The sequence below is a fragment of the Gracilinanus agilis genome, chromosome 3 (genome assembly GCF_016433145.1).
Source record: "Gracilinanus agilis isolate LMUSP501 chromosome 3, AgileGrace, whole genome shotgun sequence".
In the NCBI taxonomy this organism is placed as follows: Eukaryota; Metazoa; Chordata; class Mammalia; order Didelphimorphia; family Didelphidae; genus Gracilinanus; species Gracilinanus agilis.
In genome coordinates, this window is record NC_058132.1 from 325,114,721 (window position 1) to 325,184,070 (window position 69,350).

Sequence of the window (69,350 nt, forward strand, 5' to 3'; positions counted from 1 at the left end):
AGCCTTAGCTGGAGGTCATGGACATTCTGAATGGAATGCAGGGGAAGGAGGAAGTGGCTTGGGCCTGAGAAAGACTCCATGGGGGTTGGGACAAAAACTGTTGCTGACCCTGGGAGATTTCAGAGCTAGGGGAGTTGTATCCAGAATCCCTGGGATCTTGGAGAGTGGTGAAGGCTTACACAGCAGAGGACATCATTCTTGCAGAGCAGCACCAAGTAGGGAGTGCTTTGTGATCTGGTGGACAGCATTGCAAACTTTCCCTCCCTACCTGGATACCTTGGATCACCTGTTCTGGTGGAATTGACTCCTGGCATCCTGAAACCATCCCTGGATTAGCCATGAGATCCCAAGTAAAGCCATCCTCAGGTCCTTAGCTAAGCTGACCAAACCTGGCTGGAAGCAGGTTGGGAGGAACTTTCCCCTTGTGACTCCAGTACTGCTTTCTTTTGGCCCTGTCTTGCTTAGATCTTAGAAGAATGTAGTTAAGTCCCTTTCCCTTGACCCTGTGGTTTGCCCTTAGTCTGTTAGTGTAGAAAAACCCAATTCCCATCCTTTACCTTAGTTTGTCCCTGATTAAAATGTGTTATTAAACTCTTGCCTTTACTTATCAGCTTCCATAGGCTCTTTCTTGTTGATGCTGGGTGGCAGTTGGAGGCCAACAGCCATTTCTGTTACAGACATCCAAACAGCCATTATAACCCAGTCCCCCTACTTTTTGGGCCCCTTCCTGTCATTCCTTTCTCCCACATACCCACCTGGACCCATATTTACTGTTTAAGGCACCTTTCCCTGGTTTCTCCCTTAACAAGCATCTGATTTGACTCAACCATTCCACCCAGACCTCAAGTGTTTTAATGTTCTTTATAACTGATAGAAACCTGTCCTAGAAAATGACCTGACAAACTTACTTTGAGGCAGATGTGACTGATAAATTCAGCCTCTGCCTTTTACCTAATACAAGGCCATCCCTTTCCCCATCTGCCCTTTTGTCCCACCCTGCTATCTCCAGATAGAGCACACATAAGGATTCATTCTCTATTACATTCATACCACTAGTTTAACATTGTATCCCCACTCTGCCATCTTACCCCCTTAACTAATAAACAATATTTTTATTTATTTGCATTTGGACAGCCTAATTGCTCTGATTGACTTAAGAAACAAAACTCTACACATACATTAAACCATAAGCCAGTTGAGTGTAGGAATATTTTTGTTTTTTATTTTGTAAGTTGAACTTCCTAGCATCCTAGAATTCTTCTTAGGTAGAGGTCCATTTAGATTGCTTATTCAAAAGTCTTCAACTGGAAGTGAGGATGGCTAACAGATGTATTATGAAGGAACAATGGTTTTTACTCCTTTCTGCAAACATGAAACGGTCAAACATAATAACTTGGGTAAGGGAAATGTTCCAGATTTTAATTTTGAGATAGGTGAAAACACAAGGTTTCTGAAAAAAAAAGCCCTTCTTTAGGCTTTTTCACAAATTACTTTGTCCATGGCACAAAATGAATCTTGAAATGTATTAATGGAACCTACATCTGAAGAGTATGAAGATATGGATTACACTTGGAATGAAGAGGGAAATGAGGGAAACTTGTAGCAAAATAGAGGGGTTGCTGGATGCAGTGTAAAAGGAATTAATGATGTGTGTTCAGATAAAAGGTGTGAGGAGGATGAGAGAGTATGTTGTAATCAATTAAAAAACATTTTCCCCACTCTTACAAGGTGCCAAACATTATGCTCAACCCTAAGTATACAGTACAAACAGGAAACAAAAAATGGTCCCTACCCTCAAAGAGCTTACATTCTAATATTCTTGATATCAGAAGGTGAATTAGAGAAAGAATGATATCAGAGGGGAGAAGTCCTCGATTCAACACTTTTTGCTTATGTAGAAGTGGAAACAATTCTGGAGCACGAGAAACAAAACAGAACTTAATTATGGTGATGAAATTATTAGGATGTATCTCATTTTTTATTTTTATATAATAGAAAATGCATGTTTTGTCCCTTCACTTTTTCTGTCTTAGCCCATAGAAACTGAATAATGACAAATAATTAATTTTTTCTGTGTTGCCTTATAATGGGAAGAAGGTAGAATGAGATGAGTGAGAGGCAAGCTATGTGAGACTAATCAATAAAAATGTTGCAGACCAAGGAGCATATAGGAAAATGGCAGAAGATATGTGTCAGACACTCTGTGAGAGGAAACAGTGGTATTTTGTGTGAGTGACACATGGTATGAGAGAAATTTATGGGAAGTATGTGTGTTCCTATCTGTGAGGTATAGACATTTGGTCAGGGGAATCTATGGGAGGTATGTCTGATAGGATATGAGAGGAAAGGTTAGTGGAATGTGTCAGATATAGCACGTACAGGGAGATGGTATAGGGCTTAGGTCAAAATCGTATTGGGGGAATGTGTGATGTACATATGACACATGATATGAGGGAAATGAATGAATTTATGAGCTATGTTTGTTTATATCAGACAAAGGGAGTAAATGACAGTATGCAAAGAGACTCTTGGAGTGATGGTGATGCAGTGTGAAGGAACATAGCAGTATGGATGTGAGAGACTGGTATTTTGTGTGTACTCTATTTCTTTGTGTGTGTATGTATGGAGTGAGAATCCAAATGGGGAAAGGGATAGGCCTGCAATGGGTAGGGGTAGAGGCTGAATTATGTTATGAGGGAACTGGGCTTGTGCATCTGGCTTGGAATGAGGTAATTTCAAAATCATCTTCTACCTGTCACTTACACAATGGCTGTCCCATAGGTAACAATAAAGGTTGACTTGGATTCTGAACAAGTATTTGTTAAATGAATGACCTCTCCTGTTTGTTGCTCTCTACCAAATTTTCAGTAGTACCCAAAATTTCTCATCAATTTATATGCATATTGTGAGAACTACCAGGGTTCCATGGGCCACGCTTTGGAAAATGTGACTCCAAGTCATTCTCTTCTAGTATATTTCCAATTCAGCTTGAATATTTAAATAATTAAATTTAGATCCAGAGGAAAACCTTAGAGATAATTTAGTTCAATACCTTCAGCCTTTTTGGCTGTTTGAAGTATTTTCTACATGGCTTGGTGGCTCTTGAATTTGGATATTACATTCCTGGAAGTTGTTAATTGAGGATTTCTTTCTGGAGGGAACCTGTGAATTTTTTCAATTTCAATTTTATTTACTTGTTCAAGGATCTCTGGGCAGTTTTCTTTGATAATTTCTTATAATGTGATATACAAAAGTTTTTCTTCATCATGGCTTTCAGGTATTCCAGTAATTCTCAGATTGTCTCTCCTAGGCCTGTTTTCTAGGTCATTTGTTTTTTCAATAAGATATTTGATGTTTAAATCTGTTTCTGCTGTATTGTTTCTTGATTTCTCATGAAATCATTATAGTTTCTAGATGGTCAATTCTGATTTTTAAGGCCTGGTTTTCCTCTGTCAGGTTTTGGTTCTCTCCTTTTTCAATTGGCCCATTTCTTCTTGCATCCCTTTCATTTCTCTTCCCCACTTTTCCTCTACCTCCAATAATTGGTTTTTGAAGTCTTTTTTGAGCTCTTTCAGAATCCATATGTCCAATCCATATTTTTCTTTTGGACTTTGGATGTGTTTCCTTTGCTTTTGTTGTTCCCTTCTGTGTCTGCACCTTGCTCTTTGTCTCCATAAAAAGTCTTTAGAATTAGGAACTTTTTTGATTTTTTGCTCATTTTCCCTATCTAATTATAGGTAGGTTTTGTTTTCCATGGAGTTGGTGTACCCTCTTAAAATTCAGTCCTTCCTTGATGCTATTTTTGGCTTATTTTCAGGGTTGTTGCTAGTTTACCAGATGGTCTGAGGGCTGAGAGCTCTGAGAGTCCCTTCCCAGTGCAGATTCAATTGATTCTTGAGATGCTGATAGCTTAAAGACTTTCCTTAGGCTTGGGTGTAAGCTTTTGATCTCAGTCTGAACTTGGTCAGGTCAGGTGCTGATCATCTAGCCCCAGGCTTAGGCTCAATTTATTTTTATCTCCAGGTGTTCTTGATTCAATAAAACACACCCTTGATTGTTCCGTCTTGTAACTCCACCCTTAGTTTTGGGCAAAAAGATCGCAGGGAGGCTTCCCCTGAGAACTGTATCCTCACTCCAAGCCCCAACTGGGAACCCTGGCTTCACTTTGGGCCCACATGGATTGGCCCCCTTCAGCCCAGATTGCCTTTTGCTGGGACTCCAGACTTCTTCACAGGATTGAAATTTCAAGGGGTGTTACGTCAGCTTGGACCTCTATTTGTCTGGCAGGATCTCAGGGTCTGACTTAGCTTGAACTTAAGTTTGGAGCCTGTGAGAGCAGATGTGTGGGGCAGTGGGGGGTGTGGTTTGCTCTTGGCTTGCTCTTCACTCACTGCTATGCCTCCTGCTAGTAGTTCTGCTCTCTTCTCAACTCAGTTCCCCAGATAATCTCTGCCTACCTTTTGGGTTTTTCTTTTCTTTTTTTTTGAAGGATGTTTCCCTCTGTCTCTATTGGTTCTTTCACTCTTGTATTCATCTTGTGGCAATACTTTACTCTTGGTTGGAGAGGATTTTTGTGGTGAAATGGTATGCTGCTGCCCTAGTTACTTCTCCATCTTGGTTCCCTCAATACCCTCCCCTCCTCAGCCTTAAAGATATACCAGATTGGTTAAGTGACCTATTTAAACATCACATAACTAGCTGGTGGTGGAGGTGAGACCAAAATCCTGGTCTCTTGGCTTCTAAATATGCTTTCCATTGCATTTACTAAATATATACTCAGTGTGAATACAAATATATATTGGCACAAACTCTTAAAGAGCTTTAATGTTTGTTAATTGATTGCTTTTTATGATAATTAATAGACAAATTACTCTCAGCATATATATTTTTTTTATTAGTGAATTAGAAGACTTGTATTAGAAGAACTTAGAGTTAGCCTTCAAGGAACTCCAACATGAATAAGAAATGTTGTAAGGAATGTATATATATATATATGTATATAATGTGCATATTTTTAAACTTTGCTGTTGGGGGCTCAAGAACGTTTCAGGAGGACAGACTGAATATTCTTCAGCAGCCCCCATTTTGCCCTGGGCTTCCCACGACCATCCGGAGTTACTACCTATAATCAAAAACAGAAAAAACCATGACACAAGAAAGAGGAATCAAGTGTTAGAATTCTCAGAGAAAGGGCTATGTTTGGGGGAAACCAGGAAGCTCACAGAAATAGAGAAAACAGTTAAATGAATTTTGGATATTATCACCAACTTGCCCCCTAATTTTGCAGATTAGGAACCTGAGGTCTGGGAAAGTTAAATGCCCAAGAACCCACAGTTTGTGAGAATGCAGACAGGACTTGAATCCAACTCTTCAAAATACAAGTCCAGCACTATTTGATTATATCTTGTCATCCAAAAACATAAAGGAAGTCCATGGTAAGTAAATATTTTAGTTTGCTTTCCATTGTGTTCAAAGCACTTCTCTCCAGGAAGTTCTAGGTATTTGTTTTAGCTAATAGCCCATTAAGAAAAAATGATCATCAAATTTATGAACTAATTATTCAGTTTGTTCTTCTTTTGTTAAGACTAATTATTTGATTCTCTTTAAAAAAAGGCATTTTACTTTAGAGATGTTTAAAAACTATACCTGAGGGTGCAGTTTAGTAGATTGAGAACCAGGCCTAGAGCCAAGAGCCAGAAGCTTGGGTTTAAATGTGGCCTTGGAAACACCCTGGCTGTGGGACTCTGGGAAAGTCACTTAAACCTCCATTGTCTAGACCTTATTGCTCTTTTGCCTTGGAACCAATACATAGTATTGATTTTAAGATGAAAAGTAAGGGGTAAAAAAAAAAATAAAAACTATCCCTGAATTTAAATTCTAGTATAGTTTCATTGAAATTTGAATTTAAATATAAATCTGATATTCCTAAACTCATATTTCATTTTAAGAATCAAGCTTAGCCAACATAGGCATGAGTGTTTATGCAGTGGTGGGGATATAGGGATAAGAGTAGGGACTGGACCTACAATTGATGGGGAAATTTCTGGTGACAAAACTTGCTCTCTACTAATACAAATGAACACTTTCTCTGCTACTAATGGTCAAAGAGTTGTTTATAGCAATGAGGTCAGACTCGAATGGAGAAGGAGTGGGCATTAAACTTTATTGACTCTACTAGCCTCACTAGGGAGTGTTGTAGATGATCCAAGTGTTTAATACCTTTGGTACAGAGCACAGACAGTTTAAGCAACTTGTCCAGGGCCACATATCTAGTGTAGGTAATAAGTGGGACTTGAACCAGGCTTTCCAGATTTTGAGGCTGGCTCTAAACTATTGCACCATATTGCCTCCTCTCAGAAATATGAGCTTACCTGACCTATCCTAATAGGGACTGATTGAGGCAGTAAATCAACCTGGTAAAATTGCAGGGCATGGACCTCTTTCTGACTGAGACTCGGGGGAATGGACTTTTATCAGAGGGAAATTATCTTTCTAAGGTGAGCTAACATCTCTCCTCTCTTCTCCTCTCCTCCTCCACCTTTTCTCCCTGCCTCCTTTCTCCCTCTTTCTTTTCCTGTTGCTCTCTATCTTCTACCCCCTCCCCCTAATACTTAGTCAAGTATCTAGGCTAAAACTCAATCTGCATTAAACCAGTGCTTTTGGGGGGAAAGAGGTATGGCTGGGCCATGAGTAATACCAACAGTTTATTGCTTTTAATAACAATTGCAAACAGAATGAAAATTTGTAAAATTCCCAACTTATTTTCTAAGATGGTTATTGGCTATTTTGGTGTCTTTAATAGTTATAGAAGTTTGTTTCATATACCATGAAAAGGTATTAATATATTCATTATTTTTAATTGTTTGCTGCAGTGAAATTTTGCTACATCAACTTAGGAAACATATTTATCAGAGATCCAACAGGGTAAAGTTTTTCTTGGACTCTGATTTGGCATTTGCTATTGTGTTAACAGTTAACAGAATGTTGTATACACTTTAAAAAAGCCCTTTATAAATGGGTAGGTAAAGAAGAATTGAAAGATGGTCAAATGAAGAAAAAAAAGAGAGAGAGATGGTCAGGATAAGTTTGATAATTAGGAATGGTCACCAAGAAATGATAGGTAAAGTTGAGGTCTACCATCATATAGAGAGGTATGGTAGGCAAATGGCATTGTGGAAACTTTTTCATGAGTGAAACGTGGCCTGACATAATCCGTGTTGCTTATTTGGTCCACTTGAGCCCCACAATAATATGATTAGAAGCACAATGAATGAGTTTGATCTGAGAGAACAGAGAATGGGCATGAAGTGAGTTTAATTTAAGGACTAATGCACCTTGCCACAATCAGGGAGTTTAGAAAGTTGGGTTCAGGGAGTAGGAAGGCTGCAGAGGCATATATCTCTTTCTTCAGTTCTGAGGTTATCTGTACATGACCAAGGAGGAAAAAAGATGAAATTGAATTTGACCACAAGATTTACCCAGCAAAGATTATATTTTATTTTGTCTTCAAGTGTCAGGTTTGTGACACAACATCTGGGCCATTCTAGATGTTTCTTCCTGAGAAAACTCAACCACAGATTATATTTCACACATTTAGAAAGCCTAGTTAAGGAATGATAACATCTATGTAGGTATTATCTATACCTATGCAAGTTCTACTTTTCAAAGTACTGGTACATCCATTGTCTCATCTTATTTTCTGTAAGGTCAGCAGGGCAGAGAAAATTAATTATTCCCATATGATAGATAAGACAACTGAGGCAAAAAAAGTGACTTAAAAAAAAAACACCTAACAATTAACCTGTAACTGAGCTGGGACTAGAATTCAACTAGACCAGTGCTCTTTCTACCACCTAACATATTGTACTTAGCAAATAGATATAAATCAAGATCAGATGATACAATGAAGGAGGGGAGTAGCATTCACTTTACAAGAAGAATCTTAGGCTCACAAAGGTATCTATCCATTGCATTTAAACTTCAAGATCCCCTCTTACATCTAAACTAGGATTTGATCTTTAGGCCCATAACTTTTTAGGAACAAATCTATTGCCTCACATAATGCTCTAGCAACCTAGAGGGAAGGAACATGTCGAAACAATTAGGGCTGGACTCCTCAGCATCTTCAGGATGGGAGATTCATTTATTCTTTGTTAAATATTTCAGTCTCATGCTTCCAGGACTTGGCTGCACTTTTTGATTTGGCTGCATATATTTGCTATATTGCCTTGCCTATATTCCTTCTTGCAGAGGCATACTTAGTCATTTTTGCCAACCCAGGACAGTTCAGGGTAGTTGTTATGATTGTTTTTGGCGGTTAAATGGATGGGGAGATGGAGGGCTAAAATGAAGCCACTGCTGGGGAAGCCACCATTGGAAGGGTGGTGGGACTAGTGGCATGAGGTAAGGCAAGTTTTGGAGGAATCCACATGAACTAGTACAGCTGAACTACTTAGTCTTTGGAATAAAAATTCTTTCTATGTCCATCCTCTAAATTTAGTACCTTAGTGTTGTTTCTCTTGCCTAAAGTAAGGGAACTTCTGTTCCAAATAGAATTCCTTAAAAAACAGCCACAGTGATTGTTAATATTTTTAAAAGACAGGATTCATTCTCATTTCTTTTACATAAATCAAAGTGTTAGAACTATAGCAATTTTTAGTGAGAAACAATTCTGCCCTCTCATTGCAGCATTTTTCAAAAAGGCTTTCAGAAATGTCTGCACAGTATTGGTACCAAGGTAGAATATCCTGACTGTAAGGGAAAGAAGCGAAGTTGTTATTTGTAAGAAGTTTTTATAAATGTCACTCAAACATCCTGTTTTATTTTCATTTGCTATTGGATTCTTTACTGAGGCAAATCACGACAAATGCTTTGGAAATTCCTGTTTCCCTGAAATGCTAATAAAATCACAAAGACTACAGAAGGAATTAGTTCTGAAAGAAAAATATTTATTGCATTTTGTTGTGTCAGATAAAAATGAAGCTATAGGAAAACCTCATTAATTTGGACTCTACTCACTGATAATTTGTGATAATGGGAAACAGAGCTGGGTGGGCTGGACTGACTTCTTTCAAAGAGAGTACAAGTTATTATGTAAATGCATTTGCAGGAAGATTATTATTTATTGGTTAATCAGATGTTTTTAATACTTAAGAGGACAAGCTGTCTACAAGCACCCTCTGGTCTTTTATAAACACTCTTTTCCTCTCGTTGTCCTCTATGTTGTTAATTGCACAATGGAAAAAAAAAAACCCAAACATCTGACTTGGAAGATATGAGTTTTATTCCTGTCTCTGCTAATTACTACCAAACTGCAGATGATTTCTTAAAGTCTTCTGAAAGACATACTTCTGTTATTTGTCATAGCATGGGGTTGAATTTGGATTCATGAAGATTATACCTGTAGAACCCAAGTTCTGGTAGGGTCTAGCCCTAGTAAACAACTGAGTCTGCTTTCCAAGGATCTGCCTAGCTAAATGTAAAACGTTTCATCTCCAGTAGCCACTTGGTGATGAATTCTTTGGTCATAGAGATCTTTGAAAGAAAAAATACAAAATGATTTGCAGTCCTGTGTGGTCCTCCTTGGCTTCTGTAGAAATTGGGGGCAGCTGGGTGACTCAGTGAGTTGAGAACCAGGTCTAGAGACAGTAGGTCCTGGGTTCAAATCTGACCTCAGACACTTCCTAGCTGTGTGACCCTGGGCAAGTCACATTATCCCCATTGCCTAGCCCTTGCTGTTTTTCTGCCTTAGAACCAATACATCGTATTTATTCTAAGATGGAAAGGGTTAAAAAAAAAAGAAATAGGGATAGGGTGGTAGAAATGGCAGTAGTAAGAACCATCTTAATAACTTTAACTTAGCTGTTGACAGTCTGTGTGAGATCTCTGTGTCTTCCAAATGGACATACTACTAGAAAAAACAAATAATTGTCAATCTTGACACTCTCAAAAAGGAAGTTATATAGCTAAGTGGAAAGATATCTCATAAGTTCTCCTTCATATGTTCTATCCAGATTGAATTGTTTGTCAGCTCCAGAAAGGGGAGGGGAGGGAAGGGAAGGAGGGAGGCAATTTGGAACATAAAACTATGGAAAACTTATATGGAAATTTGTTATTACATGTAATCAGTAAAAAAAAAATCTTTATAAAAATATGTTCTTGAGAGATAGCTAAGTGGTTAGTTTTACTATGTGTCCAAAGGCAACAAGAAACATTTCTTCAATTGCTAAGTATTTGCAAAAAGATAACCAGGAAGACGATCGTAGTTTATAAAGAGATAAGGAAAATTCTATGGAGAACTCCACAAAACTCTCCACTTAAAATCAACATAAAAGTTGGAAATAAATGATGATGGCAAGACATCTATTTAGAAAAAATAGATCAAGAATAAGAAAGGAGAGAGGCTTGTGGACTATGCAGAAGCCTTATACCAATATGTCATGAAAAATTGTTTTGGAAAATAAATCAGAAGGTGTTATTGGAAATAATCAGAAGTTATAGTAATCACTAAATAACATCACAAAAATGAAACTGATATTATATTATCAGACAGGAAATAACTTGTTGCTCATGTGGGAGTCATTTGTGAACTAAATGCTTGTATAAGTCAGACCACAAAATTGTTAGAGATAAAGACTTAAAATGAGAAAATAATAAGGTATACTAATGGAACAACAGGGTATTAATAGAAGAAAACACATAGACACACACAGACTACAGTACTTTATATTAGATTTTAATAAATATATATTCATTATAACAAGGAAATAAGCAAAAGCCTAAAATGAAAGTAAAAAAGTCAGTAATTATTTAACTTACTTGCCAAACAGAGGTATTATACATGGCGACCAAAGGACATTATTTCTAATGTACACTCATTTATAAAATCTTATAGAGAAGGTATTTACCCCAAGGAGGACAATGACTAAAAAAGAAAAGCCTCATATACACTAAAATATTTACTCTTTACTTACAATTTCTGTAGTAGCAAAGAACAAGAAACAAAGCAGCTGTCCATTAAATGGGGAATAGCTAAATAAGCTGTGGTGTATGAATGTAATAGAATGTCACTGAGCTATTAGAAACCATGAAAAGATGACTATGGAAGAGAATGTTATATATATATATATATATATAAAACTGATGCAAAATGAAATGAGCAGAACCAGGAAAACCACATATACAATGTCTACAACAATATAATTAGGAAGAACAATGACAATGAAATAATTGAAACTGAACTTATAATTAGCAAGAATAGTTCAAAAGAAGATATACAAGAAGGCATTCCCTCTCATGTTTTTATAGAGTTGTGAAAAACTGTATATTATTAGCCTTCTATAATGTGTTGGTTATTTTTGCTGAAGAATTTTTTTGCAAAAAAGTTATAGTTCTCTAGGATAGGGGGAAGGATAAAAGTACAAACAGAATTTATCTACACATTTTAAAGTCTTAAGAATATAAGTGATGGAAGATTATGACAAGTATTGCTTCATAAAAAAATAGGAGATGGGAAAACCAGATTAAGAAGAGCTGGGTAAAATACCTAGCTAAGCAAAGTCACTCTGAGAGCACTTAAGAATAAAAATGAAAGGCAACATACAGAAAAGAACAATTTTTTTTCTTTGTAAGGTCCAGTGTCACTAGGTCAGAACATAGTTGGGTAACTTTAGGGGCATAGTTCCAAATGAAAATATTTGATTTGATCGAGCTAAACAGAACCTTAAATACTCTTTATTAATAAGCTATCTCCTATCCAAGGTATACTGTTAAATATTTAACAACCCACACTCTAAAAAATATGTATGTGACCTTCTTTTAAGTTTAATCTGCATTATTAACATTTTTATTTATCACTTTATTTGGCCTAGGTAATTGACAAAACAAGGTGTAAATTCCTACAATGAAATTTTAAAATTTGATCATCTGAAGCCAGGTTGAGTGGGCTCTAGCACATACCTGACTTCATCCCTATTTTAAAATTGTCAAAGATTTCTTAAAACAGATAACACAGATAACCTTATTTTATTAACCTTTCGTCATAAATATGAGGCAATGCAACACTTATCTAAAGTATTAGTCATTGTCATGGAAGAAATCCAAAACAGAATTCGAATACAAGAAGCATTCCATATAAATAATGAGATCCTTCAAATGTTCCTGTTTGCAAATGACATATGGTTGCATCATGTTTTGCAAAAGCATAGATGGAGCCCTCTGGAAGAGATCTCTAATTACTCAAAAGAATTTCACCTAAATGGGAAAAGCTGAATGGATAAAGAATATCTATTGCCAAGGTAATGACATACAAGGAAATGGAAATGGACAGCCCATAGAGCTCATATGTCAACTTATGTATGCCTGTCAATTGACAATACAAATGGACAACAAATTAGATCCATAATTAAACAGTAGAAAGAAAGTGGGTTAGTTAGATTTCCTTTAGGAGTCTGTAAAGCTCCTTTATTGACCCTGTACTTCCCCCAGAAATAGAGGCCCATTTTTTGAACATTAACATTAAAATGATTTGTAAGGTTCAAGAGTCACGGGCAGTGGTATACTAGTTAACATTTAACAACTGGGTCTCTGAAAAAAAATTAAACTCAGTATACTTTACAACCTGATCTATATTATTATCATTTTTCTATGATTTTCTTTGGGCTAGATAATGCACTAATTATAAATCCTCATTTGTAGCATTTACCAGTTCCTGAGGTATAAGAGTTAACAATTAAAATTTAACATTTGGCTCTTGAACTGGAACAGTCCATGGAAGGCACAACCTATATGATACTGTTACCTTGAACAAGTAACTTAAATTCCCCTGGTCCTCAGTTAACTCATTTGTAATGTGAGAGGGATATATCCCTCTCACATTGCAAATATATGTATATATATATACATATATAATGAACTCTGAACAAATTCTCTAATTAACCCTGCCCAAAAGTGCACATGTCATTATAGATCTTGAGTCTATTACCTCCCTGTCAAGAGGGAGATTGTATCATCACTCCTCTTTCTTTTGAAGTCATTTATCTAGCTCTCCATCTATGTCCTCCTGACTATGATCCTACAAATAATGTATAATCAGCTTGGAAAGAGAGATTGCAGTAGGATTCTAAAGGGTTTTAAGGATGAAACATGGGAATTTGTATTTTATCTTGGAGAAAATTGGAGCAACTGATTCTTCTTCAATAGTTTAGATATGCTACCGACATACATTCAAAGTCAGGAAAAAGTGGAGAAAATCCCAACACATTGAGTGGCTTCTCCCCCACCCCCGTCCCACCAAACCCCTAAAATGAATTTATACAGTAACATGGAAAAGAGTCATGGAGGAGGGGTAGGCATGGATGAACTGGGATCTTTTTTGCTGTAGCGAATATCCACATCTTGAATCACAAAGCCATTTGAGTAAGTCTCAGTTGTCTCATGATAATAGAACATGTCATTAATTGCACCACAGAGTTGTTTTATAACACAAAACAATATGGGTTGTTTTTCATCTTTAGGGGCAAGATAGCACAGGTGATAGAGTGAATACTAGACTTCTAGTCAAGAAGAAATGGTTCAAATGTGACCTTTGGCATTACTAGCCATGTGACACTGACTAGGCTCTGTACCCCGAGGTCAATCCAGAGAACTTATCTAAGTCATAGAAGCTTTTGACAAGATTGGTTTAGGGAGTTCCTTCCTCCCATTGACAAAAGCACAGATCTTTTGATGAATTTTACTCTATCATCAAAATTCTGAGTTCTAACAAGTAGTATTCAAGTTTCATATATGCTATAGTGAGGAAACCCCAGGCAGGAATAGGTCAGAAATCATAGCTGACTCTTTCCCCCTTTTCTTGAGTTTCTCTCTCCCTTGCAGTTCAATATCTATCAGCTTCCACTTGGGAACAGCTACCTTTTCATTCCTATTCTCCAGGGAGGCTATGACTTAAGCCTAAGTGTAGACACATTCTTTTCCTCCTCCTGTTTTTCAAAAGTGTGAAAGGTAGCAAAGGATAGAATGACGAAAGCATATAATGGAATGAATTTAGAGAGCACAAAACCTTTATCAACTCTTGCCTTAAAAGTCAATACTTTTAAATAAATAAAGTTTAGTCAGACTTTGTTTTTTGTTGGTCCAACTTATTGGAACCCTGTTCTAAAATCCTACTTTGTCAGCCTTCCTGGGACATATTTCCAAGGCAAGTCAGTGAGTTTCGTAAGGGCTGTCAAACTTGATAGCCACCTCCTATTTCTGGTACTTCATGCTGGGATAAATGATGCCAATAGAAAGAACATTGAAAGCATCATTAAGGATTATGACATTCTGGATAAAAACACCTGAAGACTTTGGGGAAAACAGATGGTATTTGTAAACCTATTAGTGACCGAAAACTGGAGATTCAGAAGAGAGAGGCAGATCTGGGAAGTGAACAACAGGATAAAAAGATGTTTGAGTAAGGGATTTTGATTTTTGGAGCATTGCTTAAATTATAGAAATGAAGAATTCTTTGGAAGAGATAGAGGATACCTGGAAAGAGGTAATAAAACATATCTCCTAAGTATCTCATGAATTAAATCAAGGGGTCATTAAAATGAATATGGAAGAGGAATGTGAAAACTGCCTATATCTACCTGCCCAATCAGATATCATATAAAATCACATGAATGGAATGAATAAAAAGATGACTATGAGTAGAGAGGGCAAGTAATTCAACTAAGACACTATTTAGGAAGGCAGTCAGAATTTAAAAAACACTTATTGCCTCTGATGTGTATGTGCAAATGCATTAAGTATGGTTAATATAGTGAAATAAGAGATCCTGACCAACTCAAATTTTAAAATACATGCATGGAAAGCTGAAGCAAGAATAGACATGGAGGACAAACACAAAAAGGTAGTTTTTATAGAATTCTATTAGAAAAGTGTTGGAAGCTCTTAAAAGCAAAATAAGTTGAGGCTAGTAGCAAAAGAGAACAAAAGAGAGTTTTAAGATTCAGTAAATCTTTACCTACCTTTAAAGAAGGTAAAGCAATAATGGATGTAGAGAACAGGATGATGACTATAGATAACAGAGGACAGAACTAACTCAGTCCTTCATTTGCTTCTGTTTTCTCTGCCAGGAAGAATAATCTCTGGATTGGGAAGGATAAAACAAAAATAGCTAACAAGGAGTTGGATGGATGTTGTGAGGAGATGGTCAGAGCATAATAAGCTGTTTTCAAGTCAAGCCCAGCTGAACTACTTCCCAAGGTACTGAATGAAGTGGATGATTTTATTGCTGAGCTACAGCCACTGATCTTTGTAAGACCTTGCAGAGTGAGAGAAGGGATATAGGACTGGAAAAGGTAAATATCTTCTTTTTGCTAGTAAATTTTATGTGACTTAAGTTTATTGGTGATGTTTCCTCTCTTTTCTTTGAAAACATTTTTTATTACTCTTTTGTTTTTACATGATGTTTCAAATATATCCATCTTCCATTCCTTACCCAGTAAGATATACTTATAAGAAAGTTTTAAAAAATAAAGAGAAAAAAGGTAAAACTCTGAGTAAGCAACAACTTCAGTGTGTCTCAGTTTTTTCACCTGTAAAATTAGAATAATAGTACTTAACTCTGAGGGTTATTGTGAGGATTGCAAACCCTAAAGCATTATATAAATTTCTAATCATTGTTACTATTATTATTATTAACAAACCTAACCATCATATTAGCCTTATCTGATGGTATATGCAATATAAAATACACATAACACCCTACCTTTGCAACAAAAGGATGCATTTTTTCAGTTTTTTTCTAGGGTCAAATTTGGTCATTATAATTATGTAACATTTCGTTTCATTTTATTGTTCTTTCCATTTATATTCTTGTAGTTTTTGTCCTTTTTTTACTGATTCTGTTCATTTCACTCTTTATTAGTTTATAAGATCACAGTTTTAGACCTGGAAGAGATCTCAGAGACCATTTAGTGCAATTTTCTCATTTTTTAAAATTATTTATTTTTCAATAAAAATCTGCCTTCTCTTCCTCCTATCCCATCCCTTTAAAAAAGCAAGCAGTATGGGAAAAAATGCTGGGAACATTGAAAACAGTATGGGAAAAATTTAAATCAACATCTTACACTATATACCAAGATAAATTTAAAATGAGTAAATGATTTAAATATAGAGAATGAGATCTGTGGGAAAGGAAGACATTTAAGACCAAGCAAGAGATAGGGAATATTACAAAATATAAAATAAATGATTTTGTTTATTTCAAATTAAAAAGGTTTTGTACAAACAAAACCAATGCAACCAAAATTAGAAGGAAAGCAACAAACCAGGAAAACCTTTTTTATAACAAAACTCTCTGACAGAGGTTTGATTTCCAAAATATATAAGGAATTAAGTCAAATCTACAAAAAAATCAAGCCATTCCCCAATTGAAAAATGGTCAAGGGACATGAATAGGCAGTTTTTGCATGAAGAAATCAAAACTATAAATAAGCACATGAAAAAGTATTCTAAATCCCTCCTGATTAGTGTTATGATTAAAAATGATGAGGGCCGAGATCAAAAGGGAGAATAGTATTTTAATAAAAGCCATGCTGATAGAGATAAACTGACCACGCGCCTGTAAGAAAAACCTATTCTAACCTCACCTCAGCCATTTTCCTTCCTCTCTCCTCGAGCTCAAGGTAACTAAAAAGGAAGCTCCAAGTCACTTCCCCCTAATTTCAAACAGTCCCTCACCCTTGAATACGTCATCCAAAACCGGAAACCCATTAGGGATCATGGGAAATGTAGTTCCAAGTATCCCAAGTGATTTTAAATGACACATTAGAGAAATGCAAATAAAAACAACTCTGAGGTATCGCAGAAGACCTAGGAGACTGGCCAATATGGCGGCAAAAGAAAGTGATTAATGTTGGAGGCGATATGGCAAAATTGGGAAACTGCTGGTGGAGTTGTGAATTGATTCAACCATTCTATAGGGCAATTTGGAATTAAGCCCAAAAGGCTTTAAAAGAATACTTTCCCTTTGATCCAGTCACATCACTGCTGGGTTGGTATCCCAAAAAGATAATAGGGAAAATACTTGTACAAAAATATTTGTAGTCATGAAAATTTGGAAAATGAAGGGGTGTCCATTGATTGGGGAATGACTGAATAAATTGTGGTATTTGTTGGTGATGAGATATTATTGTGCTGAAAGGAATGATGAACTGGAGAATTTGTATGTGAACTGGAAAGACCTCCAAAAACTGATGCAGAGCAAAAGGAGCAGAACCAGGAGAACATTGTACACAGAGATCAATGCATTGTGGCATAATAGAATGTAATGAACTTTGCTACTAGTAGCAATGCAATGACCCAGGACAATCCAGAGGAACTTATGAGAAGGAATGCTATCCACATCCAGAGAAAGAACTATGGGAGCAGAAACACAGAAAAAAAATATATGATCAATTATGTAGTTTTATGGCAATATGATTAGGGTTTTGGTGTTAAAAGATCACTCTAATGCAAATATGAATAATATGGAAATAGGTTTTGAACAATGATGCATATATAACCCAGTGGAACTACTCATCAGCTATGAGATGAGGGAGGGAAGAGGGGTGGGGAAAATCACGAATCATGTAACCATGGAAAAAATATTCTAAATTAAAAATATAAGGAAAAAAAAGAAAAAGCAAGGAAACCCTCCCCTCCTCCCAATTATAAACATTTATCACCTTTCCTCAAGGAAAAATTTATCACCTTTCCAGTGAAGAAAAGAGTGCCATGAAAAGTAGAATAGACCAAATGGAAAAATTATGATCAAAAGATCATGGAAGTAATTCAGTCTTTAAAAATTAGAATCTGGGAAATAGAAGCTAATATGACTTAATGAGACATCAAGAAAGAATAAAATAATCAAAATAATGAAAAAAAATATCTCATTGAAAAAATAATTGACCTGGAAAACAGATCTAGGAGAGACAACTTAAGAATTACTGGACTACCCAAAAGTCACGATAAATAAAAAATCCTCGACATCTTATTATAAGAAATTATAAAATAGAACTACCTTGATATTCTTGAACAAGAGGGTAATTTGGGAATTGAAAGAATCCAGACATCACCTCCTGTAATAAATCCCCAAATGACAAATTCCAGGAATGTTATAGCCAAGTTGAGGAGCTCCCAGGTCAAGAAGAAAATACTGCAAATAGCCAGAAAGAAACAATTTAAGTATCATAGAGCCCTAGTCAGGAATATGATATTCCAGAAGGCAAAGGAACTGGGTTTACAACCAAGAATCACCTATTCATCAAAAGTGACTATATTATTTCATGGAAAACCATGATTATTTAATAAAATAGAATATTTCCAAGCATTCATGAGGGAAAGATCAGACTTAAACAGAAAAAAACTGATGTCCAAATACAAAATTCAAGAGAAGCATAAAAAGGTAAATGAGAGAAAAAATTTAAGAGCCTCTATAAGGCCCAAATTGTTTATATTCCCATATGAAAGATGATATTTGTAACTCTTAAATTTTTTTATCATTATCACAGTAGGTAGAAGTATATACAGTCAGAGGGTATGATACTAAGCAGTTTAGGATGATATTCAAAAAATCATCAAAATGTGAAAAAAAGGTTTGCACTAAGATAAATAGGAAGAGAGAAGTATAATGGGGTAAAGAGGCATGGGTGGAAACTATTGCAGTGGAGGAGGGTGGTGATGGATAATACTTAAACATTATTCTCATTGGAATTGGCTCAGAGAGGGAAGAACAGTCAGATTCATTGGAATATAGAATCCTATCTTACCCAGTAGAGAAGTATAGGGAGAATAAGAAAGGGGTTGTGGGGACAGAAGTATTATAAGGGAGGGAGAAGTTAGAGGGGGTGATTAAAAGATCCTATTGAGAAGTAGGGAAGGGAATAAGAAGGGAGGTGGTGGGAAGGGGAGTAAGATAAGAGGGAATGGGGGGTGGCTAAAAGCAGAACACTTGTGTGGAGGGAAAGAGTGAAAGGAGAAAGGACAAGATTAAAGGAGGAAAATAAGATAGAGGGGAATACACAGATGGTAATCATAACTGTGAATGTAAAATGGAATAAACTCACCCATAAAATGGAAGCAGATAGCAGAGTGGATTTAAAACCAGAATCCTACCATATGTTTATAAGAAACACATTTGAGGCAGACACACACACACACAGAGTAAAGGTAATAGACTGGTGCAGAATCTACTGGGCTTCAACTGAGAAAAAACCCAGGAGGAGCAATCATGACTTTGGACAAAGCTAAAGCAAAAATAGATCTGATTAAAAGAGATAATTATATATTGATAAGAAGTAGTATAGACAATGGAGAAATATCAGTACTTAAAATACATGCACCAAATGATATAGCATCCAGATTTTTAAAGGAGAAACTAAAAGAGTTTAAGGAAGAAATAGACAACAAAACTACTATTCTAGTTGGGGACACCAACCTTCCCCTATCACAACTAGATAAATCTAACCAAAAAATAAATAAGAAAGAAATAAAGGAAGTAAATGAAATTTTAGAAAAGTTAGATTTAATAGATATCTGGAAAAAAATTGCATAGTCATAAAAAAAGGAATATATCTTCTTTTCAGCAGCACATGGGATATATAAAAAAAGCAAACATGTACCAGGGCATAAAGACTTCACAACAAAATGCAGAAAAGCAGAAAAAATAAATGCAACTTTTCCCAGATCGTAATGCAATAAAAATTAAAATCAATAAGGGTTCATGGAAAAGAAAATTTAAAAATTAATTTGAAACTAAATAATCTAATTCTTCAAAATGAATGGGTAAAAGAGAAAATCATAGAAATAATCAGATTTCATGGAAGAGAATGATAATGAGGAGACAATATATCAAAATTTATAGGATACAGCCAAAGTAGTCCTAAGAGGAAAATTTATATCCCTGAATGTTTATACCAATAAAATAGAGAAAAATGATCAATGACCAATGAATTGTGCATGCAACTAAAAAAACTAGAAAAAGAACAAATTAAAAATACCCAATTAAAGGCTAAATTGGAAATCCTAAAAAACAAAGAAGTTAAAATTCTATTGAATTGAAAAAACTATTGAATTAATAAGTAAGACTAGGAGTTGGTTCTATGAAATAACAACTATAATATATATAACACTGGTTAATTTGATTTAAAAAAGGAAAGAAGGGAATCAAATTACCAGTATTAAAGATGAAAAGGGTAATTTCACCTCTAATGAAGAGGAAATTAAAGTAATCATTAGGAACTATTTTGCCCAGTTATATGACAATAAATTTGATAATCTAGGTGAAATGGATGAATATTTACAAAAATATAAATTGCCTACATTAGCAAAAGAGGAAATAGAATACTTAAATAATCCCATCTCAGAAAAAGAAATTGAACAAGCCATCAATGAACTCCCTAAAAAGAAATCCCCAGGGCCAGATGGATTCATGAGTGAATTCTATCAAACATTTAGAGATCAATTAATCCCCAAACTATACAAACTATTTGGCAAAATAAACCAAGGAGGAGTCCTATCAAATTCTTTTTATGACACAAATATGGTGCTTATACCTAAGTCAGAAATACCAAAAACAGAGAAAGAAAATTTCAGACCAATTTCCTTAATGAACATTGATTCAAAAATCTTAAATAAAATAATAGCATAGAGGCTACAGCAAATATATCACAAGGATCATTCACTATGACCAGGTGGAATTTACATCAGGAATACAAAGCTGATTGAAGTTTAAGGCTGGAAAACTATCAGCATAATTGACCATATCAATAATCAAAGTAACAGAAATCATATGATTTTCTCAGTAGATGCAGGAAAAGCCATTAATAAAATATAACACCCTCCTATTAAAAACACTAGAAAGCGGGGGCAGTTGGGTGGCTCAGTGAATTGAGAGCCAGGCCCAGAGATAGGAGTTCCTGGGTTCAGATCTAGCCTCAGCCACTTCCTAGCTATGTACCCTGGGTAAGTTACTTGACCCCCATTGCCTAGCCCTTACCAACTCTTCTGCCTTGGAACCAATACACAGTATTGATTCTAAGATGGAAGGGAAGGATTTAAAAAACACACACTAGAAAGCATAGGAATCAGAGGACCTTTTCTTAAAATAATAAGTGGTGTTTATTTAAAACCACCAGCAAGTATTATTTGCAATGGGGTAAATTAGATACCTTCCAGATCAGATCAGGAGTGAAGCAAGGATGCTCATTATCACCACTATTATTTAATATTGTACTAGAAATATTATCTTTTGTAATTAGAGAAGAAAAAGAAATTGAAGGAATTAAAATAGGCAATGAGGAAACTAAACTATAATTCTTTACAGATGATATGATGGAATACTTAGAGAAGTCTAGAACATTAAAAAACTAATTAAAATAATAACTTCAGCAAAGTTGCAAGATAACAAAATAAACCTTCACAAATCACTAAAATTCAGTTCAACAAAGCTCAGCAGTAAGAGTCAGAAAGAGAAACTCCATTTAAAATCATTCTATACAATATAAAATACCTGGTTATCTATTTGCCAAGACAAATGCAGGAATTATATGAACATAATTATAAAACACTTTTCACACAAATAAAATTAGATCTAAACAACTGGAAAAACATTAATTGCTCATGGGTAGATCAAGCTAATATAATAAAAATGATGTGACCTGAATTAATTGATTTATTCAGTGCTATGCCAATCAAACTACCAAAAATATTTTGTAGAACTAGAAAAAATAATAACAAAATTCAATCTAGAAGAACAAAAGGTGAAGCATTGCAACAGAACTAATGAAAAAAATGTGAATACTGCTGGCGGTCTAGAGGTACCAGATCTTAAACTGTACTATAAAGCAGTAATCATCAAAACAATCTAGTACTGGCTAAGAAATAGAAAGGTGGCTCAACAGAACAGATTAGGAATAAATGACCTCAGCAACCTAGTGTTTGATAAACCCAAAGATCTCAGATTTGAGGATAAGAATTCACTATTTGACAAAAACTGCTAGGAAAATTGGAAAACAGTATGGCATACATTAGGGTTTTGATCAATATCTGAAACCCTTCTCCAAGATAAGGTCAAAATGGGTATATGATTTAAACATAAAGAGTGATATTTAGGGGAACATAGAATAGTTTACCTGTCAGATCTATGGAGAAGGGAAGAATTTATGACCAAACAAGAGAAAAGATGTAAAATGAGTAATTTTGATTATATTAAATTTAAAAAGTTTTGTACAAACAAAACCATTGTGATTAAGATTAGAAGGGAAGCAACAAACTGGGAAAATTTTTTCATAATAAATTTCCCTGACAAAGCTTTCATTTCTCAAATATAACCCAGATTGAATTGTTTGCCAGCTCTGAGGGGGGGGGGAGATAATTTGGATCATATAACTTTGGAAAACTCATGTGGAAATTTGTTATTAAAATAAAAAAATAAAAATATAGATGAAATATTCCAACAGAGGAGAAGGAGGAGGAGGAGGAGAAGGAGGAGGAAGAGGAAGAGGAGGAGGAGGAGCCATATAGTGCTCAGGTTGAGGAAGGGATAACCTTGCTCCACTTATCACTAATCAGGAGAATGATTTTCAGTTCTGGGGCTATGCTTTAGGAGGGACTGGTACTATCTTTTGCTTCTTTTTGTATTACTAGTGCTTATCACTCTGGCACACAGTAAGTGCTTAACCTTTAATTATTGGTTTATTAATTGACAAGTCAGAGTGTATCAAGAGGTGGTTGATTAGGATGGAGATGATTCTGGGAAGTATCAATTGGAATCTGGGGATTTTCACCCTGGAACAGAAAAAGACTTAAGAGGTGTCTTCAAGTACTTAAAGGACTGTCATCCTGAAAGGGAATAGACTTAGTCTGTTGGGTGCTAGAAGACCCAGAAGAATTGGATAGAAGCTGAAGAGGGGCAGATGAAAGTGTGATGTCGGGGCCAATTTCATAACAATTAGAATATAGTCATCAAGGGTAGCTAGCTGGTGCAATGGATGGGGTACCAGGCCTATAGTCAGGAAGACCTAAGTTCATGTTCAGCCTCAGACACTTACTAGTTATATGATTCTGGGCAAGTCAATTAACTATTTGCCTCAGTTTTCTCATCTGTAAAATGAGCTTAAGAAGGAAATGGCAAATCACTCATGTATCTTTACCAAGAATATCCCAAATGGGGTCCCAAAGAGTTGTACAATGACAGAGGATTCAACAGTGACAACCAGTAGCCTCCTTAGTCCCTTTCGAATTAGAGTGATTTTGTTATTTTGTAAATTCTGTTATAACTCAAAAGACCAATTAATTCTGAATCTCTTGCCTTAGAATATTATGATTTATTTTCATGTTAATTTCTTTAGATCTTATTTTCTTCATGTGTAAAATGAGGTAGAATATCAGATAATCCTTAAAGTTGTTTTTCACTCTAACATTCTATGATTTTATTTTTATTCAGCATGTGTTGCCTAAGGTTGAATAAGGAGGACTATACATAAAATCACTTAGAAGTCAGATGAGAACAATAATCCAGTAATTTTGGGACAATTATTAGGTTCCCTGTTCAGTCTGGTGAAGCCACAGACCTCTTTCTTTCCCAGGACCATTGCAAGTGTATCATCCAAAGGTATATTTAGGAAAAGGAACTGGATAAGGAAAACCAACAGAGAGAGAATGCTCACCATACCTTACACATATCGCTCCATTCTCCTGGTCCATTGTCATTGACTGCACGGACTTTAAATAGATACTCTGTGCCTGGAGTTAGATTATGTAGCTCCAGGTTCTGTTGCATTATGTCCTGTATGTGTCCACAAAGTTCTGTCCGGACGTTATTAGAACAAATAGTAAGTTCATAGAATTCCATCTCGAAAGAATCCACATCTTCTGTGGGACAAGTCCAGTAAATCTATGAAGAAAAAGACTCTGCATGGTTCTAGTATGCAAAACTATAGTTTCTTCCTTCTTACTCCACTCCCTCCCAAAAGTTCATAGAGTTTTTATTCATCAAGATCTCTGTGGTTTAATTTGAGTGTCTATGGCACCGAGCTTATTGCTTAACAAAGACCGACGTAATGTGGACTTCATATATGACCTTTGGATCAAACACTTAATAGTTATGAAACCTTGGACAAAGTATGTTAACCTTCCTTTTCCTCAGTTCATTCATAAAATGGAGATAATGACACTTTGCGCTATCTGGCTCTCAAGGCTTCTGTGAAGAGATCACTTTGTAAATTTTGAAAGGGCTATTCAGATGTTAGCCTAATAATAAACTATGGGGTTGCACATTAATGGGGGAATGGGAGAACAAGTTATGGCTTGGGAATGTGATGGAATACTGTCTTGTGTAAGAAATTATGAAGAAGATGGATTCAGAAAAACATGGAAAGACTTCTTATATGCAATGATGTAAAGTGAAGTGAAGATCCTATTTTTTTTTTTTTTTGCAAAGATACTAGGAGTGGTTTGCCATTTCCTTTTCTGTCTCTTTTATAGATGAGGAAACTAAAGCAAAAAGAGTTGTGACTTGCTCAGGGCCACAAAGGTAGTGTCTGAGGCTGGATTTGAACTTGGGTCTTCTGTCCACTGTGCTACCTAGCTGCCCCTGGCCAGATGTAAAGAGACTGGCACAAAAGGGTAGAGAGAGGATGTTGATCTGATACCTTATTCTTAAGTAGAGGATAAATCTAAAGCATGAAGGGACCTCAGAATCCATCAATCCAATCCCTTCATATTACAGATGAGGTCCAGATTGGCTAAGTACTTTCCCTAATATTACACAAGTAGTAAGTATCAGAGCCAGGAGAATGTGAACCTAGGTCCTCTAATTAGATTCTGCCCTTGGAACCACTCTGGGGCTCAGGAGTGTGCTAGTAAATGTTTAACAACAATCCCTCTGGAGAATAAAAATTTAAGCATGACAGACTTTTAAATTTAATCTACATTATTAGCATTCTTTCCATCACTTTAAGTCTATACAATTAACAGAACAATAAACCAAGCCCTGATTTTATAGCCTTTGCTGATTTCCATGATAGAAATGCTCTCCCGAAAATTTAATAGGACCTCTCAGAACTGGTTGATCCCTGTCTCAAAGGGATCCACATACCCGAAATGGGGCCAAAGTACTAGGGTTTTTAAAAAAAGTATTTTAAGAATGTAAGAAATGTTTCGTTGACTCATCCCTTGTGGGCCATCCAGCCCATTATTTTCTCTCTGATAGGAGCAGCAAAGGTTGTTTTCCAATATTCTTTTTGACATCAACATTAATTGGTTAGGTTTATTCTGCACTGCCCCCCAAAGCAATCTAATTTCATAATCAAGAACTCATAATTGTAATTGATATGTAAAATGTATATACGTATATATATTTATATGTGAGTTATTTTGTATGTAAATGAAATCCTACCCTTTTAAAGCTATTTTTATTTTTAATGGCTATATGCCTTCATTGGCAATACCCCTTCTTGGCAATTAGATTTCTGTGGTTAAAGAATATACCACATGGGGGCAGCTAATTGTCTCAGGTGATTCAATGCCAGGTCTAGAGACAGGAGGTTTTGAGTTCAAATTTGACCTCAGATGTTTCGACGCTATATAACCTTGGGTAAGTTTCTTAACCCCAATTGCCTAGTTCTTATTGCTCTTCTGCCTTGGAAATACTTGAATCCATTTTAACATAGAAGAGGAGAGTTCGAAAAAAAAAAGAAAGAAAAGAAAAACACCTAATGGTCAACTTACACGTAATGAGCTCATTGCTTAGCTAGCTGATCTTCAAACCTCAGGTATAGTTTCATGTTCAGACTCTCTACTCAAAGCCTTTTAGAGTTGGTTGAACTTGCTAAAACTTAGATTCTGCTGGGATTCTGCTTAGATTCTTTGAGAACCTGGGGTTGGCTCCACACTACAATGGAGAGTTAAGAATTGGAACTGAACCTATGATTTCATAGGTCTATTGAACTCCCAGGCAAGAAAACTCTCTTCCAATGTAGGTTGGCATCTACTCTGCAGTTATAGCCTTAGAGTTGCCTATAACATTAAGAATTTAAATGACTTGCCTAGTATAATCCCGCCAATATATGTTAGAAGTGGGGGCTTGATCCAAAGTCTTCCAGGCTTTAAGGCTAGTCCTTCCTGAGACTAAGTTTTAAGTTCCATTAAAGTCCTTCTTGATGGATAGTGACTAGGCAGCAGCAGGGTACATTATTGATGGGGTGCACTATGATCTTGCATCTCCATCATTTCTCCCCTCCCCCATTTTCTCCTTCCTTCCTTTCTTCCTTTCTTTCTTCCTTCCTTCCTTCCTTCCTACATCCCTTCTCCCCTCCCTTCCTCCCTCTCTTTCTCTTTCTCTCCTCTCTCTGTGTCTTTCTCTTTTTCTCTCTGTCTTTGCCTCTCTCTCTCTCTCTCTTGCCCTCTTTGTTCTCCCTAGTACAATGTCTGGAATATAAATATAAATATAAATATAAATATTTGATTGATTGACCTGTACTTCTCCTGAAATTGGTCAGGAAATTCCCTCTACCAGTGTAGACAGCCAACTGTTCTGCAACTTAGTTTCAGAGATTTGCTGAGGGCATGGAGAAATTAAATGACTTGCCTAGTCTTGCAGAACCAGAATGAGCCAGAAGCTTACTTGAACATGAGTCTTCCAGATTCCAAGACCAAATGCCTCTATTTCATGCTGTTTCTTGTATTCCCTAAATGAGACTCTTTAAAATCTGCCCATATTAAGACTTAGTTGTCACTCACTCCTGCATTCTTCTTATATTGATGAACCCCTATTAGTTTGGTTTTTCATTCCCAGCAGAGTTAAGCATCATTTTCTAACTTGAGGATATCATGGCATATTTCACCTTCCAAAGGACTTTTGCAAATATTATAGGAGATTGGAAAAGGATGGTATAATTAATAGAGGTTTTGAAGTCAGAGAACCTGAGATTGAGATCCAGGTTTTGCTACTTTCTACTTAGGGGACCCTGGGCAAGTCATTTCAATACTTTGGATCTATAATTTCTTTTCATGTGAAAAATGAAGGGTTTGGAACTAGATAATCTCTAAGATCCCTTCTATAGTTTTAAATCCTATGGGTTCAAGAATCTATTTTACTGTTTGCCCTTTTCTAGCCAGAAAAATTCCTATTTATGCCCATCTTTTATTTTCTGATTTCAAGACAACTTCCTATCCATGATATAAACTTAAAAATTATATATAATTTATTTAAAATATTCTATGATTGCTAAACAGGCAATCTACAATTCCTACTTCAATGGTAATGAGATTACATCAGAAAAATATTGTACAAGTTCAATTCTCCTTCTTTTTCACATATTTTCCATATGGCAAGTCAACTTTTTAAGGCAAATCATTCTGCCCTGGATAAAGTGAACCTTTGTATAGAACAGATGAAAGCCAGGCAAAACACTGCCCCAGACAAATTTATTTCATGAAACCAGTTTTCATAGGCTACTCGTGAGGACCTTAGACCATTGGAATCATTTATTTTGGCATAAGAATAGTGGAAAGATATGAATTCTATTTTACTTGGAGTTAGACGGAAGCAAAATGGAAGAATTATGTAATTTCCCTAAGTTCAAATAGTAGCCTTGAGGTAGATTTGGTGGACTACACGTTCTCTGTTGTGTGGAGCTCAGAATTTTGAAATGATTGCTTCTTGCAATGAGAGAAGAGTGTCTTTACAGAAACAAATAAAATAGCTAAACTGTGCTAACAATTGGCAAATTGTATGGGAATTCATGATTTTTTGATGAGCAAATTTTTCTTCATTTAAACAGTAGTTTTTTGGTAAGAGCTGTCTGTAACAGAAAGAGCCAGGGATCTGGCAGTAAATAAGACCTAGATTCAAATGACACCTTTGAGACTTTCTAGGTTATGTGGCCATGAATGAGTGGCAACTTTGCTGAGACATAGTTTTCTCATTTGTAAAATGGGAGTATACAAGACCTGTAGTATTTATCTTACTTGGATGTTCTGTCACACAAGATGATGAATATGGAAGCTTTGGAACCTTAAAGGATTATAGAAATATCTGCTATTGCTATTATTAGACACAGAAAATTATGATTTCTTTTGAGTAGGGAACTCTCAGCGCAGGAAAGTTCCTTTGCCAAAGCCAACTAGCTGCTCCTATATATCCAGTTTGGTGCTCTCTCTTCCTATTTGAGTTTGACATCACCGACCTAGAGAACTGTGAGGTTATGTCAGTATGTGCCAGAGATTGGATTTGTATCCAGTTTTCCTACCACTCTGTTTACAATTCCACACTGTGTGGCACCAATGTTAGAGTGCTAGACTAAGAGCTGTGGAGATCTGAATTCAAATCCAGCCTCAGATACTTACTAACTAGTTGTGTGACCCTGGACAAATCACTTAACATCTGTTGCCTCAATTTCCTCATCTGAAAAATAATAATAATAATAGCGCATCCTTCCCAGGATTGCTATGGGAATAAAATAAGGTATTTGTAACTTACTTTGTACAACTTTAAGGTGTTATAGAAATTCTAGCTATTATTATTATCATCTCCAAATTGGATTTATTAACCCAGGCTCAGAATTGAGTCTCTGTGATGGAAATCTTATCTCTAAATTTAGTTTTTAAAAATACCCTTTTGATATGTTAAGTATTTCTTAAAGAGGATGGCAAAATAAATCACTGTTATCTAATCACAGGCCCAGGTAGACCTAATTCCAGCATTTGGGATGGTTCATGGATTTTCTCTAAGACATCTACTGACTCATTCATATTTTCTGTTTAGGGATATTCAATAGATGTCTTAAACATAACATATCCAAAACAAAACTCATTATCTTTTCTCCTAATCCCTCTCTGACAGCCCCTACTCCTCACCTCCTCCATTTAACTATTACTCTAGAGGGCAAGAGCATCATATTCCAGTCCCTCAGGCTTGAAACCTAGGAGTCATCCTGGACTCCTCACTATTTCTCATCCTTCAGAGTCAAGCTATTTCCAAGGCCCATCTTTTTTAAAATTTATTTCATTTTTTAAACCTTTACCTTCTCTATTGGTTCCAAGGCAGAAGAGTGGTAAGGGCAAGGCAATGGGGATTAAGTGACTTGCCCAGGATCACTCAGCTAGGAAGTGTCTAAAACCAAATTTGAACCCAGGACCTCCCATCTCCAGGCCTGGTTCTCAATTCACTGAGCCACCCACCCAGCTGCCCGCTCCCCCCTCCCCCCCAGGCCCATCTTTGAAACATCTTTTAGATTTGTCTTCATCTCTTTCCTTTGGCATTGCCAGTATTCTTGTGCATGCCCTTAACACCTCACGTCTGGACCCCCCTCCAGTGGGTCACCGAAGTGATTTTCTTAAAGTGCAGGTCCAATAACCTCATATTCCCCTCCTCAGTAAACTCCAGTGGCTCCCTATGATCTCCAAGATCAAATGGAAAATGCTCTGACATTCAAAGTTATCCCCTAGCCCCCTTCTATCTTTCCAGTCTTCTTGTACACCTCACTACCCCCAACCCCACATGCACTCATTGATCCTGTGACACTGACCTCCTAGCATTTCCAAGAAGATGATGCTATCTCTCTGCTTTGGGTAGTTTCTCTGGCTATCCTCCCATGCCTAGAACACTCTGCCTTTTCAGCTGCAACTTACTGGCTTCCCTGGCTTTCTTAAAGTCCCAACTAAAATCCCATCTTTAATAGGAAGCCTTTGCTAACCTCTCTTAATTTTAGTGCCTTTTCTTTATGAATTATTTCCTACTTATTCTAAGTTTAGCTTACTTTGTATACATTGGTTTGCTTTTTGTCTTCCTTATTAGATTGCAAATTCTTTGAGGGAAAAAATGTCTTCTGTCTCTTTTTGTATCCCAAGGGCTTTGCATTGTGCCTGGCATATGGTAGGTGTTTAATAAATATTTATTAATTTGATTAATTATGATTCACTAACTAAAATAGGCACCCATATTATTCCTGCTTACAATTCCACATCCTTGGGATGGGCAGGGGGAATGGTTTCCTCTCTGACAGAACACAACCAGATGTTAAAAGAGAAAGTCAGTCAAGGGAGAGCTAGGTGGCTCGTTGGGTAAAGAGTCTGGCCTAGAGATGGGAAGCCCTGGGTTCAAATTTGGCCTCAGATACTTCATCTGCGCTGTGACCCTGGGCAAGTCATTTACCCCCAATTGCCCAATCCTTATGCTTTTCTGCTTTTGAACCTATTGATTCTAAGACAGAAGGCAAAGGTTTTTGTTTTTTTTTGTTTTTAAAGAGAAATTCACATCTTGTTCCTTGAATCAACTACTCTTCTACTACCTTTTGCTGTAAACCTGAATGTTTATTAAGAAAGTACTTTGTTAGCTGTAAATCAAATCATCTATATTCATGATCAAATCCAATCATTCAATCAAATGTCAATATTCATTAGCATGAAAGCTACTTGTCTGGTAGGGATTTTGTCATTCTTGGTATATTTGTATTTAGATACAATGTATATCTCTCTCTATATGTACTTGGCATATAGTTACTGTACTTAGCATAGTATCTCACACAGTAAGGATTTAGTAAATGTTTGTTGATTGAAAATTTGTGTTTTCAAAAAAAATGATAACTTTATCCTGCAATCCTAATCATGGAAAAGACACTTTGGAATCCTGCAGAAGGGGAGCTTGGTCAGTGGGACTCCAGTAACAAATGACAAAGAGAACCAATTTCTAAGCTCTCATTGGCACACATTAAGAATTGCATTGGCTCCGTAGGGTCATTCCAACAGTCTCCTTCCTTGCTCTGACTCAATGGATGGAAAAATTAGACAATTCAGTTCATCAAGCCTTTATTGAGCTTTCTGTACCAGGTACTTGGGGCAGAGAGGGAGGTGAAAAACAACATAAGTACTAGGACTAGGGCATGTGCAAATAAACAAGGAAGTATAATGCGAGGTAGAATACAAATGGCAAGATTCTTGTGTCTGTTTCCTCCTTATTAGAAATGATACTTGTTACTTCTTTCTACTGTGTCCTTTGCCTTTAGTGATATCCTTCCCCCCCCCCCCCCTCTCTCTCTCTTCCTAAGATTTAGTTTTTGCTATGAGCCTTGGGGTGGGAAACATGAACTTTGTTTTAAATGTGTCTAACCTACCCCACCCAAAAAAAACCCAAACAAAAAACTGAGCAATGAATGCTGCAATGAATGAGCAGTAGGTCCTGGGACAGTTTGAAAACTGACTCTGCCACTATATAAACGCATGACCCTGGGCAAGTCACCCAACATTTTTTGGGTATCAATTTCTACACTTTATAAGTGTATATTTTTAAATTTTATTTATTTTATAAATGAGAGGGGTTGGGCAAGTTCCCTTCCTTTCTAAGGTTCCTTCCAACAACGGCTCTAGAGTATTTTCACTTTTATATTGTGAGATATATTTTAGCTGCTCACAAGTTTTTTTTTTTTTTTTTTTTTTTTTTTTTTTTTTGTCCTTGCCTTTTTAGTTCTCAGCTATCTTCTGAATAGGTGATTCCTCCCTAAAAGGATTTAAACAGCTTGCTGACCTTGATTTGGTCTTCCAAGCAGGATTATCTACTTGAAGAGAAAATGGTGACTACTTATATGTCGGCAGTATTTCTCATTGTTAAGTGAATAGAAACTTTTAGTTACAAATTAATTATTCAGGGAAACTAAATTATTCTACCAGATTCTCCAAAGTCTGATGGATACTCCCTAGGTAAACTGCTCGGGGAACTTCCTGTCTGGAAGAACTCTAGACAGAAGACTCTGTAGGCAATATAGAAAAGTACCAGACACTTTCCTGCCAACCTATGCATGCATATCCAAGATCACTTTTTGGTCCTTCCCCAGCATGAACCTCTTGTGAAATGTAACACAGAAAAGGCTTACTTTGGCAGCTCTTGGATACACTAGGGTCTGGTAGATGGCAATAAGTCCTGGAACTTTCAGACTCCCTTCGTGGGTGATGTACCAGTTGTGGAAGCTGCTGTAGGGCTGGATTTTTGAGGCTTCAGAAAGAGCACCCCATGCGTTCTCAGGAGGTGTAGCCCAGTAGGTATTGTACCCTTCAATGCCCCTGGAAGTGGGGATGGACTGTGTCCTCCCATATGCTTCAAGGAATGTCTTGCCCTGATTAAAGTGAGAGCTTGGGTGGATAGACTGTGAAGAGCAGCTGCGTTGAAATATTGGACGACCAGCAAAGTTTTGGGTACTGAAGGTGACTTTTCGAGCAATCATCATTTCTGGATGCATGGGATAGGGACTGGGTGGATAATCGCCTGCCTCTTTCTGCCGGTGGTTAGGGAAAAGGTTGTTTAAGGCGTTTCCTAGCTCTAGAAAATTCAACTGAAGGGCCTCTGTGCAGTCTAACTTAAGCATTGGGTCAGGCCGATAGATATTTCTGAGCCCGTTGTCTATTTGATCTACTAAAGACTTGGCTGACTGTAGAAATGCCACCTGACTTGTCTCTTTTAAAGCTTCTTTACAAAAGTCAATAAGTCCATCCATCATCTTTATTTTAAGAGTTGTGGTACACACATATTTATTAATTTCCTTTTGCCTGTTTCCTTCCAGTTTCTCCATTTGCTCCATGGAGGCTTTCTCTTTTTCTTGAAGAATATGCCGTAGTCTTATGAATCCGCTTCGTATCTCTTTCCTTTTTTGGTCTTTATGGCTTTTTACAGAATTCTTTAAAATGCTGAATTCCATCAGGTCGTTATCCATCTCGTGTCGGGCTGAAAAACAGCATTTCAACTTTAGATGAAAGACCTTCCCTGATTTAGGAGGCATCCCTACACTATAGCCAGTCAGAACAACTTATCTTGCCATTAACATCTAAAACATCATTTAGTACACATCAGTGAATAAAATATAATTTGGAATTTGCTCTATAATACACTTCCCCTTCTCCCCTTTAGCCCCTACCCGCCTCCTTTAAATTCCTTCAGGATGCTAATTGCTTCATTGTGATCCTTTCTCCTTGCAGTGGTCATATGGAAAATTAAATGGAAGAAGTATAGTTAGGAGCCTTGAGTTAAAATTCTGACTCACATTAGTGAGCATGTGTGACCATTTATTCCTTCTGAGCCTCAATTTTCTCATCTACAAAATGAAATTAATAACAAATTCCACCACCTCACAGGGCAAATCATTTAACCTCCCTAGGTTTGTTTCATTACTTTGTAAAATGAGGAAAATAATAAGTTGGGGACCTTAGAGTATACTGTCTCCAGTGGCCAAGGCTTCCCTTGATAATCATTTTAACCATAATTCTTGTTGTTCAATAGCTTTTCAATTGTGTTAGTGTCTTTGTGATCCCAGTTGGGATTTTCTTGGCAAAGATACCATATAGTGGTTTGCCATTTCCTTTTCCAGCTCATTTTCCAGATGAAGAAACTGAGGCAAAGATTAAGTGGTCTGTCTAAGGATACACAACTGGTGTAACAACCTGAAGGCTCGATTTAAATTTAGGAAGATGAAGACCAGTGCTTTATTCACTATGCCTTCCAGTTGTCCCCTAAGCATATTTCACTTGTGGGGACTTTTAGAATAACCCCTTAGAATATTCCTGTTTATTTTTAGAGCATCTAATTATTCTGAGATAAGCATTTGCAGGGGAAAGGAAAGAATCATAAGCTAAGAAATTAATCACCATAAAACCTATTTTCTTGACAGATTTGGTTGACCCTTAGCAAAATTTTGAATTTGCTGATTTCTCTTTTGTGCCTTTAGATTCTCTGCATTCTTTTTTTTTTTCCCCATTTATTTTGTTCTTCCTAGTTTTGATGCTTTTAAGAAATCCTGTTAGTTTAGAACCATAGCTTTAGAGTTAGAAGATGAGCTTGAAGGCCATCAAATCCAATTCTCTCAATTTAAAGGTGGAAAAACTCTGGCCTTTAAAGGCTAAGTGACCTGCCAAAGGTGACATAGGTTAGTTAAGTGCCAGAGCCCAGATTCAAACCTAGATCCTCTGACTCAAAATCCAGCACTTTTTTCACTGTACTGAGAGCTGACTAAGTCATTAACGGTTTAGTTTGGATGTCAGTCACAATGTTCTCTTGGCTGGGGCTGGGGTGGGGAGGTATTACATTTTCAGAATGATTTTTCTCATTGTGGAATGACCAATTTTGTCCTCATGTGAGAGGGAATGGAAGCCATTTCTCACAGGTTAGGGAGGACCTAATTCAGGCTAGGGTGCATGTGTGTGTGTGTGTGTGTGTGTGTGTGTGTGTGTGTGTGTGTGTGTGTGTGTGTGAAATAAGGCAGTTTTTTTGGCAAGTCTTTACCACTCACTAAGAAAGGAAAATCAAGAAAAAGTATTTCTGTATCCTATATTTTTTTTTCTGGTCTTATAAGCATGTAATTGAAAGAACTCTATAACTGAACTAGGAAAACCTAGGTTCAAATGCCAACTCTGCTTCTTACTGGGCGACTGAACAAGTCATGTCTGTCATCTTATCTCTCCAGGCCTCAGTTTTCTTAACTACGAAATGAAGAGTTTAGATGAGATGATTTCTAAGATACCTTTGAGGGCTAAAATCTAGTGCTATAATCTCTAAATGAACAACATGCTTAGTGAGTATTTGAGCAAAAAGAAATGACAGTTCTTTTTATAAATAAACAAGATACCTTTTTTAAGGTAAAAAAAGGTTACTAAAAAAAGCACTGATTGCATAAGGTTTGTTTTCTCTTAGATTTTAATTTCTCATCTCCACCTAAGATGCTGGTGTGAATATATACATACATACATATATATGTATACAAAATATAGATGTATTAACTTATGGTTTATTTTTTATAGAAATTTTAAATCTTTTGGGAGAGGAGGAGAAACTTCTCTTGTACCTCTGAAATTATATGATGTGAGTGACTGCCTATGTCATCTACATATGCTAAAGTTGGCCCTATTAATTAGTAAATGTTCTCTCAAAAAAATTATGATGAGCTTGTCGACTAAAACGTCAGGACAAAAATCATTTTTCTAATTCTGTTCTAGCTCTCATACAAAATAAAAATCCCATTTGCAAATAGAGTAGTCATTTTTCAGATTGTCAGACAAGTCACACCATCATAGAGACAGAATTGGTTTAGACTTAATAGCGAAAGAAGTTATTCTGAGAGCCCAAACCACTTTTTGGGGAGTTAAAAGAAATCCATTGGGAAAACAAGATAGCAAAATAAGTAAATGAACAAAATCTGCTAATTTTGATTGACTTGCTAGGAAGCTGAAAAAGCAGAAAATGAATTTTAAAAATCTCATACTTGGTAAATAAGACAGACTACTGTAATTGATTTGATTTCTACCTCACTGTTTTCAGACTCTATAAAAGTCTGTTCTTTGCTAAAACAACAACAAAAAAGGAACACCTAACAGTTCCTTTCCATGCGCTTACTTAAATGTTTATTTAATTGAATTGGGCAGAGAATTGAACTCTCCTCTACACTAACCTTCTATGTCAATCTGAGAATTGATTTTTTTTTTCCCACTGCGATGCTGCCTCTCCTAGAGAAAACTTCCCCAAGTGATTAAGCCATTATAGGGGCAGGAAGGTCATCTTCTAAAACTTATCACTTGCAGTAAAGTAAAGCCAATTAAAAAATAATTACTGATTGATCTTTAGACCTTAATTTACAAAGGCCTTTGACCTACCCTAACTCTTTTAACACTGAGAGAGTTCAAAATATTAAAGTTCCCCCTTATACAGAAGAGGAAACATTCAGAATTTAGAGAGATCAGGTGATTCACAAAACCAGGTTGTGGTTGTTTGTTTTTTTACAAATTATTCCTTGTGGTTTCCTTTAAACAACAACTTCCCTGTTGTATTTAAAACAGTCCATTAGAGGGATGTTCTTTGGCATACATCTTTTCCCGAATATAGCCACTAGGCCAAGTGGAGTATGCCTACAGCAGGCACTGAGTGCTCATAAAAGGTGGCACCGAGTCAGGTTTTGGTACCTTCTTAGCTACCTCTTTATTCTCTCCTGAGGCCTCTTCCTATTTTGCACCCTGATAATGCTCAGAGATTCTCATTGCAGTGCCCCCAACAACCTTCACTTTAGGGTCCAGGACTTTCTTTCTTTCATCTCCAATCAAAACTCCCATTCCTTCAATTCTTACGATCCCCAGTATTTGGAGAAAAAAGAAATATACATTAAATTCACACTGACAGGTGATTGGCTAATAGGACTAACTCTTGGGGGTTGGTTTTGAGGTGTGTGTGTGTGTGTGTGGCATTTTAAAAGAGGAGAATAGCTTTTTATTTTAATTATTTATGTTTAATGATATGATGCACTTATATATATCCTAGGCAGCTGGGTAGCACAGTGGGTCTGGAATCAGGAAGACCCAACTTCAAATCTGGTGTCAGATATGACCTTAAGCAAGTCACTTAATTCTGTTTGCTTCTGTTTGCCCTCAGTTTCTGCATCTGCAAAATGCAAACTGGAGAAAGAAATGGCAAACCATTCCAGTGCCTTTGCCAAGAAAACTCCAAATGTGGTCAAACAGAAGTCAGACACAATTAAAGTGACTGGACAACAACAACAGTTATGTATCTTAATTAATAATTATATTAATAGAAAACCTATATTATACATACCAGCAATATATATAATATATGACAACAAGAAAAATAATCCCCCCATTTATATAGCCCTTTAAAGTTTATTAAGTACTTTCCCTCCAACAGCCCAAATGACCTGGTAGAATATCAGGGGGAAGGTGTTTGGGAGCAAAGAGACCTTCCAGGGATCCCTCAAGTTTCTGTTTTTGGACAAGCCAGGCCCTGGCCCTGTGCATGAAGATAATACTAGCTGAAATTTATGAAATGCTTTGCATACATCATCTCATTTTACTCTTATTCCCATTCTTATTCCAAACCTCTGAAGTGGTTTTATCTATATAGTCAAGGACACTGAGGCTCAGAATTTAAGTGACTTGTCTATGATCTCATAACTGTGAAGGCTTGGAGGCAGAATTAGAACCCAGGCTCTCTCTGACTTCTACCCTAGTCTAAAATTTCTTTCCATTACACTGTGCCCCCCAAAAAAGAAGTTGGGCCTTGGTGGATCTGGAAAGGAAAATGTGACAACAATTATGAGAGCTAACTTTATAAAGAACTCTAAGGTTTGCAAAACCCTTTACAAATATTATCATCTTTATACTTCCCCAAAACCCGAGAGGGTAGGTACTGTTACTATCCCATTTTGTAGATGGGGAAAGTGAGGCGAAGGTAAAGTGACTTGAGCAGTCACAGAACTTTTAAGTTATCTGAGGCAGGATTTGAATTCTAGTCACCTTAACTTCACATTCAGAGCTTCATCCACTAAATCATCAAGCTGATAAGGATGATCAAATAAAAATTGAATCTTTCATGACTATTCTTCCTCCTAAGCCAATTAATTTTATGCTTTCTTAGAACTAAATCATGGGCTCATGAGCTCAGAGCTAAAAGGGACTCTAGAGGCCATCTAGTCCAACCTTCTCATTTTACAGGTGGGGAAACTGAAGTCCAGGCAAGGCTTGGCAATTTACCCAAGGTCACACAGATGTTATATACAAGCAGGATTCAAATGGAGGTCCCCCCTGACTCCTAATCCAGCTCCCTTTTTTCAACATACTCTGCTGCCTCCCTCATGATAGTGCAAATTGCTTCAGCAACTCCCCCTTACTTTTGGGATCTAATATATATATATATATAAAATATCTAATATATATCTATTAAATGTATTATAATAAATTTATATATTATTTATATATATATTTGTATAATATATATAATAAATAAATATATTAAATATCTAATATATATGTATATATATATATATATATATATATATATATATATATATATATATATATATATATTAAACCCTTACCTTCTCTGGATTGATTCTAAGGCAGAAGAGTGGTAAGGGCTAGGCAGTGGGGGTTAAGTGATTTGCCCAGGGTCATACAGCTAGGAAGTGTCTGAGGCCACATTTGAACCCAGGGCTTCCCATCTCTAGGCCTGGCTTAGATGAGGAAATTAATCCGAAAAGTTAAATGACTTGCCCAGAGTCCCAAGGCTAGCAAACGTCTGCAGTGGGATTTGAATTTGGCTCTTTCTAGACTCCAAGTCCAGAGAAGCCCTATTTTTTCCCTCGGCCAGACTGCCTCTGAGTTTTCTTAATTCGGAGGCCCCAGGCCCCATTTGGAAAGGGGAGATATAGGCGGGCAAACAAAACTTCCAACCTGTTTTGAACCTGGCCATGGCACTGAAGAGAGCTGCGGAGAGCTGGGAGGAGGCCTCCACCAGGGGAATAATGTCATGCCCCTCGTGGTAGATGCTCTTACAGAGGTTACAGAGCAGCTCGTTGTCGTTCTTACAGTACTCGTGGAGCTTGTTGTTTGGGTGGTAAATGCAATGCTTCTCTATCCTTTCCTGGCTGTTGACATCCACGAAGAAGTGGTCCTGCATGGTCACCCCCATGTGCTGGCGCCTGAGACACTTGGAGCAGAAATTCATGTTGCACGTGGTGCAGAATTTGACAGCCAACCTATTTTTATTGCACACCTGGCAGAACACGGGCTTCGAGGCCGGGTCATAGCGCCACGTGGGGATGTTATTTTCCTGCATGAAGCGCTTGGCCAGCCGGTTCCGCAAGTAGTGCTCGGGCAGCAGCACCTTCTCCGTTTTGGGCAGGCAGTGGGTAGAGTGGCATACGGGACACGCAATGATGGTGAAGATCTCGGTGATTTCGGCCTCTTCCTGGACCTTCTTGAGGCAGACCTGACAGATACAGTGCTGACAGGGCAATATGTAAGAATGCATCCGCAGCTTTTTGCACAAGGGGCACACAAGATGGTTCACCAAATCACCCGTTGGTAATTTGATTAAGTAGTCACCACTGCTGGTCGTAGCATCCGTCTGAAAAAGTCTTGAATTGGTATCACTGGCAAGGACACTGGGTCTGAAAGCAGAAACATGGCACCACACCACGTCATAAATGGAGGGGACCTTAGTCTTGTAGGCCATCTAATCCAACCCCCTCGTTTAGAGATGAGGCCCAGAGACATTAAGGGACATGCCCAAGGTAACACAGTATTCAAACCCGGGTCCCTGGACACCAAATGCAGTATTCTTCCCATTATACCTGGTGCCAACTCCTTTATTTTAGGGATGAAAAAATTAAAACCCAGAGAGGGAAATGATTTGATTCATGGTCACAAAGCTGGCTAGTAGCTGTTCTGGGACAAGAATCCAGGACTCAATGTCCTCTAGAGCTTTCCACCACCCCTCTCCCCCCAGCAAATTGTGTCACTCTAGTTAGGTCATAATCAATTAATCAGGAAGTGCTTATTATTAAAAAAAAAATAAGTCTAAGAATACAGCCACCCTGTGAGGGCCGAGGGGCAGAGTCTGTTTCGGCCTTTTTTTGGAACTCCAGTGGTAAGCACAATGCCTGGCTGGTGTTATTTCCTTAGTGAAGTAGATGCTGAGGAATACTTAGTTGTAATAGGGTCCAATATCTGAAACTAATTCGCAATAGAGCTGGGACTCCAAGCTAGGTCTTGTGATGCCAAATCCAATGCACTTTTTACTTCTCCATATTGCTTTTTCATTTTGCTAGTTATAATGGGGGTTTATGGAAGGAGAATGTACTATCTTTGCCTTTGAGGATTTAACTCCTCACTATTCTAGAGATTGAACATGAAACAAGGGGGAAAAAAATGGTACTGCCCTGAAGGAATTTACATTCTACAAAGTGGAGCACAAAACATGCAGATAAGTGAAGAGATAATCAGATAGGAGAACTAAGCCTCACTCTTTGAGAAATCTTGGCTATGTATTCTATAACAACTCAAAGGGCTTCTTCCAGGGCAGGCAGGCCAGTGTAGCTGAAAGAAGCCAAGCACCCTGAGGGACAGAGGAGGTCCCTGTGTCAGGCAATTCAAACCACCACTAAAGTCTTGGCCACTGTTTTCCCTCAGACCCTGATAGAGATAGTCTAGAAGTCCCTGAACACAAGAGTTTTGGGAATAGCAGGGCTTCCAGCCCAGTCCTCTCAGCTATTGTCCTAGGAAGATGAAGCCTGGCCACTGCTCCTGCCAGTGCTATGACTATAGCTACAGAAGAACCAAAGCAGAAAGTTCTTGCCACCAAAGTCTTTGGTGTCAGAAATGGAAATGATTTTATTTTCTTCTTAAAAACCCTTACCTTCTGTCTTGGAATCAAGCTAAGTGTCAGTTCTAAGGCAGAAGAGCAGTAAGGGCTAGGCAATGGGGGTCGTGACTTGCCCAGAAGTTACACAGCTAGGAAGTATCTGAGGACAAATTTGAACCCAGGACTTCCCATCTCTAGACCTGGCTCTCAAACCAGTGAGCCATCTAGCCGCCCCCTCAGATTGATTTTCTAACTGTTTCCTCCCCACTCTCAATAGTATGTGTTCATTCCAAGCTCTGCATCTTTGCTTATGATATTTTCTTATATTATTATCTACTCTTGGATTTTCTTTCCTCAATTCTCATCCAAATACTTTACATCTTTGAAGCGCCAGCTTAAATCTCATTCTCATGTCCACTAATGATTCTTTCCCAACTACTCTAATAATTAGAGTATGGGATTCAGAGTAAGGTTCCTGGCTCTCATACTGACTATGAACCTGGGGAAATCATTTAACTTAGCTCAGACTCAATTTCCTCATTTGTAAAATTAGAAAAAAATTTAAGCACACCTCATTTTATTGTGCTTTGCAGACATTGTGTTTTTTACAAGTTGAAGGTTTGTAGCAACCCTTTGTGGAACAAGTCTATTGACTCCACTTTTCCAACAGCATGGGCTCACATCAAGACTGTCACAGTTTGGTAATTCTCACAACATCTTGAATTTTATCATTATTATATCTGTTATAGTGATCTGTGATCAGTGATCTTAGATGTTACTATTGTAATTATTTTGTGGAGTCCTGAACCAAGCCTATATAAGAAACAGTGAACTTAATTGATAAATAATCTCTATGTTCTGATTGTTCTTCCAATGGAATGTTCCTCCATCTCTCTCCCTTTTCTCCTCCAGCCTCCCCCTATTCCCTAAGACACAACAATATTGAAATTAGGCCAGTCAATAACCTTATGATGATTTCTAAGAGTATGAGTGAAAGGAAGAGCCAATTGATCTGGCAAACTTCACTGTTGTCTTAATTTAAGAAATTGTCATTGCTACCCAAATCTTCAGCAACCACTACCCTGATCAGTAAATAGCTACATGGAGGCAAGACTCTCCACTAGCAAAAAGATTATGACTTGCTGAGGGCTCAGATGATTTTTAGCAATTATATTTTAAGTCATGCACTTTGCTTTTTTCAACATAAATATATTGTACACTTTTTAGAGTACAACTCTTATATACACTGAGAAACCAAAAACAAAAATACATGTGACTCATTGCAATCTTCACTTTATTTCAGTGGTCTGCAACCAAACCCACACTTTCTCTAAAGGTATGCTTGCACTTGGTACAGCAGTCAGAGCTCTGGTTCAAGTCAGAGACCTGGGTTTGACCTGTTATCACCTTGAAAAAAAATCAATCAATCTTTCCAGAACTCAGTTTTCTTATCTGTAAAATGAGGGATTAGAAGGCTTTTCAGGTCCCTTGGAACTCAGAACTTTGATTGTATAATCCAATGACTTCTCTAACTACTTCCGGCTCTAATCTTATGATCTAAATAGAACTGGCTCTTCATCCTTCGATGAGTACTATAAAAATGTGAGATATTATTTTACTATTTCTGATCACACTGTTGTCAGAATTCTTAAGATCCTTACTGTATATACCACAAAATTTATTTTTAATTCCTCTCTCTTTAACTAATAGAATTGAATTTTAGATTTGGAAAAGAGCACAGACTTTTTTTAAACCCTTAACTTCTATGTATTGGCTCTTAGGTGGAAGAGTGGTAAGGGTGGGCAATGGGGGTCAAGTGACTTGCCCAGGGTCACACAGCTGGGAAGTGTCTGAGACCAGATTTGATGAGCACAGACTTCTTAAAGACTCCACAATCTTTTTAAAAAAATGTTTAAAAGAAAAACAATGTGAATTTGGAAGAAGCACTGACTGGCCAATCTCAACAAGGGAGGGTAGGATTGTTAAGAGCCAGAACCTAGGAAAGAAATAAACTACAGAAAGACCTTGTAGAGGCAAGTTATGAAGCTTTTCTTTATAGGGTCTCTGCTCTAGTTGGTAAGATTTGACTGTATTGGTTTTTGTCCACTTGTCTAGGAGAAGTGACCTGGACATAGCCATAAGGCTGGAGTCCCAGTATCTGAGGCAAAAGGGAGCCTCATTTGAATCTCTATTTGGAGACAGGTTTAAAAAAAAAGGGGCCCAGGAATTCTGGATGAAAGATGGAAAATGGACATGTAGCATAGGCCATCTTCCCTTATTACTATGGCTTTTGAATCTCTTACCACTTTTCTTAGGTTCACTATGACTAATATGAGTTAATTAGAGCCAAAGTTCATGTACTAAGCTGCCAACCATCAATTTCCTATCGCTAGATAATGTAAATGACACAATTCAAAAAACGCCATATTAAAACATGAAAAAAAACCCCACCATAAAAAAGAAGAGAAATCAAATAGCAACCCATACTTAGCACCTATATGTGAACAGGCACAAGTTCTAGCATATCTAGAAGATTTATAATCTACTTCCCTTTCAACAGTTTGAATTCCTCAGAATAATGGAGAGGGACACAATGACTTCTGGACTCCTGGCCCCAGAGGCAAATGCTTAGGTTGTGATGCTGTTTGCTTCCTGAAGTTCTTTGCAGGAGCTTCTTGGGACAGTCTAGAAAAGGGATGAAATATCTCCCCCTTCAACTATGGAATCACCAGGGTCTACCTTGATTCTTGGTTTTGGAAACACCACAGCCATACCATTGCCAAATTTCATTTAAGTTGTCCCTCTTCCAGATCTCTTTTCTTCTTTTTCCTTTTTCATGCCACCCACGAGACTCCAACAACTGTGTTTTTTTTTAAAGCATCCTCTTTGAATAGCCTTCTCCACTAGAATCCTCACCCTGAAATAGTAGCAGGCTTGCTAGTTCAAGCAGTAAAAGAAATGAAAACCTCTGGTCATCCACACTACAGGAGGCCTCAGGATACAAAGAGCAGTGCTGCTCCCATTTCATTATGGATAGCAATGGGGAGTCCTTGACTGCATTTGAACAAGAGAGGGACAATGATGAGAGCAGCATTTTAGAAAGATTATTTTGGAATTATTGTGTAGGAGAGATTGAGGGGACAGGATGTAGGGAGTCCAGTTAGAACACTGCTGTGGTAGTCAGGGTATGAAATGATAAGGGCCCGACTTGGAGAAGTAGTTGTTAGAATGGAAAATGACAGATGAACGAGATCGTGAAAGAAGGTTGCAAAAGACTTGTTGATTCACCAGGTATGAAGAAAAAGGAAGAGTCAAAGATGACTGAAATTTTGAACCGTGCTCAAAACTAGGAGAATGATGGTACCTTGGAGAAGGACAGAAAAACTAGGAGGAACTTTTTGAATTTGAAATTTGAAAATTTGAAAAAAAAAAAAAAGATGTGTAGGTTTAGAATTATTTTCATTTCATAATTTCCCTAATTTACTGCCTCTTTTTCACTTCACTTTGACCTGTATGGATTTCTTGCTCTGCCTGTCTAATTCTCTTCCCTTACTGTCATTTTCTATATTAAATCTACTGTGTCTTTTTTGTATCACTCTAATTCTCATGGCTATCTCATTCATTCTGTCTTTGTAGTATAGGGGAAAGAATGCTGAGTTTAGGGTCAGGACACTTGGGTTTAATTCTGGGATATCTCACTTCGTAGCTGTGTGATCATATAATGAGCCACTCCAAATCTCTGTACCTCAGTTTCCCCCTCTGTAAATTGAAGCTAATGCTTGCACTCTAAGGATCCTGAAAAAATGCTTCCTAAACTTTTAAGTTCCATTTAAATGTGGGCAATTATTATCTATCATTTCAGACTCATTCCAATCTTCCTTCTTCACTTATGCCTCATATCTATTTCACTTGTGACTCATATTATGCATTGTACACAAATATTTTCTCCATTGGTATAACATAAGCTCCTTGAAGGTAGAAATCATATTGTTCTTTGTATTTATAGCTTTGATATTGGCTTATTAAAATTATTTATATGCTGATTAATAAATTATTCAAGCTTGTTATGCCTTTAAGTTTTTGTTAGTAAATTATGATTGATTTATTCATTTTTTACTCTATATAGCACCACTGTCTCTCTGTATGAATTCTCTGTGACTCTGCACTGTTTCTCAGTCTCACTTCCTCTTTCTTTCCCTTTCTTTTCTCCATTTCTCCCCCTTTTTAGGACAGACTGGAAAGCAGACAGAAGGCTACATCTCTGGCTCTTTCTATTGAAACGGATATGGAGATCTAGGCTGCAGTATTGAATACTCTGCAGTAATGCTGAGAAATCCTTGAGTACCGGAAAATGAGAATTTAGCATAATATTTAATCCACAACTGTCCTCCTTAAATTAATGTAAATATCACCATATTTTCAGGGTTTAGTGTTAAAAAGGAGATTTTCCTTATCCATTTACACTACCCTTGGCAAGTTAACATGTTAATATTGTTAGAATTTTCATAAGCGAAGAAAGCCAGTAAAACGTCTGAAATTGTTTCCTCATTTGTACAAATGGGAATAATAATAAATGTATTTCTTTATCTCACAGGATTTTGGTGAAGTGTTCTTTGTGTATTGTAATCGAATACTATATTTTTAGTCTTTGAATTTGTTAGATATCTTACTTTCAGTTTTTTATTGTTGTTGTTTTATGGTCTTTTAAAAAATTTAAATTTCTTTGTTACATTAAAATATCCCCTATTAGAGAAGGCTTTTCATTTGACAAAAAATATCTATTTATAAAATAATCTTGCTTATTTCTATTTACCAGTTCTTTCTTCTGGAGGTGGGCATATATACAAGTCATTTTTTCAATATTTCTGTTACTATAGTTGATGTTCTCTACCAAGTCTTAGTGCTGATATCTACATGGCCTAGGCCTGTTGCAGGTCAGAACTTTGGAGTTCAAGAGATCCACCAGCCTCTGCCTCTCCAGTATGGAGTTTATAGGTATTTATAACCACACTCAATGTCCCTTCTGTTTTTCAAATATCAGTAGGTATGTGAAGTTTTTATTGTGTGTGTATGTGCATGCATCCATATGTGTTTGTGGTAAGTTTAGGAGTTAGGTCTCTCCAGTTCCAACTTGTTTTAATGGTACAAGTGGATGGGTGCTAAAATCCCATATCCATTACTTATTATGTGTGTAACCTTGGGCAAATCACTTAACCTCTTAGGACCTCAGTTTCTTCTTCTATGAAATGATAAAGTTGAACTAGATGATTGTCAGGTCACTTTTCAAGCTCTAAATCTATGATCCTGGAATCCCTTTTGATCTTGACCCCTATGATCAAACATTTTAATAAGCCAATTATTCTCTATCCTTCAATTCCCCATATCTCTTTGACTCTCTGTTCTCCTCATCCTTCCAACTTTATATTTTGGATAAGCTCTAATATATGCCTTCCATGAGCCTTTTGTTGTATCACCAAGAATTTTTGGAGGAAGTAGTGAAATCATTTTATGAAGGCCTCAAAGAAGTTTATATCATCTAACCTAAACTGGGCTCTTACCTTTCTATGGCACTAAAAAAAAATGTTTCTTTTATGGACTCCCTACCATGTTCCACACAGTGACTGTTCCACCCTTTCTCTAAGCTCCCAGTCCATCAATCAATAAATATTAATTAAGTACCTAAGATGTTCCAGGCACTAAGGTACACCATCCAGGAGATAAAAAGCCTAAAACATAAAGAATGAAAAAAAATCTCTACTTGCAATGACCCTAAGACTACCTTTCTATTTGCACTATCCATTTCCCAAGTTTGTTGTATATTATACAGATAGTATGGCATAGTAGATAAAGACCTGGACTTTGAAATAGAGAGGTCTAGGTTCAAATTCTACTTTTGATATTGAGAAATCATTTAACTTCTCTATAATCCTCAGTATTTTCATCTTTGAAATAGATACCTATTGTAAGATTATGATGAAGATTAAATGAGTTTATGTATAGAATTTTGTATACTTTAAAGTACTCTTTGACTAATTAAAATATTATTATGTACTAAATCCTTAATTATCTTCAATCCGATTTCTATTTCCATTGTCTATTGAAGCTGTTTTCTCCAAGGTTACCAGTGATCTCCTAAGGCTTTTAAATCCCGTGTCTTTTCTTCTTGGTTTATCCTCTAGGACATTTTCATAGCATTTGACACTATTTAGATGCCTCTTTTTCATAATCTCTTCCTCCTTTGGCTTCCATGTCATTGCTCTTTCCTGCTTCTCCTGCAACCTCTCTGACCTATTAGGTCTTATTGTTATTATGTTTCTGTAGGTGGTTCTCCCTACTCTTTTATTCCTTTAAGTATGAATAAGTTCATTGAATGAACTTGGCATTCAATGTTCTCCATGTTTTGGCTCCAACTTAACTTTTGACAATGTATTTTCATCTAATCACCTTCATGAACACTCTCTTTTCCACCCCTAAACTGAAATCACTATTCTCTCATCTCATCTTATACTCTCTTGTCTCAATAAACCTATGATTTCATTACTGAAGTGCTACTTATTGAGCTATATGGATTTCTCCTCATTTTCCAAACCATCTTTGTAATAGTAACCTAGTAGGTTCTAGGGCACAAACTTATATTAACCAAATAAGTGAGAAGAACAGAAACTTCTAAGCAGGCTTTGAAATTTTGGTTTGTTTATTTTCTGGCTTGAACTGGTCACCATTTTTTCATACCTCCCTAAGTACTTCATGCACAGTGTGTTAGGCATGTAGTGGTCATATAATTTATACTTCAATAAAGCTTCCAGGTCTAAGAAAAAATACTTCAAATAGTCAGAAAGAAAGAATTTAATACCAAGAGTCACGGTCAGAATCATACAAGATTTAGCAGTTAACATTATTAAGAACTAGAAAGCTAGGTCCTAGGTTCAAAACTGACCTCAGACACTTCCCCAGCTGTGTGACTCTGACCCAGCTGTGTGACCCTGGGCAAGTCACTTGACCCCCAATCCCTACCCTTACCACTCTTCTGCCTTGGAACCAATACACAGTATCGACTCCAAGATGGAAGGTAAGGGGTTAAAAAATAGAACTAGAAAGCTTATAATATTACAATATTTCAGAAGGCAAAAGGGCAAAGATCAAGGATAATTTATCCAGAAAAACGTACTATTATCCTACAGGAGGAAAACAGATCATGTATGAAATAAGAGACTTCTAAGAATTCTTGATAAGAAGACTAGAGCTGTTCAGAAACTTTGAAATACAAACATAGGAGTCAAGAAGGACAAAAAGCCACCCCCAAACCAAAAACCAAAACAAAACAAAAACACACAAAATATAAGCAAGGAATCCTAAAAGGAACTAAATGAGAATGAACTCTTTCCACATTGATATGTGGAGCTGATACATGTATCTCCTGAGAATCCTGCCATCATCAAGGGTCACAGAGGGAGTCTAATAAGACAGAAGGCTTGGGAGTGGTTGTATTTTGTTTTGTTTTTGTGATCTTAAAAGAAGAAAGAACGGGGAAAAAGGAATATACAAGGGAAGTAAAAGGAGAGGAAGTGTGGGGGAAACTATCTCACATAACTTGTGTATGCAAATAAAAGATTATATAAACAAGGAGGAAGGAGCAGAAAGATCAGTTGACATTTTATATCACTTTCATCTGACCCAATCAAAGGAGGAAATCAAAGGAGACAAGAATACACACACACACAAACACACATGCAATTAGTGAGGAAATTCATTCAACTCATCAGAAAAACAGGAGGGAAAGAGGAGAAAGGACAATAGTGAATGAAAGAGTACATAGATTAAAGAAGAGATAAATCCTAAGAAAAACAAACTCCAACCAGGGATGGTGGATCACTGAGAGGGACTTAGAAGGAAAAGAATAAAAGGACAAAAATCTGCGAATGGGTTCTGTGAGATGGAAAGAGTAGAAGACCAGGGGAATAGATGCAGAATGCATCAAATCTAGATCACTGTGCTGAATATACTCCTCTACCTCACCATATTCTTCTATATAAAGGAGGGGCAGAAAATTGACCATAGAAATGACAAACTATGATACCAAAGGAACTGTGATGGAACATGCTACCTACTTCCTGAAAGAGGAAGGACTCAGGATCTCAGGATGCAGATTGAAATATATATATTTTTGGATATGGTCAATGTGGGAATTTGCTTTGCTTCTCTACATATGTTAAGAGTCTTTTTTCTTTTTAATTGGCAACAGTGGGAGGGAGAGAAGTTTGATTTGAAAAAATTAGAAAAATAAAATTAAGATATTAAAAAGAATATGAGTTGAATGTAAGTAACTAAGATCAGAAAAGCAACAACTAGGAAAAACATCTTTGCAACAAGTTGTTTTATTTTTTATAAATTATTCCTAATATATATAAAGACTTGATTCAAATTTATAAGAATGTAAACTATTCCCCATGATTCTGGAAGACCAGTGAAAAAGAATACTGACAAGAGATGATATACTTAAAACCAGAATAAGATATACACTTTTACATGGACAATGTGGGGATGTATTTTGCTTTACTATGCATATTTCTTATTAGGATTTTGTTTTGTTTTCTTTTTTTCAATGTTGAGGGGGAAGCAAGATTAGGAGAGCTTGTTAATTGGATAAAAGAAATGGAAAAATAATTTTCTCTTGAGAGTTCTTCTAAATTCTCCCCAAGGCTTCTAATCACTAGTCCTAATTCTGCCTGATAGGTCTAATTGACTGAAGAGAAGATACTCAATAGACGGTCGAATGGGTTCAGATTTTTTTCTGTTGTTATATATTTTCTGATTGTTATGACAGTATTTATTTGTATTGGAGCAATTAGAACATTTTAAAATGTCTGCTAATAACTTATTTGCACATGAACCATAAGGAAATTAGAAGTTTAGCAGAAGACTCTGGAAACAAAGACATCATAATTAAGTACTAGATATAGGTAGTTTGCCATAATAGTTAGCAGTTAGAGCAATGGTTCCCAAAATTTTTTGGCCTACTGCCCCCTTTCCAGAAAAAATATTACTTAGCCGCCTGGAAATTAATTTTTTAAAAATTTTAATAGCAATTAATAGGAAAGATAAATGCACCTGTGGTCATCACTGCTCCCCCTGGATTGCTGCAGCACCCACCAGGGGGTGGTGGCACCCACTTTGGGAATCACTGAGTTAGAGTTATCCCAGGAAGTTGATATAAGAAATACCCAAATTCACCTCTGAACAACTATTAAAGACTCCTCAAAATGAAATCTGGTTTGGTAAATCTAACAAATGATGGGGTAAAAACAGTTTTCCAATTCAAGACAACACAAGGTGTTTAGCAAGAAAGATTTGTCTTAGTAGTGTAAGAGGGGAGCACAATCCAGAATAGGTAGTGTTTATGAGGTTGGGAGAGGAGCATGATCTAGCATAATCCAGTATAAACAGGATCCAGACAAACAGCTGTAAGTCTCCCCAAAACAATGCAGGCTGACCACCCCTAAGGCAGCCACATCAGAGCAAGCCCCAGCATAAGAAGCTTGGGACAGTGCCCCTGCCACCCCAGGAACAGAGTCAAACTTTAGCATATAGGTAGGCAAAAATCATAGAATAATCTGGAAAAGTGAGCAAAAAACAAAGAAAAAACCTGACCAAAGAGTTACCTTAGTGATAGGGAAGAACAAAACACAAACTCAGAAGATGAAAATAATACCAAAACAACTACTTGTGAAGCTTCAAAGGAAAATGAGAAATGGTGTCAGGCTCAAGAAGAATTCCTGGAAAAGATAGAAATGGGAGTGATGCAAAAAAATCATGAAAAAAGAACCAACACATTGGTACAAGATAGTAAAAAATTCACTGAAAAAAAAACAACTTCCTAAAACTCAGAATTGGCCAGATGGAAAGGGAGGTACACAAGCTCAATGAAGAAAATAATTTCCTAAAAATTAGAGTTGATCAAGTGGACGTTAATGACTCCATAAGATATCAAGAAACAATAAAACAAAATCAAAACAATGAAAATAGGAGAAAACATAAATAACTCAAGGGAAAAACAACTGACATGAAATATAAACTCAGGAGAGATAATCTAAGAAATACTGAACTACTTGAAGACCATGAAAAAAAAGAGACCCTAAACATCATATTACAAGAACTTATCATGGAAAATTGTCCTGATATTCTTGAACAAGAGGGGGAAACATACACTGAAAGAATCCATTATCACCTCCTGAAAGAGACCTCTAAATATAAATTCTGAGAAATGTTATAGCCATATTCCAAAGCTCCCAGGACAAGAAGAAAATGTTGCAAGCAGCCAGAAACAGTTCAAATACTATGGAGCTATACACAGCATGACATAGGACCTAGTCAAAGAAAGGAATAAAAGATAAAGGAAAATGTGATGTGTGGCAGAGTGAAAATAGAGGATTTTGCCTGCAGTGGCAGGGAAAGAATGTTCATGGGTTTGACTCTCAGAATTCTGAGAGAGGCATGTGAAGGAGTTGAACTTCCATCCCTGGGGGAAGAACTTTGGGAGTAGTGAAAGAGTTCACAGCTTTTAGACTTTGGTCTCCTTGGATCCTGCTTGGGATTGCCCTGTGTACTCTTTTTGGTTCCTGTCTTTTCTGAGGTATTCCTGCCAGCATTTTCCTGATTTGAGTAACTTCTATTTGAAATACTTGGAAGAGAGAAAGCCAGTTTGACTGACCTGAACTGTTACAGTACCTCCACAGGCTTAGCTTGCATCTTGGTAATCAGGCCATTTTGGTCACCAAAACCCTTGATCCAGCCAACTAGCTCTGCTACCTTTATCAAGAACTGATTTGGAGAGGCTAAAACAAGGGCAGCTAGAACAGGAAATTTGGGGGGGAACTTAGAGCAGTCAGGAAGGTCGTGAGATAGCTTTCAAGAAAAAGAGAGACTTGTGAAAGTCTCATAGAGGTGGGTGAAATTTAGTTCATTAGCCTAGGGATTTCCCTAGCCCGCCATCCTCACCAAATCCTGGTTGTTTAAATGATTAAACCTTTTTATCATCAAGACCACAGCAGTTAGATTGCATTTTTGAGAGCTCCAGGCCTGAGGATAGCCATCTTGTCCTCTGTGCCTGGGAGAAAACAGCTCTAATAGGGTTTTGATTTCACCAACCTTTTAGTGGTCAAAACTCACATGTTTCACTAGTAGCTTCTACATTAAAGATTCAAAGTCAAAACTCACATGTTTCACTAGTAGCTTTTACATTAAAGATTAGAGGCCTTAGTATAGGATATTCAAGAAGGCAAATGAGCTAGGATTACAAAAAAGAATTATCTAACCAGAAAAAAATATATATATGTACATATATATGAAAAAATATTAATGAAATTGAGGAATTTAAGCATACCTGATGAGAAGACCAGAACTGAACAGAAAAATGTGATGTTCAAATATAAAACCCAAGAGAAGCATAAAAAGGTAAATAGGAAAGAGAAAACAAGGATTCTAATAAGATCAAAATGTTTACATTCTTACACGGGAAGATGATGTTTGTAACTGTTAAGAACTTTTTCATTATCAGGGCAATTAAAAGGTATAAACATATACAAAGGACACAGGACTAAGTTGAATATGATAGGATAATATTCCCCAAACCAAAATTAAGGAAAAAGAAGAATGCATTGAGATAAGAGGAAAAGAGACAGAAGAGGGCGTAAGTTAGATCAAATTAAGAGGCACAAAATTGTAACTACAATGGAGGGGAAGATGAAGAGGATGTTGGAGTTTTCTTTACTTTGGAATTGGCCCAAAGAAGGAATAATATCCACACTCTGGTATAGAAATCTATCTTACCCTGTAGGAAAGTAGGAGGGGAAAGGGAATAAGAGAAGTTGGGGAGGACTGATAGAAGTGAGGGAGATTTGAGGGAAGTGATGATCAGAAACAAAACATTTGTGAATAGGGAAAGGCTGAAAGGAAAGAGAGAAAGGGATAAACAGAGGAAAAATAAGATGAACTGAAACACAGAGTCATCATAATTTTGAATGTAAATGGGATGAACTTACCTATAAGACAGAAGCTATCAGAGTTGATACAATATACTGTTTAAACAGTTTTTAAACAGGGAAACAATACATAAAAGAATAAAAGTAAGGGGCTGGAGCAGAATCTATTATGTGTGGGGTAGCTGGGTAGGTCAGTGGATTGAGCACCAGGCTTAGAGATGAGAGATTCCTAGGTTCAAATCTGGCCTCAGACACTTACTGTGTGACTCTGAGCAAGTCACTTAACTCCCATTGCCTAGCCTTACCACTTTTCTGCCTTGGAACCAATACATAGTATTGATTCTAAGGCAGAAGGTAATGGTTTTTAAAAAAAGAATCTATTATGCTTCAGCTAAAGTAAAAAAAAGCAGGGGCAGCAATCATGATCTCAGATAAGCAAAAATAAAAATAGGTCTAATTAAAAGAGCTAAGGAAGGAAATTATGGTTTCATAAGAGGCACCATAGACAATGAAGTAATATCAATATTAAATATATAGACTTCAAATGGCATAGTATCCAAATTCTTTTCTAAAAAAAATATTTAATTAATTATTTTAGAATATTTTTTCCATGGTTACATGATTCTTGTTCTTTCCTCTCCCCTTCTCTCCCTCCTTTCCCCTGGAGCCAATAAATAATTACACTGGATTATACATGTATCATTGTTCAAAACCTATTTCCATATTATTAATATTTGCAATAGAGTGATCATTTAAAGTCATCCCACATCAAACCATGTGATCAATCATATGTTTTTCTTCTGTGTTTCTACTCCCACAGTTCTTTCAATGTGAATAGTGTTCTTTCTCATAAGTCCCTCAAATTGGTCCTGGGTCATTGCATTGCTGCTAGTAGAGAAGTCCATTGCATTCGATTGTGCCACAGTGTATCAGTCTCTGTGTACAATGTTCTCCTGGCTCTGCTCCTTTCACTCTGCATCAATTCCTGGAGGTCTTTCCAGTCCACATGGGATTCCTTCAGTTCATTATTCCTTTGAGCACAACAGTATTCCTTCACTATCAGTTACCATAATTTGTTCAGCCATTTCCCAATTGGTGGACACCCCTTCATTTTCCAATTTTTTGCCACCACAAAGAGCGCAGATATATATATATATATATATATATATATATATTTATACAAGTCTTTTTCCTTATTATCTCTTTGGGGTACAAACCCAGTAGTGCTATGGCTGGATCAAAGGGTAGGTAGTCTTTTAAAGCCCTTTGAGCATAGTTCCAAATTGCCTTCCAGAATAGTTGGATCAATTCACAACTCCACCAGCAATGTATTATGTAAGGATGGGATTTATTACAATTAGTGTCTCAAATTTGCCATATCCCCTCTTACTGTCATATTGGCTAATCTGCTAGGTATAAAGTGGTACCTCAGAGTTGTTTTGATTTTCATTTCTCTAATTATGAGAGACTGATAGTTTTGATTTCTTTATTTGAGAACTGCTTATTCATGTCCCATATGCTTGTTTATCAACTGGGGAATGGCTTGATTTTTTGTACAATTGATTTAGCTCCTCATATATTTGAGAAATGTGACCTTTGTCAGAGGTTTTTGTTATAAAAAAAATTTTCCCCCAATTTGTTGCTTCCCTTCTAATTTTGGTTGTATTGTTTTTGTTTGTACAAAATCTTTTTTAATTTAATGTAATCAAAATTCATTTTATATTTTGTAATATTCTCTATCTCTTGCTTGGTCTCAAATTTTTTCCTTTCCCATAAATCTGACAGATATACTATTCTATGTTCACTTAATTTACTTATAGTTTCCTTCTTTATATTTAAGTCATTTACCCAATCCGAATTTATCTTGGTACAGGGTATGAGATGCTAGTATCTAAATTTTTAAAAGAAGTTAAATGAGTTTGGGGAGGATATAGACAGTAAAACTATATTAACTAGGGGACATGAACTTCCCCTCTCAGAACTAGATAGACCTAACCAAAAGATAAACAAGAAAGATTGTTAAGGGGGTGAACAGAATTTTCAAAACGTTAGATATGATGGATCTCTGGAAAAACATTGAATAGTAATAGAAAGGAATGTAACTTTTTCTTGCTAGTACATGGCATCTACATAAAGACTGACCATGTATTAAAGCACAAAAGCCTTACAACCAAATGCAGAAACGCTGAAGTATCAAATGCATCCTTTTCAGACAATTATGCAATAAAAATTACATTCAATAAAGGGTCTTGAAAGCCTAGCTTAAAAATTAATTTGAAATTAAATATTCTAATCTTAAAGAACGAGTGGTTCAAAGAAAAAAGCATAGAAACAACCGATTATTTCTTTAAAGAGAACAACAATAAAACAACATACCAAAATTTATGGAATACAGCCAAATTAGGGGAAAATTTATATCTCAAAATAAATAAATAAAATAGAAAAACTGCAGGTCAGTGTGTTGGGCCTACAACTAAAAAAACAAAACTAGAAAAAAATTAATTTAAAAATTCCCAATTAAACTCCAAAGTGAAAATCCTGAAAATTCAAAGGAGAAATTAATACAATCAAAAGTAGGGAAAATATTGAACTAACAAAGCAGCTGATTTCATGAAAAAAAAATGGATAAACCATTGGTTAATTTGATTAAAAAAAAGAATAAGAAAACCAAGTTACCAGTATAAAAAAGTGAAAAGATTAAACTTAGCACCAACAAAAGGGAAATCCAAGCAATTATTAGGTGCTATTTTGCCCAAATTTATGCCAATAAATCTGACAATCTAAGCAAAATAAATAAAAATTTACAAAAATATAAATTGTCCAGTTTAACAGAAGATAAAATAAAATGCTTAAATAACTCCATTTCAGAAAAATAAAATTAAAAAACCCAGCAATAAAATTCCTAAGAAAAATTCCTCAAGGCCAGATGGATTCATAAGTGAGTTCTACCAAATATTTAAATAAAAAATTCCAATAAGATTCAAACTATTTAGAAACAAGCAAAGAAAAAAAGTATAATTCCTTTTAAAATACAGATATAGTGTTGATACTCAATAGGAAGAGCAAAAACAGAGAATCAATTTTTCTAAAGAATATTGATTCAAAAATTTTAATAAGGTATTTGCAAAGGAATCAGGAATAGATCACAAGGATCATGGACTATGGTCAAGGGGGATTTATATCAAGAAGGCAGGCTTGGTTCAATATTAGGAAAACTATCAGCATAATTAACTATATCAATTAAAAACAACAGAAATAATTTGATTATCTCAATAGATTCAGAAAAAGTTTTTGACATTTCTATTAAAAAGCACTAGGAGGGGCAGCTTCGTAGCTCAGTGGATTGAGTCAGGCCTAGAGATGGGAGGTCCTATGTTCAAATCCAGCCTTCAGACATTTCCTAGCTGTGTGACCCTGGGCTAGTCACTTGACTCCCACCCACTGCCCACCCTTACCACTCTTCCACCTAGGAGCCAATACACAGAAGTTAAGGATTTAAAGTAAAAATAAAAATAAAAAGCACTAGTAAAAGAACTGATAAAAAACATAGTCAAATAATGCCTTCTCTACTGAGGGGACAGAAGGAGTTAACTGAGTATTATAATGTAATAAATAATTAATTTAAAAACAAAGAGAGCATAGGAATAAATGGAGCTTTCCTAAAAATGATAAGCAGGATTTAAACCCATTAGCAAGCATTTTTTGTATTGGAGATGAGCTAGAAGTCTTCCCAAAAAAGACCAGAGGTAAAGCAAGGATACCCATTATCGCCTTTATTATTCAATATTTTACTAGAAAAACTAGCTATAACAAGAGAAGAAAAAGAAATTGAAGGAATTAAATAGGAAATGAGGAAACAAAACTATCATTCTTTGCAAATAATATAATGGTATGCTTAGAGAACCCCAATGAATCAATTAAAAAACTAATTGAAATAATTAACGACCTTAGGAAAGTTGCAGGATATAAAATAAACCCACATGAGTCATTAGCATTCCTATATATTACCAACAAAGAATAGCAGTAAGAGATAGAGAAATTCCATTGCAAATATTTTTAGATGGACCTGGGGTCCTAACTGCCAAGACAAACCTAGTAACTATATGAACACAATTACAAAACATTTTTTCACACAAATAGAGATATAAATAACTGGAAAGACATTTATTGCTCATGGGTAGACTGAGTCAATATAATAAAAATCAAAATTTAATCCAATTTTTTGTTCAATACCACACCAAACTACCAACAATTATTTCATAGAGCAAATAAAAATAATAGCAAAGTTGATCTTGAAGAACAAACGATCAAGAATATTAAGGGAATTAATGGAAAAAGAATGTGAATGAAGTTTGCTTAGCCATACCAGACCACATATTGTACAGTAATGTGTTAAACATCAAAACAATAAGAGTACTGGCTAAGAAATAGAGTGGTGGATCAGTGGAGTAGATTTGGTACACGATACACTGTAGAATATGACCATAGTAATCTAGAATGTTTGGTAAGCCCAAAGATCCAAGATTTTAAGACAAGAACTCACTATTTGACAAGAACTACTAGGAAAATTGTAAAACAATATGGAAGAAACTAGTTGTAGACCAATATGTTACACTATATACCAAAGTAAGGTCAAAATAGGGACATGATTTAGACAAAGTATGCTACTATAAGCAAATCAGGAAAGCATAAAATAGTTTACTTGTCAGATCTATCGTTAAGGGAAGAATTTACGATCAAACAAGAGATAGAGAGCATTAAGAGAACTAAAGCAGTTAATTTTGATTATACTAAATTTAAAAAAATTTGAACAAACAAAACCAGTGCAGTCAAGATTAGAAGAAAAACAAAACTAGGAGAAATTTTTATAGCAAATGTCTCTGACAAAGACTTCATTTCTCAAATATATAGAAAACGGAGTCAGTTTTATAAGATTACAAGTCATTTCCCAGTTGATAAATAGCCAAAGGATATGAATAGGCAGTTTTCAGATGAAGAAATCAAAGCTACATATTGTCATAGGAAAACATTCTTCAAATCACTATTGATTAGAGAAATGCAGATTGAAACAACTTGGAGGTACTATCTCACATCTATCAAATTGGCATATGACAGAAAAGGGAAATTTATTCATTTGTTTTTTTTTTCTGTGTGTTAATTTCTTTTTTTTTTTTAAATTTAATTTCTTTTAAATGTCCATGAAATCTCAGTGAGATGGCCCTATGGTTTCATTAACACAATGTCATCAGCAAACAAGAATGTTTGGAGAATGGTGATGACAGAATTTACTGAGTGCTTAATAATCTAAAAATACCATACTAGGCACAGTAGTTAACACCAAAAAATTTAAAATTTAGGTGGAGAGAATCATGTGCCTAACAATTAGAGAACAATACAGGCACCACCCCATCCATAATGTTATTCTTCAAAACCATCAATTAGAATTATTCTTTAATATCGTTAATGCATTAATACATAATATTGTTCCTCAATATCATTAATACATTATAAATAAAATCCCACCCTAATTTTAGAAACCCTGCCATTAGATTTTTGGATCAGTCCTCCAAGATACAACTCCTCTTAATACTCTGAGTTACTCTAAGTGCCCTTAATACTCTGTTCATTCAGAAAATAGTTGATATGTGGGCCTATAAATGAATCAGTCACAGGGTAGTAGTATTACAGGTACTTTCTTCTCTTTCTATGAAGACAGACCTGTCCTTTTCAAGTTTCTAGTGTGGATAAATTTAAAAGGGTAGACGTATACTTTGCTTCCTCTTCCCTGAGATGAACAGTGTTGATTTATTCTTTAATATTATGGGTGGAGGAATGAAAAATTATGAAGTTGTATAAGGTGAAGAGGTCTGCAAAGGCCTATATGGGAATGGATCTTCTTTGTCCCTTTTGCTGGGTAAGTAAGAATCACACATGGTCTCTGGGATAAGGAAAGTGGTAGGGGAATTGAGTCAGTATATTAGTCTATTATGAAAAGAAACATAATAAAACTTTAGGATTCATCTAGTTCAACCTTCTTATCTTAGAAACGAGGGAACTAGAGTGCAGAGAAGTTATCTTGGCCAAGGTTATGCATTTGGCTAAGAGTCAAGAGTTGTAGCTTAAACCCACATAGTCTGTCCATGGTTCTTCCTCTTACATTATCTTGCATGCCCATCTGCAGTTTTATATCTCCTAAGATCATTTGGACAATTTTAAATACAAACTTTGGCCATCCAAAAATGTTTCTCTTAACCATTTCAGACTTTTTTTTTGATACTAACTGCTCCTAGTAATGTTGTTTTGCTTTGATGTCACAAAGCAGGATAGACTTAATTTTCAAAAATTAAGTAAAAATACTTAAAACACTAACTATTTAGTACTTATAGCATATGAGATATCGTCTTGGTGCTATAGGGAATACAAAGAAATCTAAGGCATTATATTTGCCTTCAAAGCAGCGTATATTTGAGCTGAAAAGACAAAATGTAAATAAACAAAAAAAATCCAACTACATTACAAGATGAGAGCACAGCAGATGCTGCTGGTGGGATGATTAAGTACTAATGAATTTAGAAGCAGAGGACCTGGGCTCAAATCTTTACCAGGGAATCTCTGTATTACCTTGGGCCTCAATTTCCTCATCTATAAAATAGGTGAAAATGACATGACTTAACCTTTTAGTTTCCTTCCATGTCTAAATCTGATGATCCTATGAAATGAGAAGTATACCAGAGTTGTACAATGCTTAGAGTGGTAGATTTAGAGTTAGAGTTGGGTTTGGTTGTCTGCCTTACTGTTCATTTTTTTGCATGACCTTGAGCATGTCTTTATGGACCTTTCTTTACCTATATGTAAAATGTGAGGTTTGGACTAGTCAACCTTTAAGTCCTTTCTAGCTTAAAAGTCTGAGTCTCTCCTGAAGGAGATAACAGCTATAGGTCTGGATTGTCTAGGAAGACTTCCTAGAGGGAAAGGAAACAGAGCTGGACCTTAAAGGATCAGGAAAGACCTGAAAAAGTCACACACTGGCCAATAAGTGGCATAGAAAGTAAATGTCGTGATTTCGGAGGAGCAAAAGAGTCCTGGTAGGCTCTGGTTTGCTAGGGAAGTAAGTTGTTTTTTAAACAAATTCTGGTTGAACTGACCGGGATGGGGCTAACCTCAACAAGTCATGAAGGCATCAGTTCATACATCCCTAGGGTACTTACTGTTCTTTTTTGGAGAGCTTTTTCTTTTGGCCAAGGTGGCATGGATAGAAGCGGAAGGAAGATGTGCCCCGGGGACAAACGCAGCAGCACTTGCAGACTGGGTCATTGGCACAGGCACAGCAGCACCAATGGCAATTGGGATAGTCTGAACAGGTACAGTGGCAGAACTGGTAAGCGGCGTCTTCGTCATATGGGCAGGGGAAGCAAGAGCAATTTCTCTCTGTAGTGAAAAGGAACTTCATACTTCGGCACATACATTTTTTAGGAATGATTCTCTCCCATGGACAACACGGAGACAATATGCACATTGGCTCCTCCGTGATATCTCTATCCTTATAGGATTGCTCCATGCTTCATGAAATTCCCAGTGTCACCCCCTTCCTAAGCCCCAATGTCTATCTGACAACACTCTCTATCTCTAAAAAGACCAGCTGTTTGCTCTCATGACCTACTGATACAAGTAAGAGGCCAAGGCACAGACTGGCATTTACATGGTAAGACTGAGTTCATTGCTTATGTCATAATCCCTCTCTCCTCATGCTAATTCACTTCACTGTGGGCTGCAGGTAGCTGTAGGTACATTCTCCACAGATGGCTAGCCCTAGTGAGGGGGACAGCAGTGAATAAAATATCTGCATGTATGTCATGTGAGCTGACAAGGCTGGGAAATGGTGGGTTTAATTCCTGCTCAGGATTAGGTTTGCATTTCAGGTAAAATACCTCTAGATGTCATGGAGGGCTACTTAGTGGTCTAAATGTCTAGGCTTCCCATTGATGGGCTGAATCACCTGGCACAGCAGAAAAGAGTCTTGAATTCTGAGTCTGAGGTCCCAAGTCCAAATCCTAGTTCTGGCACTTATTGACTATGTAACCATGGATGAGTCATTTCAGCTCCCTGGGTCTAGGTTTCCTCATCTATAAAATGAAGGAGTTGGACTTGATTAAGAGTTCGAAACCATTTTCATGTCATGGTCCCTTTTGGCAATCTGATAAAGCCTGTGAACCCCATCTCAGAATCATGTCCTTAAATGCATGAAGTAAGATGCATAGGATTATGAAGGAAAACAACTTACACTGAAATAGTTGTCAAAATATTTGAAAAATGTACCTTCTGCTTAGCAGTTGTGATAGTCATACATCACAGATAAAGCCCATGAGCTGGATCATGCTCATTAGGACAGGTAGGGAATGGCACCAACAAGACTTGCTTGTAAATGGGTTTGACTGAATGTCTCTGACTTCCAACATGAAGTTATGTGGTTCTATAGTCCTGATGTTGTATCTCCCCAAAACACTCTCTGATTTTTATATGATTCCCTATTTCCCAGTGCTTATGTGATCATATTGAGGAAGATTGAGGGAGTTGAGTGTATTCAGGTAGCAAGTGTGGTGGGAATTGAAGTTCTTGAGTGGACCATACTAACTCCATCTCATGACTCAATTTTAGATCTAGCTTAGTTCCCTTCTGATTCAATTGTGGGTCTGGTCCATATCTGTCTTGTGAGAAAACTATTCAGTTGTGGGAATTGAGAGGAAACCTTATTGTACCATTTGAACCCAGCTCTCCATTGGGAGGAAACTGAACTACCTGTACCTGTTGTTTAAAGACTCTTAACTAAGAACCTGGTTTATGATGACTGGAAACTCAGTTAAATCTCAAGACTGATACCAGGAGTTTTCTCACAATTGCGCATCTCAAGCATCCCCTGTGTTTTATCTGAAAAATGGTCCCATACTAATGAATCGATTATTACTTCCATATTCCTTTAATTGTATACAAATACTTGGGAAGAGTGAGATACCTCTCTGAATTCAGGGAATTAGACCTGTTCATGTTCCTCTTCCCAACTTGGAAAGTCCCTAACCTTTCTTCCAATTAGAAATTTGATGACTTAATGTTGTATTGTTTCCTTTTAATAATTGGTAATATTTAATTGTTTATAATGTATAAAAGTCTGTCTCCCCTTGCATTTGGGGTCTAGCTCTAAGTTGAGGAAGGGGCCTCATCCTGATTTGTTGGACAATTGCCATGCATTGCTTAATAAATTGCTATGTTCAGAAGATCAAACCTTTGTTTCCTCAGTCATTTCGTCTTTTGCTTGCCACAATAATAATGAACATTTATATTGCTCTTTAAGAATTGTAAAGGTTTGTATATTTCATCTCATTTGATCTTCATCACAGTCCTGTGATAGAGTTGCTATTATTATTATCCTAATTTTGTAGGTTAGGAACCTAAGGCTGAGAAAGATTAAGTGACTTGTTAAGGATGACACATCTGGGAAGTATCTGAAGCAAGATATGAATTCACATCTTCTCCTCTGGCTGCCCTAATAGCCCAATTTGTAATGGAAATGGGTTGTTAAGTAGAATTTTGTTTTACAGACAATATAGTTACTGTCATGTATTAAAGTTACTTTTTCTGTTCAAAACTTTTTATGGCTCACTATTATTTGTCAAATATATGTAAAACTTCTCAATTTGGTATTCAACACTCTCTCTCCATAGTCAGATGCCACTCAAGATTTCAACCCTTATCTCACACTGGTCAATCCTACTATAGCCAAGCTAGCATGTTTAATTAATTTAATTAGTTTTAATTTAATTAGCCATTTATCTGCTTAGCTCTTGTATTGTCCCTTCCATGTCTTTGCTCATACTATCTCTGCCTGAAATGTCCACTGTCCGTCTGTCCCCCACTCTAATCAATCTCTGACTATTGAAGTCTTACCTGTTCCTTAAGGCCTTGGCCAAATGTTGGAACATTTTCCATTAAAATATTCTGGATCCCAGTAGTCAATAAAGCTATTTACCCCTTCTCCTCCTATCTCTCTTCCCCATGAAAATCATCTTGGTTTGCAGTTATCATGCATCATCACTGTGCTTGCAATCATTTTTTCAAATACTTCATATCCCTTTACTAAACTCCACGGGGCAAGAATTTTATTACTTTTTAGTTGCCTCAACCCCATTACAATTGTCTGAAAAGAATTAATAAATATTTGTTGAAGTTAAATATTCTTTTGTATGAGATACCTAAATCACCTCCAGGTCATAGAAGCTTAGAATTGGAAGAATTCTTAGAGCTACCCATCTAAAAAAGATGCTGGTGAGGTAATTCTTCCATTTGAGTATTTGCTTCTAGAAGCAGAAAGGACACTGGATTTTAAATGCAGCAAAGAAAAATCTAGAATGTGATAAGGAGGGAGAATCAAGAAGTTTCCTAATGGGCCCAATATTTTGGCAGGGAATCTGGCTCATCAATTCATAGAATCCCATAATTAAAGAGATGTACAAGATCATCTAACCTAATCCTCTACCAATAGATGAACCCTAGAATTTTAGGAACTAGAGTTTCAAAAGATATTGATTTATCTGGTTCAATCCTCTTTATAGCTGAAGAAATGAATTCCACAAAGGTGATATGATTTGCCCAAGGTTATCCAGTGGCTGATTAGAAATGTGACCCCAGATCTACTGTTTTCTTATTGCAGTACTTTGCTCACTGCATTTGAAAGGACAAATTAAAATAGCACTTAAAAAACCCCCAAAATCCAACCCCTATCTTGTCTTTGAATTATTACTAGGTATTGGTTCCAGGGCAGAAGAACAGTAAGAGCTAGGAAATTGGGGTTAAGTGACTTGCCTGTGGGTCACTCAGCTAGGGAGTGTCTGAAGCCAAATTTGAACTCAGGACTTCCTGTCTCCAGGCCTGACTCTCTTCCACTGAACCTCCTAGCTGCCTCTTAAACGGCACTTTTTGCCCCAAAGAGATAATAAAAAATGGTTGTTCAGAAATAGTCATAGCATCACTCTTTGTGGTGGCAAAAAATTAGAAAATGAGGAGGTATCCCTTGATTGGGGAATGGCTGAACAAATTATGTTATATGATGGTGATGGAATTCTTTTGTTCTATAAGGAATGATGAACTGCTTGATTTTTATATGAACTAGAAAGACCTCATGAATTGATGTGGAGTGAAATGAGCAGAACCAGGAGAACATTGTACACAGAAATGGAAATGTTGTGGGATGATCAAATGTAATAAACTTTGCTACTAGTAGCAATGTAATGATCCAGGACAATTCTGAGGGACTTGAGAGAAAGAACTGTGGGAGTAGAAACACAGAAGAAAAACATAAGATTGATCACTAATGGATATAGGATTTGAAGTTTTGGTTTTAAAAGATTACTCCATTAAAAATGAATCATATGGAAATAGGTGTTGAGTGATTATACATGTATAACCTAGTAGAATTGCTTGTCAGTTCCTGGAGACAGGGAGGGAAGAGGGGAGGGAGAACATGAATCATGTAATCATGGAAAAACATTAAAAAACAAATAAATAAATAAATAAATATTAGAAAAAATCCTTGACTATGATAACATTGAAGTCAACTTTTATCAACTTTATTACTTTAATGTGTGTTGTCTAATATGTAATTTATAACCATAATATATAATATATAATATGGTATAAATATATGTGTATACCATTAAAAAAAAAGCATTTTTGGGAGTGGTTTCCTTAGAGGTTTCTAATTAGTAATCCCCTAAATTTTGTATATCCCCTTTTGAGTGAAGGATTCTTAAGCTGGGAAAGCCTGTGTAAACAAAGGACATATGCCACTTAATGGCACTTTACAGGTCTGGGTTTGTAAGCTATACTATATTTGAAAGCCTTTAAAACTCCCTGGTCGCATATGTATATGATGTCAGGAAAGTAGTCCCTCCCATAAGAGATTCACAGATACATATAGCTGATTTAGAATTTATTTAAAGTGGGGAAAAATGATTAGCCCAGGGTAAGGCATGTTTGGAGAATTTTGTAAAGCACTGAACCTTGGCACAGTTTGCCACAATGTTTTTTTTTTCAATCTCTTTTTCATAGAGGTTTTCAGTCACTGATGCCATAATTACTAGATCAAACAGAAAGAGTAAGGGAGCCTTGTTGAGTTTTACCTTCCAGAAGCTGACAATCAGAAGTGCCACCCTGGAAGTGGAATTCATAGCTTGACTGAGACAAACAAAGAGAATCCCACATGTATGGCTGGTGTATTATTGCTGCTGGCACTTCTGACTTCACCTTCTCATTTTCTAGCCTATGTTAAGTAGATGTTATTTGTATTTATAGACCTAGCATAGTTTCTCTGTAACCAGTCAAGATTGGGGTAAAGGGGTTCAGGAGGAGTTGAAAGAGAGGGTTCTAGGATTCTAATTAGGCATTCAAAGGATCTTAGTGAACCTCAGGAAAGACACTGAGGCTGAGCAATGGTTCTTGGGAGCCAGGAGTATGGTCTAGTGCTAAGAGGATTAGGCAACCTTGGTTTGAATTCTGCCTCTCATTTTAGATATTAGAACTGGCATTTATTATGGATCTTTAAGGTTTGCAAATTTTGCTTTATGCAGTTTCTTATTTGAATTTTACAATTACTCTGGTAGGTGAACACTAATATTACTATCCACATTTTACAGATGAAGAAACTCAGGTTGAGCAAATTTAAATGACTTTTCCAGGATCAAACACAGTAAGTATTTGAGGCAGGATTCACACTTAAGTCTTCTTGATTATTAAGTCTGGCACTTTAGCCACCTAACTGAGTATCTATCACTTAACCTTTTTTCCTCTTCTTAGTTTTTTCATTTATTTTCACTTCTTCACTTGAAAAATAAACAATAATATAATCAAAGGAGCTGGATCTTAGAGATCTGATTTTGACTCCATAAATGTATAGCCTAGCTCTGTCATGCAGACACCATTCGAGAATCCAGTAGCATTGACCTCTTGGGACTGGGAGACTATGGGACTTTTCACAAAGACTTCTGGGTGAAAAACACAGGAAGTTTAGAGGCAGCCTCCATCTTGGTGGCTTACCATGTGGTAAGATACAAGGTCCTCATGCTGTTTTGTCCCCTTAGTTATTTCATTAAGAGAGACTTTGACAAGCTGCTAAAATGTAGTTCCTGAGATCAATGAGGATATTTGCCTATAATAATTCTTCTCAAGTGCCCCTTAGTGACATTACACTTCTCCTGTGAGTCTGAGTCAAAGACACACTAGTCCTACAACTGAGGAACTTTAGTGATGTCTATCTCTCCCTCTTTCCACAAATGGGAAGGAATTGAAGCAGAAAAGCCTTTTTTCCCCCCCTCTTTCCTCCTGGGATTGGAATCATCTGATTCTAGCTGATGATTGATCTTACACACTGCTTTCATTTTGTTCTTGGGCTCACTCCCATTATTCTGTTGTCTTTATATAAAAGAAATGAGTGGACACTAACTCTTGATGTAGTACTTGATGGTAGTAACACGAGTAGAAGTTAAGGAAATTGGTCAGAGAAACATTCAGCCTAAAATGAAAAGCATTTGAGGAGGTGGCAGATAAATGACTTCTTCCCTGGGAGATCACAAACATTTCTTTTTTTTCCCAACAAACATATAAATATAAAAAAAATAATTTTTTAAAGCGTTATTTATTTATTTATTTGATTTTTATTTTGAATATTTTCCCATAGTTACATATTTCATGTTCTTTCCCTCTCCCCCAAATCCCCCTAATCCCCCCTCCCCTTAGCTAATGCACAATTCCACTGGGTTTTACATGTATCATTGATCAAGACCTAATTCCATATTGATAGTTGGACTAGAGTTATTGTTTAGTGTCTACATCCCCAATAATATCCCCATCAGCCCATGTGTTCAAGCAGTTGTTTGATCACAGACATTTTTAGTTAATCTAAGATCTTACTCATTTGTTAGTTTGAAATTGATTTATAGGATAGACTGTAAACAGAGATTAATAAAGGAAAACAAGTCAAAAGTCTCCCAGACCACCAAATATCAAAAGTGTGGTTTGCAGAGCCCTGCAGGTCCTTGAGAACTTTTCAGGGTATTTGTGAGATCAAAACTATTTTCATAATAATACTAAGATATTATTTGCCTATTAAAAGGATCTGCCCTTTTCCAATGATGTGTGAGGCCAAATTTCCTTCCTCTGCTTCAAACTAAATACCAAAAGGCAACAGGTTGAATATAGAAGTAGATATGAGAATCTAGTTGTCTTCTGTTAAGCCTGGGATGAGACAACTAGGTGGTGCAGTGGATAGAGCACTGGATCTGAAGTTGGGAAGAACTGAGTTCAAATTCAACCTCTGATGCCTCCTAGCTGTACAAACCTTACCAAGTCACTTAACTTTGACTCAGTTTTCCTCTAAGCTGATGCCAAAGTCAAAGAAGGAAGTGGTTGTCTCCACCAAGACAAAAGCCAAGTCCTAGGCCTTGAAGGCTGTGTTGGCTATGTGTCTATAGGCAAAAAAAGAAGATCTGAAAGTCCCCCACCTTCCAGTGACCAAAAACACTTAAGACAACAAAGGCAGCCAAAATACCCTCAGAAAAGTGCCCCTCAGAGAAACAAGCTTGATCATTATGCCATCATTAAGTTCCCTTACCCTCTGAGTCTGTTCTGAAGAAGATTGAGGACAACGACTTTGTCTTCACTGCGGACATCAAGACCAACAGGCATCAGATCAAACAGGTGGTAAAGAAGCTGCATGACATGGATGTTAGTCAAGGTCAACACACTACTCTGGCCTGATGGAGAAAAAAAGGCCTATATCTGCCTTGCTCCAAACTGTGATGCTTTGGATGTTGCCAACAAAATTGGAATCCTACTAAACTTTGTCCAGCTGTCCTGCTCCATCTACAATTAAAAAGTTTTCCAGTAAAACAAATAAACAAACAACCCCCCCCCCCAAAAAAAAAACTTTGCCTCAGTTCCTCATCTGTAAAATGATGACACACTGGAGAAGGAAATGGCATACCACTCCAGGAACTTTAACAAGAAAACCCCATGGAAAGAGTCCTTGGAATCATGTAGATCTGGACACGACTAAACCAAAACAAGCAGCCATATATCCCATTCTACATGCCTTCATTAGGGTACATACTCCTCTTTTTTATATATTACATAGGGAAGCTATCCCCCTGGAGTATTTTATTTTTATGAGTAAAATATAAATAATATAAATATAAATTTACAAAAGAAAAAAGCAAAGTCAGAAAACTTCCTAACAATGAGGGCTATTTAATAATGGAATGGTCTGCCTCAGGAGGTTGTGGGTTTTCCATATCACTAGAGGTTGAATATCCCCATTCTAAATGAACCTGGCTTTAATTCTTCTCCTCTGCTTAATACCTGGCATCTCCTTCATAGGGTTCTTATAGAGATCAAATGAACTAATATATGTCAAGTGGATGTGAGCTACCATCATTATCTTATCTAGCCTCCACATTATATAGAAGGGGAAAGTGGAAGTGACTTGCCCAAGGTCACATAGGTAACAAATAGCAGAATTTATATTTAAATCTATGCCTCTTGGCTTAAATTGAGTGTTCTTCATGTTACTTATCTCACAGGTTGATGTGAGGAAAGTGCTTTGCATAGCTTTAAGCACAATATAAATATTTGTAAGTTATTTGCAAAGAATAAGAAGGGTAGCTCAAAATCTTGCTTTTCCAGTTCTTCTGTGAAGAGCCACCTATTTCCTGAATCTTTCCCCTATTCACCTTTGCATTGAATTTTCAATTTCATATCCATTCATTTTTCAAAAGTTAATTATTTTTGAGTCAACACCAAAAGTGACTTCTTATTAATTAAACCAAGTTAGCAATAGCCTATTTCATATGCATTAGTTTGAGGTTGCGCTCATATTTCTAGGAATCTTTTAGGTTTTAATTATACAACAAAGAGCCATAGTTCTCCTTATTCAGAGCATTGCTTCCCATTATAGTCATGGGTTTGCAGGAAAACTCATCAGTCTTGAGATTTTGTTTCAAAGGTAAGAGCTTATTTAAAAACAGCTGAATAAATAACTAAAAGTTAGGAAGTCAATTAAGCAAGCAAATACAATGGAAAGAGTTTAGAATCTGGAGGCAGTGAACCTAGATCCAAATACAACACTGCTACTTACTGCCTGCCTGATTTTGGTAAATTACTTAACTTCTTTGGGCCTTAGTTTCCTCATCTGTAAAATATCTTGTATTTATATAGCACTTTAAGATTTGCAAAAGTATTTTACCACTTTTTTTCTTCAATGGGCTTTTTTTCCCAAACATTTATTAATATTCATTTTTAACATGGTTACATGATTCATGCTCCTCCTTTCCCCTTCACTCCCCGCACTCCCCCCACCCATGGCCAATGCACATTTCCACTAGTTTTGTCATGTGTCCTTGATCAAGACCAATTTCCAAATTGTTGGTAGTTGCATTGGTGTGGTAGTTTCGATTCCACACCCTCAATCATGTCCACCCCGACCCATGCGTTCAAGCAGTTGTTTTTCTTATATGTTTCCTCTCCTGCAGTCCTTCCTCAGAATGTGGGTAGCGTCTTTACCATAAATCCCTCAGAATTGTCCTGGGTTACTGTATTGCTGCTGGTACAGAGGTCCATTACATTCGATTTTACCACAGTATATCAGTCTCTGTGTCCTTTAGCTCTGCATCTGTTCCCGGAGGTCTCTCCAGTTCGCCTGGAACTCCTCCAGTTTATTATTCCTTTTAGCACAATAGTATTCCATCACCCACATATACCACAGTTTGTTCAGCCATTCCCCAATTGAAGGACATACCCTCCTTTTCCAATTTGTTGCCACCACAAAAAGCGCAACTATAAATATTTTCGTACAAGTTTGTTTATCTATGATCTCTTTGGGGTACAAACCCAGCAATGGTATGGCTGGATCAAAGGGCAGGCAATCTTTTATAGCCCTTTGAGCGTGATTCCAAATTGCCAGCCAGAATGGCTTGATTAGTTCACAGCTCCACCAGCAATGCATTAATGTCCCGATTTTGCCACATCTCCTCCAACATTTATTACTCTCCCCTTCTTTCATTTTAGCCAATCTGCTAGGTGTGAGGTGATACCTCAGAGTTGTTTTGATTTGCATTTCTCTAATTATTAGAGATTTGGAACACTTTCTCATGTGCTTATTGATACTTTTGATTTCTTTA

The 69,350-nt window shown here is 36.6% G+C and overlaps 1 protein-coding gene across 1 annotated transcript; it reads right to left on the bottom strand.

The window, feature by feature from the left end:
* Positions 1 to 5,035: 5,035 nt before the first annotated feature.
* On the bottom strand, positions 5,036 to 59,689 carry TRIM42 (tripartite motif containing 42). Its single transcript, XM_044669145.1, has 5 exons — positions 59,340 to 59,689; positions 38,242 to 38,960; positions 31,899 to 32,743; positions 23,702 to 23,923; positions 5,036 to 5,122 (listed from the first exon to the last, which is right to left on the bottom strand). Exons 1-5 carry the CDS (start codon positions 59,687 to 59,689, stop codon positions 5,036 to 5,038), a joined length of 2,223 nt encoding a protein of 740 aa, XP_044525080.1.
* Between the last annotated feature and the right edge of the window lie 9,661 nt (positions 59,690 to 69,350).

Bases quoted from the DNA above. Each gene is read 5' to 3' on its own strand.
- TRIM42 (XM_044669145.1), bottom strand. From the start codon at position 59,689: ATGGAGCAATCCTATAAGGATAGAGATATCACGGAGGAGCCAATGTGC. The intron at 38,961-59,339 runs GTAAGTACCCTA...TTCTGCTTTCAG, and splicing joins AAGCTCTCCAAAAAAGAACA to ACCCAGTGTCCTTGCCAGTG. The intron at 32,744-38,241 runs GTTGGAAGTTTT...GCTGTTTTTCAG, and splicing joins CATGGCCAGGTTCAAAACAG to CCCGACACGAGATGGATAAC.